The sequence below is a fragment of the Nicotiana tomentosiformis genome, chromosome 3, assembly GCF_000390325.3.
Source record: "Nicotiana tomentosiformis chromosome 3, ASM39032v3, whole genome shotgun sequence".
NCBI lineage: Eukaryota > Viridiplantae > Streptophyta > Magnoliopsida > Solanales > Solanaceae > Nicotiana > Nicotiana tomentosiformis.
Genome location: NC_090814.1, coordinates 142,278,837 through 142,350,925, shown reverse-complemented (window position 1 = coordinate 142,350,925; position 72,089 = coordinate 142,278,837). Strand labels below are relative to the sequence as shown.

General features: G+C 37.6%; 1 protein-coding gene and 1 long non-coding RNA gene across 2 annotated transcripts; one reads left to right on the top strand and one right to left on the bottom strand.

The window, feature by feature from the left end:
* Window positions 1-27,998: 27,998 nt before the first annotated feature.
* Window positions 27,999-32,165, top strand: LOC104088341 (BIIDXI-like protein At5g11420). Its single transcript, XM_009593002.3, has 3 exons — window positions 27,999-28,149; window positions 30,810-31,325; window positions 31,432-32,165. Exons 1-3 carry the CDS (start codon window positions 28,074-28,076, stop codon window positions 31,956-31,958), a joined length of 1,119 nt encoding a protein of 372 aa, XP_009591297.1. The 5' UTR covers window positions 27,999-28,073; the 3' UTR covers window positions 31,959-32,165.
* LOC104088340 (uncharacterized) lies at window positions 31,361-34,817 on the bottom strand. Its single transcript, XR_011415040.1, has 2 exons — window positions 34,071-34,817; window positions 31,361-33,040 (listed from the first exon to the last, which is right to left on the bottom strand). It is a non-coding gene; the product is annotated as an uncharacterized lncRNA (long non-coding RNA).
* Between the last annotated feature and the right edge of the window lie 37,272 nt (window positions 34,818-72,089).

The following is a 72,089-nucleotide window of genomic DNA, read 5'->3' as shown; positions in this document are numbered from 1 at the left end:
GGAAGAGCATAATATCTGGCATGGCCTCCCCCTCTAGGGTGACCTCTACCTGCCCGACCTACACCTCTAGCTGGTTGTGTAGGTGGAGTGGCAACTGATGCGGTAACCATGGCCTGAGAACCCGATGAAATATGCAGATCCTGAGTAGTCTGTGGAGGTACACCCCTCCTGAGTTTGGGGCAATCCCTCACCATATGACGAGTGTCACCACACTCAAAACAAGCTCTCGGAGGACGTGGCTACTGTGACTGGCTCGGACCTGATCGGCTGGACTGACCGCTGAAAGGACCCTGTGCAGGAGGTGCGTTAGACAATGGCGGTGCATAATGGGGAACCTGGGGCATAAGAGTGACTGGAATGCCGCTGGAAGCTAGAAATTCTGAATGAATAGGCGTCTCACATAGCCCCTACCATGACAGGCTGAACCACCGGTTGAATAAACACTTCATCGTCTAGAACCTTTTACTTAACTCATTTTAGAAGAAGAATCGCAACACAATCATCTTCCCATAGTCGTAAAAGACATAGAACTCAAGTCGTGGTCTAAACTGCCATAACTCTTCCGGGTCCCATTTACACATAATCAAAACCATCAGAATCAAATTACGGAGGCTATCAAGCCCGCACGTACAACCACAAAATACCTGTATTTCCTTACCACACAAAAAGGAACTGATCATTTCCTTAACCATGCCGATCCAAACCATTACTAGACTGACTCAGCTTCTTCCGATTTCTTCTTGACTCGCCTTCATAATCAATACCTCTATTCAATCACATAATATATCCCAATAAACGCTCATCCCAAGTGACTCAAATCACGAGACCACGTTATTTTAATACCCATAATCCATTTCATACCCTCCTCATGCAGTCTATAATAACTCCAACTCATACACCTGCACTGATTAGATATTCTACGAATCCGAAGTTGTTTCTCCCATTTTTCTAACACTGCACCGCAGACCCGTTGATAACATAGAAATGCTTTTAAGTACCCTTCACACTCTACTACAAAACCCAATCCTCAACCACATAACAAACCTGAAAATCCATAAGCACCACACCTAAAATCTCGAATCTACTAGCACCATTATTGAGAGTCGTCCACTCTAGTCCAGACACGATTATTTAACCAAACCACTAGTGCTCCATTAGCACATGGGAACTCTAATGAAGCAACCGAGAGAATACTTTCCCTTGTACATCACATCCATCAAATCCCCTGCTCAAACTACCCCTGATGTTTTCTTTCCTTAGTAATAAATAACCACCAACGTACCGATAACCCGAAACTGCAAAGGCACATCACCACGTGACCCAATCATAGACGGTAAGCTCCCCTACTTAGCTTTAAGCCATAATCACATAAGTTCAGAACCCACAATGATTCCTCCTCCTTAGTTACCATGATCTCGCAATGTTGCTTAGCTAAATTTCTCATAAGTTCTTATTGCACTAATCATAACACATCCCGAATTATCAGCCACAATCGCACACTCGACCTCCTGATAGTCGTACGATATTCTTCAAGCGATACAAGCTCACATCGCAGTACATACATCTCATTGGATTGAATGCAGAACTCTTTATATGAACTTCATTAAGAGTCATGCAACCCCTAACCTTCTCATAGGATATAACCCACATGTGTAACCTCATACCAACATCCTCCAACGGCATAGCCATAACCACGTCCATTATGAAATTAGTTGATTCTCCTAGGTCCACACTCATCCGCCATCTGCAAGAGTCCGTTCATCCAATAATACGTTCCAAAACTCGAAGTCATGTTGCATCCCAAAATGAATAATCAAGCTTACACACACCTCTAAGTTCCAAGAAAACTCTTCAAATCACATTCAAACTTCCTAAGCAAACTACTCGATCTCTGCTGCTCATAATTGACTTGGTAACAACTCATCTACCATGGGAAATAACCCTCCATGTCCTTCCTTATTCTTCATTACTAAAATACTACCTCGAATCATAATCCATCTTTGTAGCATCCAAACCAACAAATTTCCACCAACTCTAAGCCTCTATAAAGATCATCTTTCTCGAGCCATCAACACTAGAAACACTGATTTAACCCTGAAGCTACCATACACCGCCATCTGTAATACCCGCTTCTTAGGTACCATTTCACAACAACCCACCCCAAAGGCAAACCAATGAAGACCATCACACCGACGAGCCTAAATGCGTTCAAACAAAGACGATGACATTACATCACAAACAAGAATTCCACCAAGTTTGAAAATATCTAATCTCGCTACTCCGTCAACCAAAGCATGAACATCTATAATCTGATTGCCTCTCTTCCGCTGGAATTAAATGTCGAATCTCTAAACCATGAACCGAGAAATCCTCCTCTTAGGACATTCACGGTAGCGACACATAAATAAGCACCTACTATTCACACCAGCACTACGTGATAACAATGCATGAACATCACAATACACTATACATATCCTCGAAACCATAGGCAACTCTAACACTGGGCTGACACGAGAGAATATCCCTCCACAAGGCGACGATAATAGTCCGTCCGAATACGCATGGAAAAATATCCTGCACCACATCTGAAGCACCACTACAACTCATCGATGCCCAATTGATAACAAGCACTCAACATCGTATAAGAATGAGCAGGAATGAAATGAAGACATAAGCTTCAATGAAATCAAATCGCACGACAAGGAATCAAGAAGGGAAGTTCTCCTAACAACCCTGTAGCCTCTCAAAGATAAGTACATATGTCTTCGTTCCGATCCACAAGACTCTACTAGACTTGCTCATGACTCGTGAGACCTAAGTTAACCTAGTGCTCTGATACCAAGCTGTCACAACCCAAATCCCATAATAGGTCATGATGGAGCCCAACTATGCTGCTAGGCAAGTCAACGCGTGAACCTCCACTTAACTATCCATTTTAAATTTTTAAAATCAGGAATTTTATTAAATAAATAGAATAAAATCTAGAACTCATAGAAACCTATGATTTTCTTTACCAAATTTCCGAATATAAATAAATCATAAAATGAAGTGATAATAATAACGTGAAATAAAATAATAAACATCCACTAGGAACCCTTAAAACTCGGTGTCACAAGAGCATGAGCATCTACTAGAACAATACAACACTACCACATCTGTCCAGAATATAAAACAGACAAGATATAATAAATGAATAAGATGGAGACTTCCGTATGCTGTGAATTGTAGTATAGAATGCGGCTCACCATAAAATCCCCTTAGTAGCTGTGACAATGCGCCAAGATGACCACCTAATGTACATGTCTCAGTACCTCGCTCAGAAATCCAATAACCGGCTCCAATGCCTCTCTAACATCTCAAACCAATTCAAAAGTATCTGTAACCTCTTGCTGTGAAGAGAACGACGCCGCATAAAATCACCTCAAACGGAGCTCTAGAACTCAAGATATGCTCCAAATACTAAAATGCTCGGTTTACCCATTTAAAACTCTGCCTAGGTAATTTTTGTTCTTCACTTTCGCGGGACACCATCGCGTTCGCGAAGAATTTTTTTTTGTTGTTGACCGATCAAACCAGATTTCCTGCTTCCGTTCGCGAAGAACAAAGTTCGCACCAGAAATCAGCAATATTTTCCGATACGGAAATGGATATAACTCTCTCTCTCTCTCTCTCTCTCTCTCTCTCTCTCTCTCTCATACGACCTCGGAATTCGATGATTCTTGTTGCTATAATTCCATAATTATGATACGGATCTAATGGTTCAACCTAATCACAAATCAAAGGTCGTTTTCTCAATATGGTATCCTTTATTCCCAAAGAAACGACGTTGAAACATCAAATAAGAGCGCGACACAACCCAAACAAATTCGAAACACACACGAGGCTCCCGGGACCCTTTCCAATCACACAAACTAGTCCCAAAACATAATACGAATCTAATCGAGGCCTCAAATCACACCAAACAACATCAAAACCATGAACCACACATCAATTCAAGCCTAATGAACTAATAAACTTTTAAACTTCTAAAACTCATGCAGAACCATACCAAATCAACCCGGAATGACCTCAATTTTTGTATGCAAGTTCCAAATGACACAACAGACCTATACCAATTCCCGAAACTACAATCCGGGTCCGATATCAACAAAGTCAACTCTTGGTCAAACCTATCAACCTTCTAAACCTTCAATCTTTCAACTTTTGCCAAAAAACTTCAAATCAACCTACAAACCTCCAAACCTAAATTCGGACATACGCCTAAGTGCAAAATCATCATCCGAATCTAACGGAATCGTCAAAACTTCGATATGAGGTCGTTTACTTAAAAGTCAAACATTGGTCAACTTTTCCACTTAAAGCTTCCCAATTGAGAATTATTCTTGCAAACCAACTCCGATCTTCCCGAAAATCTAATCCGACTAAACATGTAAGTCATAATACATGAAATAAATCTAATCAAGGTCTCAAACCACTGAATGACATACTGGAGTTTAAAACGACCGGTCAGGTCGTTACAATTGAGCACCTACCTGAAAAGCCCCCACTGTTTGTGTTAAGCTCGCAATTTGTTTTGCCAATGAATTCAAAGCTTCAACTGGATTTACTCCTGCTATTTTTTTTATAATCATTCTGTCTGAGGTCCAATGAACAATATTTTCCGAAATTTCATTAAGCAATTACATTGCTTCTGTAGTAGTTTTTCCCATTATTGATCCTCCTGATGCTGCATCGATTATATTTCTAGTAGAGGATTTAAGACCGTGATAGAAAATATATAAAATGTTAGTGTCTTGGATATCGTGATGTGTGAATTTTCTCAATATTACTGCTAATCTTTCCCATGCATGGTATACAGATTCAGTAGCTGTCTGCATAAAATTATTGATTTCTTGCTTCATTTTAATTATTTTTGCAGGTAAAAAATATTTATTAAGAAATTTTTGGATCATTTGGTCCCATGTTGTAATGGAACCTCTTGGCAGGCTTAGCAACCATGTTTTGGCTTCACCTTTTAATGAAAAAGAAAAAAGCCGCAACCTGATAGCATCTGTTGTAACTCCATTTTACCTGCAAGTTTCAACTAATTCAAGAAAATCAATTAGATAAGTGTGAGGATCTTCACTTGCATCACAAATAAACTGACATGACTGCTGAATGGTTTGAATCAAGCCTGTACAAATTTCAAAATTATTTGCTTCAATTGGTGGCCTCCTCACACTTTATTTTTCTTCAAAATGATCTAGCCTTGATTAATCTCAAAGTATTCTATCACGTCGTGGTGCCACTTCATCAAACTATTCTTCTACTTGATGTGGTGGAAGTTGGTTATTGAGTTCTTCGTTCTCCATTTCCTCTGATGTGAAAATTTGAGATCGTGAGGTTTGTTCTTTTTCCCAACAACCGCATGGATTTTTTAATTTCAGGATCGTATTCGACTAGTTCTCTTGAAGAGGAACGAGTCATACACTTTCTGAAATTTCTACAGAAATGTTTAAATAATTAGACAATAAAAAAAATCTCAAATTAGCAGTAAAATAATTAATCTCTAGTAGACTTAAGCCAATCTCCGACAACGGTGCCAAAACATTGACGAGTGTCTAGCGTATGTAAAATTCTAACTCGTACTTTGTCAAATAATAGTATAGAAAGATGTCGAACCCACAGAAATTGGTTTATCTATTCTACAGGCGTTTCTTGTTTTATTCATGAATAGAGCAATAGAAAATATTTTATTTTTCACAAATATAATAAAAAGGTGTTGGGATCTTGACTTCACTTAATATTTCTATTATATTGTGAAATTATTATTCTTCAATTTTTATTTCTCAAAAATGTATAAATGCCTCTCACGATTACAAATATATATTATAACTCAAGTTGAATAATTAATTGCACTCCTCTCAGTTATACAAATTAATCTTCAAAATAGTAACACTAAAGAACCAAAAATATATGATTGAACTAAAACATGCTCTTGTTAGTAAGTCTCTTTCGGTTACCCTACTTGTTATAACTGATTATTACACTATTGCCTCTCTCGATTACAAATAAGTGTAAAATTAATTATAACATAACAGAGATAGATGTTACTGAATAAATATTAACATCTTCAATACTACACTTTATTATATTATTTCTTCCGCCTCTCTCGATTACAGAACTAATAAACAGTTAATATGTAGTACAAAATAGATAGTTGTTAATAAATCAAATAATGTCTAATTGTAAAATCAGATAAAAGTTAAACAAAAAGTTTTAGCTCAAGCATGTGAATTTGAGGAATAATATCTACTAATATATAGAAATATTAAGATCTGTCTTTCTTCCAACACAAAAAAAGTTACTCCATACTGGAATTAGTACTAACAATGAAAATATTCTTATCCATTAAATAAGAAAATAGAAAGCAACATTCAAGAAGAATAATTCCCCATATTTAATTAAAAGCAGAAACTAGAGTAATTTCCTACTCTGGAATTTATTTAGAAACAACAACTAAACTATTATTATGATTTAAAAGAAAAGATAACTTGATACTAGTAAAACAAATAAAATAGAGAAGCTTATTAAGAATTTAGATTCAGACTTCTAGCTCTAAACTTTCTCTCCACTGCGATGCCCTTTCTGATTGGTAAATCCCTTCTTATATAAGAGAGAAAATTATGACAATCTTCTCGATTTGGTGCTGATAAGTTGGATTTGTCATGGAAAATCTAATTACTCATTTGCAAGTTGAGATTTTGTCATGTAAATCTAGATCTGTCATGCAAGTCTTGAATTTGCCTCGGCAAGTTGAGATGTCTTCATGGTAAGTGTGGATTTGGTGCATCATCAAAGTTCAACGTCATTTATGTGTTCATTTTCCTTTGCCAATTTATTTTTCTCCATCATAACTTGCTCTTTTACTTCTTTGCAGTATTGTTTTTGAAGTTTTTCTTGCTTTGTATGAAAATTCTTCTAAAATCATTCCTGCAAAATTTAGTTAAAAGTATGAAAGAAACATGATAATATTTATGCTTTTATGAGAAAAATTATCATGATCCAAAATCCATTAAAGGTCGTGATGGCGCCGGACACCATTGTCAGGCAAGTCAAAAATAAATACTTAATATGGTTCTTATTTTAATATTTTTGACAATCATATTTCCTTCGATTAAATAGTAAAAGATGGAAATTTACAGAGTAAATAATAATATTTTTAACAATTTCAGTACAGAACAACCCATAATCACCCCAAAACCCGGTGTCACAAGTGCATGAGCATCAACTAAGAAGTAAAAATAAAGTACAACATATGTCCGAAATACAACTTAGACAGGAAAAATACAAATAACTATGAAGGAGACTCTGCTGGCTGTGGGTCGTGATATGGAATGCAACTCACGTAGGTCCCCGCATGCATAAGCGTATATGCTCTCACAAGGCCACTAGTCACATATGTACCTGCACAAAAATATGCAGCAAGTATAGTATGAGTACGTAATCAACGTGTACCCAGTAAGTATCTAGCCTAACCTTGGAGAAGTAGTGACGAGGGGTCGACATCGACACTCACTAGTGGTCCAATAATATCAAGTACAGTAATGAGGTGAGCAAATACGAGGCAAAGTAAATAAATAAAATAAACAAGTGTAAATATGTGGTACAATTATCTTCCTTAAAATAAACTCAACCTCTTAACTAGAAAATTCCTCCTCAACCGGAGCATGTATATATATACTGGATCTCACCAAGAAGGTTGTTATAATTCAAATCTGGGGGAAATTTACAGATACCCCGACTTCTTGCTAAATATTACGCATGATTCCATGAGGATATGATATAGGAAATGCCGAGGCGTACGGCCCGATCCAACATAAATATTTAAATTGTGCACTGCTGAGGGTCAAACGGCACGAACCATAGATGCATCTATTAAGCTGGCAAGGCGAACAGCCCGCTCCCATGAGAGTGTGGTTCATAAATCCTACTGAGGCGATCGACCCGATCCCATAAGAGTGAAATACATAATCCTGCCAAGGCGAACGGTCCGATCCCATAAGAGTGAAATACATAATCCTGCCGAGGCGAACGACCCAATCCCATTAGAATAAGAAATTTTGACAGGTCCTTGACCCCGCTCACGAATAAACGTGTGAGTTGTAATTTTTTTTAATAAAAACCTTTCAATGAAGTATATATATATATCACGGAAACATGTCGTAGGAGGAGTAAAGTTATTCGGTAACTAATCGTGAAATCGTGAAGTCTCTACAATAGCAAGTCTAGTCTCAAGTAGAAATGTAAAATAAGGAATTAAACAAGCAAGGATAATCCCAATAGTGCAAGTACAACATGGTGTGAACCTAAGTCTACCCGGACAATAATATGAATCTAACTATGTACGGACTCTCGTCACCTCGTGCGTACGTAGTCCCCGCAACAAGTTGTACAGATCAAATATACCACCTAGGGGTAGTTTCCCCCTCACCGAGTTAGACTGGAGACTTATCTCGCTCTGAAGTTCCGTAACCGGCTCCAACGCCGCTCTAACACCTCAAACTGGTGCCCGTCGCTCCAAACTAGTCAATTAAGATGCAACCCAATCAAAATGTACTCTAATACTCATGATTAATCAATTTATAATAATTTTCAACTCCGCTCGAAAAATTGATTAAGCAACCCTCAGAACCACGTGCCCGGATTTCGAAAATTTTCGAAGACAAACACTACCCATAGCACTACTAACTCAAATATATAATTTATTCTCAATTTCATGCCCAAATTAGTGATCAAAATCCAAGAATACCAATTTTTAGGTTTTTCTTCAAAATCCTAAATTTCTACAATTTTTCATGTTTAAATGCATATATAAACCAAGTATCCAACTTGAAATAGGTGGGAATCACTTACCTTGCCATACATGATGAAAATCTCCCCTTGAAGCTCTCCAAAAATCGCCCAACCAAGTAAAGAATTGGGGAAAATGAGCCATGTCCCGTTCTTAAATCAATCTGTCCAGCCGACCTTCCGTACGTGCGGCTCCTCATCCACGGAAGACCCATCGCAGACGTGGATCCAGCTCACACCAACAGCCATCGCTTCTGCATGCAAGGTAGGGCTGTTGCACTCTCGTTTCTACGCCCAACCCAGCGCACATGCGCCTGCGCTTCTGCGCACAGACGTGCTACATCTGCGGTCCTCTGCAGCCTTGGCCCCTCCGCTTCTGCGCTTAGCTTTTCGCTTTTGCGGCGTCGCACCTGCGGCCCTTTTCCGCATGTGCGATTACACCAGAACTCATGCCCTTCAGCAACACAACAAAACTCCAAGTTGATCCGCTGACCATCCGAAACCACCCCGAGGCCCTCGGGACCTCGACCAACTATTCCAACACGTCCCAAAACACATTACGAACTTAGTAGAGCCTTTAAATGACATCAAACAATGCTTAAAACATGAATCACCCTCCAATTCAAACTTAACGAACTTTGAAACTTCAACTTCTACAATCGATGTCGAAATCTATCAAATCACGTCCGATTGACCTCATATTTTACACACAAGCCATGATCAACATTACAGACCAACTCCAACTTCCGGAATCGAAGTCTGACCCCGATATCAAAAAGTCCACTCCCGACCAAACTTCTCAAAAATCTTCAAATTTCCAACTTTCGCCAAATGACCCCGAAATGACCTCCCAAACGGACATCGATAGCATTGAAATGCACTCCAACCCAAATTTATGAAATCTTTCCAAAATGCCAACTTCCACAATAAGCGTCGAAACGGTCCCGGGTCATCCAAAACCCGATCCATACATACGCATAAGTCCAAAATCATCATACGAATCTGTTGGAACCTTCAAATCCCGATTTTGAGGTCGTCTACTCAAAAATTACACTTTAGTCAATTCTTGCAACTTAAAGCTTCCGAAATTAGAATTTTGTTTCCAAATCAACTCCGAACTTTCCGAAATGAAATTCCGACCACGCGTACGAGTCATAATACCTGAAGTGAAGCTGCTCAGGGTCTCAAACTGCTGAATGGCGCACTAGAGGACAAAATGACCGGTCGGGTCGTTACATTTTCTCCCACTTAAACATACGTTCGTCCTTGAACGTGCTAAGAACTGCTCTGGAGTTTGTCCGAAATCACTGTTTAACACCTCGTGCACCTACCCATGCTACCACAATCCAGTTGAGCATATTAGCTCGAGCAAACCTGAAAATCCTCCATTTTATCTAGTCAAATAAGCCTTAGAGCCAAATTTCAACATTTGAAATTCTCTACCAGGTCTGTTTCCAACATACGAACACCGTATCCATCACTACATAATGTACCAACACATGATTGTATACCCTTACTGAATTCTTACCATGCACCGCGTAAATCATTTGCCTAAGGAAATCTTTCCAAGGCACAACAACTAAAATTTCCACTGACCTGAAGCCCGTGGTGTACCTCATGACCAATTAAGCCTTGCTTTAACTCTCGCAATACTGCCACGATAGAGAAGATGTGTAGAACTCATAACCACATGCCGAATCACAATTTATGGAGTCTCTCCTCCCAACAAGAACCATTACCTCATTCTGGACTAAATAAAAATATGTACTCTTTAATATGCTTCATATAAATCTGATCGCACTGATCCCAGGTCCAATAATCTCGTCTCACCCAGTACAAGCTGCTCAAGCTATAAGCCACCTCAGACACTGCCAAAAGTCTCATATGATGCCACAACATGCTAACAAGCTACAAACTCGAATGTGATACATAAGGAACGAACTCTGGAAAGATCTACTCAACCCATACAACTAATTTAAACGCATAATAATAGATGTGGGAAACTGTACTCAATAACACACTGTTGCGGTGTGCACCCCAATCCACACATAATACCGTTGTGGCATGCAACCCGATCCAATCAACATATCCATGGCGGCGTGCCACTCGATCCAACCATGTACCTATGGCGGCGTGCCACATGATCCACACATAATAATCTAAAGAAAACACACATCGAGTCGTAACGCTTATACTCACGAAGTGCCCGAATATCAATCATAAGCACGCCAAGTGCATAATACAAATCTTCGGGAGACAGGTAGCGTCACGTGCTATAAAACTCAAGCACAACTAAGGTGCGTTATATGATCTGCATCTCGAGAGCCATCCTGCTCACATAACACCACAATGTATACGGGATCTTAATACGAGCGCGAATAATCAAACCGCCTCATAACCCACATGGCACAATAGAGACTACACGAAAGGGCCGACAATAGAAATATCATCCAAGGCCCGAAGACCCCTCCGAAAACAACGCTATGGTGAAATGAACACATCCGGCCTGATATAGGGCCCGTATTCACGTTTAGATCTATCCACGAACCTCAAACCGATTCTGATCACACCATGCTTGGCTAAATAATTCCTCAAGGACCCATAACGACTTATTCACGACACATAAGAACAACCGTCAAATCCAAAACGAACTCACATGGTCCACAGCCCAAGGAATAAAATGCCTCTCAGGCATAAACTCTCGCACTTGCGATATTACCATGACCTCCATATTCGGTCTCAATCTTTAATAATCAAGTGACTGACATGTCACGCTTATACAATCTTCCCATGGGATACACTCCCACGACCATTCCGCTCAGGTAGAAAGTCTGCACATCCATACCACCGGCCATACTAATGCCGTAAAGCAAATCGGGAATCTGCAAATCAGTACACCAAGCCTCTTACACAGGCCCGAAGGCAATAGCAGCTCACTCTAAACACCTGAATTCTTCCCTACTCATCCGAGCTCTTGATATTCTTGTCGACATCAACTGCAACCTTGATCCTCAACCTCTAATTCCCATGCCGCCCACTGCACCTAACATACCAATACGCAAGAGTACAAGAATTTCATCATAACTCCCAAACCACCAATAGGGTACACACTTCATCATATAGAAACCTTTCACTTAACTCATTTTAGAAGAACCATTGCCACACGTGACTGAATTCCCATAACCGCAGAAAATATAAACCTCGAGTAGTGGTCTAAACCACCATAATTCTTTTGGGATTTATCTACACATAACATGCCATAATACTTGAATGCCTCCAAATAAAATCAATTACAGCAACCGTCAAACCTCGCACGTACCGCCACAAATTACATGTAGAACTCAACATGCTGAAGGAACTAATCATTGCCACCATCATGCCAATTCAACCATTGCTAACCAATCCGACTTCCTCTAATTTACTCCGTACTTTCCTTTGGAATAATAATAGCTCTATTTAAAACATAACGAACCCAAATCCGCACTCATTCGGAGTGACCTTATTTCACGAGACTATGTTATCTCAAAACCCACGAACCATCACATACTTTCTTTGTGCGCATATTCGCATCTTCAACGGGTACACCCATTATGATAATTCTTCCATGAATCCGAAGTTATTTTCTCCCATTCCTCCGATGCTGCACCGCAGACAACATAGAACATTTCCAAGTCCCCCTTTCCATAATCTGCTGCCAAAACTCGATACTTAACCATACCATAGTCTCGAAATCCTTAGGCATCGCACCTTAAATTTTGAACCTACTAGGACCATTGTTGAGAGTCACCCACTCTGACTTGTCCTCGAATATAATCAAACTCCACATGAAGCATAGACTCTGAGTCTACCCAAGACCCAAACATGAACCGATAAGGCCAAAGATAGCATACATTCCTCAAATCCTTTGCTCGAGTTACCACTGATGTTTTCTTTCCTTAGTTGTAATAACCCATCAATACACTGATAACCATAAACCGCACAAGTTGACAACTACGCAATCCAATCATAGACGGTGAGGCTCTCCCACTTAGCTTGAAGCTACAATTACATAACCCTGGGATCCGCTGAGGTTCCTTCTTCCCTATTGACATCAGCTAAAAGTCTAACAACGCATTCCAAACTCGAAGTCATGTTGCATCCAAATAAAATCCATGGTCCTAGTCACTGCCCATCACGATTCCCAAATTGCTCTAAGCTTCCCTCAAGGCGTGTGGCTATCCTACCACGGAACCCACATGCTACTCTACCACTCTCCCACTTTGGTCAAACCCTGTCCTTTAAGCAACTCCTCGACTTCTACTTTTCACACATGACCTCCTATCAATTCAACCACCGCAAGACACCTCCCACGTGTACTTCCTCGTCCTTCACTGCCCAATTGTTTCTCCAAACCCGAATCCATCTCTGTAATATCCGAACACATGAGTCGCCACCAACTCTAAACCTCTTAGAATATCATCTTTCTCGATCCATCAATACTAGAAGTACCAATTCAATTCCGAAATCGCTTCACTCCGTTATCTCTGACAATCGCATCTCTGGCGCCATTTCACAACACCGTGCCCCGAAGGCAATTTGAAGAAGACCATAACACCGGTGAGCTTAACACGTTCAATCAAGGACAATGACACCACATCAGAGATGAAAATTCCACCACGCCCAAAATACTAAGTCTCGTTACTCCATCAACCCAAACACTCATAGACCGATTGCCTTTCCTCCGTTGGAAATAAAACATTGAGCCTCTGAATCATGCACTGAGTAAAACTTCCTTTCAAGTCATTCACTGCCTCGACGCATAGACATGCATCCTACCATTACACAATCATAGTGCTATAATAACGCACGAATCGTCATAAAAATCAATGCCAAATCTCAAAACCATAGGAAATACTAATGCTGAGCTGAAACGACAGGACGACCTTCCGCAAGCGACAGTAATAGCCCAATCAAACATGCAGGCAGAGACATCCTACACCACCTCTGTAGCACCATGACAATTCCTTGATTCCCAATCTATAACAAGCGCTTCACGTCGCATAAGATTGAATAGGAAAGAAATAAAGGTACCAACCTCAAAAGAATCAATTCGCACGATGAGGAATCAAGAAGGGAAGTGCTCCTAACAGCCTTGTAGCCTCTCAAAGATAAGTACAGACGTCTCCGTACCGATCCGCAAGACTCTACTAGACTCGTTCATGACTCGTGAGACCTAAGTGAACCTAGCGCTCTGATACCATATTATCACGACCCAAAATCTATTAAAGGTCGTGATGGCACCGGACACCATTGTCAGACAAGCCAAAAATAAATACTTAATTTGGTTCTCATTTTAATATTTTTGAAAATCATATTTCCTTCGATTAAATAGTAAAAGATGGGAATTTACAGAGTAAATAGTAATATTTTAAACAATTTCAGTACAGAACAACCAATAATCACCCCAAAACCCGATGTCACAAGTGCATGAGTATCAACTAAGAAGTAAAAATAAAGTACAACATTTGTCCGGAATACAACTTAGATAAGAAAAATACAAATAACTCTGAAAGAGACTCTGCTGGCTGCGGGTCATAATATGGAATACAGCTCACGTAAGTCCCCGTATGCATACACGCCTCTGCTCTCACAAGGCCACTAGTCACATATGTACCTGCACAAAAATGTGCAGCAAGTGTAGTATGAGTACGTAATCATCGTGTACTCAGTAAGTATCTAGTCTAACTCCGGAGAAGTGGTGACGAGGGGTTGACATCGACACTCATTAGTGGTCCATTAATATCAAGTACAGTAAGGAGGTGAGCAAATACAAGGCAAAGAAAATAATTGAAATAAACAAGTGTAAATATGTGGTACAATTATCCTCCTTACAATAAACTCAAGCTCTTAACTAGCTAATTCCTCCTCAACCGGAGCATGTATATATGTATAATGGATCTCACCAAACAGGTTGTTATAATTCGAATCAGGGGAAAATTTACAGATACCCCGGCTTCTTGCCAAATATTACGCACGATTCCATGAGGATATGATATAGGAAATGCCGAGGCGTACGGCCTGATCCAACATAAATATTTAAACTATGCACTGCCGAGGGTCGAACAGCACGAACCATAGATGCATCTATTAAACTGCCGAGGCGAACGACCCGCTCCCATGAGAGTGTGGTACATAAATCCTGCTGAGGCGATCGACCCGATCCCATAAGAGTGAAATACGTAATCTTGCCGAGGCGAACGACCCGATCCCATAAGAGTGAAATACATAATTCTGTTGAGGCGAATGGACCAATCCCATTAGAATAAGAAGCTAAGACGGGTCCTTGACCCCACTCACGAATAAACATGTGAGTTGTAATTTCTTTAACAAAAACCTTTCAATGAAGTGTATATATATACCACAGAAACATGTCGTATGAGGAGTAAAGTTATTCGGTGACTAATCATGAAATCGTGAAGTCTCTACAATAGCAAGTCTAGTCTCAAGTAGAAATATAAAATAAGGAATTAAACAAGCAAGGATAATCCCTAGAGTACAACATGGTGTGAACCTAAGTCTACCCGGACAATAACATGAATCTAACTACGTACGGACCCTCGTCACCTCGTGCGTACGTAGTCCGCATAACAAGTTGTACACATCAAATATACCACCTAGGGGTAGTTTCCCCCTCACAGAGTTAGACAGGAGACTTACCTCGCTCCGAAGTTCCGTAACCGGCTCCAACGCCGCTCTAACATCTCAAAACGGTGCCCGTCGCTCCAAACTAATCAATTAAGATGCAACCCAATCAAAATGTACTATAATACTCATAATTAATCAACTTATAATAATTTTTAACTCCGCTCAAAAAATCGATAAAGCAACCCTCGGGCCCACGTGCCCGGATTCTGAAAATTTTCGAAGAAGAACACTACCCATTGCAGTACGAACTCATATATATAATTTATTCTCAATTTCATGCCCAAATTCGGGATCAAAATCCAAGAATACCAATTTCTAGATTTTTCTTCAAAATCTCAAATTTCTACAATTTTCCATGTTTAAATCCGTATATAAACCAAGTATCCAACTTGCAATAGGTGAGAATCACTTACCTTGCCATAGATGATAAAAATCTCCCCTTGAAGCTCTCCAAAACTCACCCAACTAAGTGAAAAATGGGGGAAAAAATGAGCCAAGTCCCGTTCTTAAATCAATCTTTCCAGCCGACCTTCCGCACATGCGGAAGACCCATCGCATATGCGGCTCCAGCTCATACCAACAACCCTCGCTTTTGCACGCAAGGTAGCGCTCCTGCGCTCTCGCTTCTGCGCCCAACCCAGCGCAACTGCGCCTGCGGTTCTACGAACAGACGTGCCACTTCTGCGGTCCTCAGCAGCCTTGGCCCCTTCGCTTCTGTGCTTGGCTTGCCGCTTTTGCGGTGTCGCACCTGTGGGACTTTTTCCTCATGTGCGATTACACCAAAACTCAGGCCCTTCAGCAACCCAACAAAACTCCAAGTTGATCCGTTGACCATCCGAAACCACCTCGAGGCCCTCGGGACCTCAACCAACTGTACCAACACATACCAAAACATATTACGAACCTAGCCGAGCCTTTAAATCACATAAAACAACGCTTAAAACATGAATCACTCTCCAATTCAAACTTAACTAACTTTGAAATTTTAACTTCTACAATCGATGCAGAAACCTATCAAATCATGTGTGATTGGCCTCAAATTTTGCACACAAGTCATGATCGATATTATGGACCTACTCCAACCTTCGGAATTAGAGTCCGATCCCGATATCAAAAAGTCCACTCCCGGCCAAACTTCTCAAAAACTTTCAAATTTTTAACTTTCGCCAAATGACCCCGAAATGACCTACGGACCTCCAAATCCACATTCGGACACGCTCCCAATACCAGAATCACCATACGGAGCTATTCCCAAACAGACATCGATAGCATTGAAATGCACTCCAACCCAAATTTATGAAATCCTTCCACAATGCCAACTTCCGCAATAGGCACCAAAACATTCCCGGGTCATCCAAAACCCGATACGGACATACGCCCAAGTCCAAAATCATCATACGAACCTGTTGGAACCTTCAAATCTCGATTCTGAGGTCGTCTACTCAAAAATCACACTTTAGTCAATTCCTCCAACTTAAAGCTTCAAAAATTAGAATTTTCTTTCCAAATCAACTCCGAAACTTCCCGAAATTAAATTCCGACCATGCGTACGAGTCATAATACCTGAAGTGAAGCTGCTCAGGGTCTCAAACTGCTGAATGACGTGCTAGAGCTCAAAATGACCAGTCGGGTCGTTACAAAAATTATGTTGTTAAGATCAGGTAAAATGCACTTATCAGCGTCGGTATCATCGGGAGCTATGAATGATATAGGGATGTTGTAATCGTCCTTATCGTCTGCTCCTTGTTCTTCCCATTTCTCCGGTTTGGTTGAGGCCGGTATTAGTGATTTCTATTTAATCTCTTCTTTTTTGGTCGGTTTTGCGCTCCTCGATGTTGAAACCGTGGGCACCGGGATCACTTCGTCGACAATAAATATTTCCTTTGCACCTGGTTGTTCTACGTATACTGTTTTGACTCCCTCGGTGTGGGAAAAATTTAGCGCCTGGTGCTAGGTCGAAGGTATCTCCCTCATGTTGTAGACCCATGGCCTTCTAAATAAAGTGTTGTATCTTATATCCCCTTTGATCATGTAGAACTTCGTTTCTTGGATTGTCCCGGTGGTGTTTACTGGCAAAGTTATCTCTCTTTTCATGGTCTCACATGACATGTTGAATCCATTCAATACCCGAACTGCCGGTACGATTTGATCCTCTAATCCCAATTGCTCTACGACCCTTGATATGATGATGTTGGCCGAGATACCTGGATCAACCAGCATACGTTTAACCCGAGATTTATTGATAAGTACAGATATTACCAGTGCATCATTGTGAGGCTGTACGATGCCCTCGGCATCTTCGTCGCTGAATGAAATAGTTCCCTCCGAAACTTAATCCAGGTGCGTGTTTCCCTGTAATAGATACTTTAGTGCATTTTTTCATTGGCCTTTGGGGGACTTCGACCCCCCAATGATCATGTTGATCATGTGCTGAGGCTCTTCTTGGTCAGACTGCAATGGTCGGGGACACTTGGTCTCTTTGATGTGCTCTATGGCTGACACGATGCTTGCAATGTCTACGTTGAAGTTATATTCCGATAATCTCGGTGCCCCCTACTCCCGAGTGGCCTGTTGAACCCATTCTTTCTCATCAAGCCTCAGCCACTAGGCCCTCGATCGCTTCTCTTCTCAATCCTTGCGGGGTGACTCCCAGATCCATTTCCCCTTCGATTCATGTTGTATGGTTGATATCAATCTCGGACTGGTCTTGGCTCTTGATCAATGGCTCTCTTAGATCTATCATCGATCCTGATGGGGTAAACAGATCCAAAAGGGGCCCCGAGTTGGTCGTCCTCAACCCATATCTTCGACTGGTACCTATTGTGGACGTCGGCCCAAGTTACCTCCAGTACTCCACCAAATTTTGTTTTATCTGTTGAGAGGCGACGAAAATTCAGGGGTTGAGCCCCTGAGTGAATTCCTGAACGGCCCAATCATATACAACTGGTGGTAGGTCCATCCTCTCCATCTAAAATCTTGACACGAACTCCATGAACATCTCGTTATCCCTTTGTTTGACCTTGAAAAGATCTGACTTTCTGGTCTCGACCTTGATGTCCCCGACATGATCCTTTACGAAAGCATCTGCAAGCATAGCAAATGAGTCAATGCAATTGGGAGGCAAGTTGTGATACCATATCATTGCTCCCTTGGACAAAGTTTCTCTAAACTTTTTCAGCAACACCAACTCGATCTCATCATCTTCCAAATTGTTTCCTTTGATCGCGCACGTATAGGAGGTCACATGCTCATTTGGATCTGTGGCCCCATTATATTAGGGAATATAAGGAATATGAAACCTCTTTGGGATCAACTTTGGTGACGCGCTCGGAGGAAAGGGCTTCTAGATAAATTGTTTGAAGTCCGGTCCCTTCAGTATTGGGGTTGCTCGAGATTTGATCGACCCTGGAGTTGTATATTTTCACCTTCTAATCGTTGGCCTCAATCTTTTTCTCGCCTGACTCCACCCATTTTGTCAACGCTTTAAGCATCTTCATTACCTCTGAAGTTACTCCGAGCTCGACTTCACCCGGTCTCTCGGTAATTTGTTCGTCTCTTCGAGTGCTTTCCTGGGATTGTTCAGGTTCGACCCTGTTGGGGGCGTGGCTTTGATTCTGCAGCTCTGCTATTGCCGCTTGTTGAGCCCGCAACATTTCAAAAATCAGTTGTAAGTTCACCCCATCACCTTCACTTTCGGGTGATTCTCGAGCTGTTGGTCGGGATCCTCCACGAACACTATTTTTGGTTCAGTTGGCAAATTGATGTTGATGGCCACCTGTGAGTTAGCATCGATTGGGTCGGCAGCTGGGACACCGTTGGAATCGGCAGAAAACACATCATTACTAGGCACCATATTATTATTTTCACCGTGATGGACTGACTCAACATCAATGTTCAAGTGAGCAGACTGAGAGTTTGATATTTTTAGGCTGGCCTGGAATTAAGATTTCAAAAAATAAGCGTAAAATAGGGTGTGTTATGGAGATTCGTACCAAATCACCACTATTATCTTTAGCCCCACGGTGGGTGCCAAACTGTTTACCCCAAAATTGTATAACAATTAAATTTGTATGCGGTTTAAAGGATACGTAGTTTAGTTTAATACGAATAATGAAGAATAACAAATAGATGAATTAAAGACAGAAGAAATGATCAAACCAATTGCAATACGATGACCAAGTCTGATCTTAGATTGAACAGTGAAACTCGTCCTCGATTGGACCCTCGGATCAAGCCCGATCACGAATGAAGAAAAGAACAAGTGAGTAATGCCTTTAATAGTAGCTAGAAGACAAAAGTAAACTTTTATTGCTTTGAATTGCGTGTTACCATGTGTGAGACTAAAGAAAAAATTCCCCTTTACATAGTAGGAGAATTTTAGTCCTAGTATAAGCCTTTAAAAGGTAAAAATCTTCTTTTCCCGATAATTGTTGATCCATAATCGATACTGAACGAGATTCGCGCCATAATATCCAGTTGAGGGCGAGTATTACGGCGCCCTATCTGTCATGCATAATCGTCCACTGCGTCTCCCGAGGTCTAGAAATTATACTCGATCCGGGGTGCGTCGCTTTACCATTCCCGATGTCGGATATATAGTCCATTCTTCCTTGGTCTCGACATGAGAGGTTTCTGGCCTCGATTATAATTTTGTGGATCCGTGCTTCCCCTTTGTTCTCTCATTGGAGAATCGGGGCAGCCATTGCCTCCGATTTTATTCGTACACAATTATTATTATTATTATTATTATTATTATTATTATTATTTGCAATTAATATCTATGTAAATTAACTTTTCTTTTTGAAAGATTGAAATGAGTTTGTTTAAATAATTTTCCAGTGGGCTAATCCTCTGGCCCAAACCTGGAACATCGGTGACTAGACTTTAGAGATATAAATCTGCTGCTTCATCCGTGTGGAAATAAGGCGAGATAGAAAATCTAAAGGGCTGATATTTAAGAATTAGTCAATGCGTCTTAAATTTTAATTTTTTAGTTCAATTTTTTGAGAAAAAAGTGTCTTGAATTGCCTGAAGTTAAGATTTTTAGTTTAAAATTTCAGAACAAAACAAGTACTGACTACTCTCTAAATAGTATCCTTGAGAATAGCTATTTGTGCGCTTACCCATTCCCCATCTGCAAAGTTGTCTACACTCTACAGTATGTGGCATGATATTGGACTTTACAGTAACATAATTAGATTATTGGGCCACTTTTCGAGTACTTTCTTGTGAAATTAATATAAATAGTCCCCCCCCCCTCCAGAAAAAAAAACCGACAAGTGTAAAATACATATGCGTAATCGTGTATAAATAATGTTATATTTATATATATATTGACTAGAGGCTGTAAATATTTTTGGCTGAGCAGCCAAATGGGTCAACTAGGAGCGGCATAATCTATGATTACAAGACAGTATGCCGCTGTGTGTCTGTGTGAAAATATAAGAGCAAAAGGGATGTAGTTTTTAATTGTACATTCGTTAACAGAATTATGTTGGATTTCAATGGACATTCTATAAGTTAAACAGATATAGTTTTATACAGATTTCCCATTACTCCAACGTTAACTAGTCAATTACCTATTTGTAAATGCTTGCATAATATCCGAAATTAATTTTCCTCAGATGGAGAGTTGAAAGGTAACATCTTACACAACATAAATGCACTAAATTTTTAATAAGATAATATTTCAAAGTACATAAAAGAATGGCAGACTTGAAGTACTAGTACCGCATGAATTGGAAATGGAAGAATTACTTCGCAATACTCTTGTTTTAAACTAGCTTGCATGTAGTACATTTTATTTTTCAAAGTTTAATCTTCATTATAGTGTTAAAATGATTGTATAGTGAATTCTTCTGTGGTCAGAAGTGGAGCTAGCTCTTAAGTTATGAGTTTGCCGGTAGCTTCGGCCAAAATTTTATATTGTCTTAATACATCTATAAACTATGTATAAATTATTAAATTTAAAACTTAATAACTTAAAAGAACTCAAATTTTGAACTCATAAACTTTAAATCTTGACACATTTTCTGTACGTGGTTTACGGGTCTCGTGGGCTTTGACTTCAACATTGTCCTAATCTAAGGTGCTTCTGTGTTTTGAATAGAGACAAAACGGAACAACGTTTGATCTCTGAAATTTTTGCAAAATGCCCTACATGAGACACACACCTACCCATACTAAAGATGGAAAATTGCTTACATTATACACATGCATGCGCCACCTTACTCCTTTGTCTAATTACTTATTATTGCACATGTCGTCCCGATTAAACATTTTCCGACAGCTAGAGAAATAAATAAAAAAGGTTTGGAATCACTTGGACGCTAATCATGTTATAAGAAATTGGAATTAGGGGCGCTGGTGGCTGGGGTAGGTTAGTTCTCCCATCAAATTGACCTTTTTAGCACTCTTTAAATTTTGTCCCTATTAAGTCAGTGGACTAAATTTGTCTGGAAAAAAAAAAAAAAGCCAACGCGGACACAAGTTAAAAGAGTGACCTAAAGAAGAATTAACATATATGTGTTTACCGTAAAAGGTACAGTTGAATTTATACGTGTTTTCTAGACAAGTGAACTAATTTGATCCTGAAATATTATAATGATCAAAGAAATATGCAGTATTTAGCCTTGAAATGTAGATGAAATAGCAAAGATAGTTATTTCTATGAACACGGTTTCCGAACACCGCAAAGATGGGATCAAAAAACAAGAGAGTGAAATTGTATAAAGGTTTGTATAGAATATAATATATGTTCTTGCCAGAAATTTCGTGTCCTTTACGATGGTAACTGAACTCACTATTTATAGTTATGCATAGGGAAACAGTTTCTAGGATCATGCCCTCCTTTAATGCCAATTATGAGGGCCATTGATTGAGATGTAACGTTGAGTATAAATGCCAAATTCTTTGTAACGGACCGTCGCTCTTAATGCTGTAGAATATTCCTTAATAAATGTTACCGGACGCAGAACTTTTAATATACTTTTATAAACGTTATCCATTCTGGTGACAAGTGTAATGAGCGTTCGGTCCTCAACCATCCCATCTTGGATTTCACGTGTCCTCCTTTTAGTCAGTCACGTGTCATATCATATTTTACCATATACAATATGATAGATTAAGGTTTAAATTTTAATAAAGATAAGAAAATATAAGATAATTTTAAATAGAATTAATGTGCTTATGAGAGATAACAAGTGTTCGATAAAATAGTTGAGCTACGTTCAATTACGGTGCAAATAATCCTCAAAATTGAATCGGGAGTTGCACATGGGGTTTGCCTCAGTATCAGATCTTGAATGTCTCCTATTCCCGATTTCTCTTATTCACGTTCCTCACTTCGCTCTCTGTTGACACGTCCCTTATGTACACCGGGAATAATGGGACGACAAAAATAAAAGAATATTTTTTTTATGAAATATCTACGTAGAATGTGAATTAAACTGTCACAGCAATTCCACCTCTATCATACAAGCGATTTTATAATAGTTTTGCTTTGTGTTTAATATAATTATTATTTCTATAACATATACTACGGTATATCTACGGGGATATTTGTGTCATCATCAAAATCTTTGACGGCAACCACCTTCCTAATTAATGAACCAAAGCCAAACATAATCCTGCCACAACCATGTGCTCTAGGTTACGTTCTTTGTATCCGTTTGTTATGCAACAAGGTCTTTCAGAAATTTGATTTTGTAATTTATACTAATAAAATATTATTTTAATTATATTGACCCTTTTAACATGAGATTAAAAACACACACGAAAGATTTGTAAATGAAACACATGAATTCGGGCCCGTTTGGGCATAAGATTTTTTTCATTTTATTTTTATTTATTTTTTTCACTTTTTTCGAAATCGATGTTTGGCCATAATATTTTTAATTTTCACTTGAAAATAAATTTTGGAATTTTTCGAAAATTTTAAAACCTCCAAAAGATTGTTTTTCAAAATTTTCACTTCATATCACTCACAAAAATTCAAAAACAACCCAAAATTAAGTACATGTCCAAACACAACTCTAACAAATTTCAAACACCATTTTCACTTGAATTTCTTTTTTTGCTTTTTACGAAATTTTACAATTTTTATGTCCAAACGCCTACGAAATTTTTGTAGGATCATTTTATTCTATTTAAATTGTAAGCTAGCATAGCAGGTCATTTTCACAATTCTTACTGAGATCGAGAAAAAAAAAGAAATTAAAAAAGGAAATGCAAACCCGCTTGTAGGAGAAACATAAGATGCCCCTTAAATTTGCAATCAAAGTACAAAGCCAAATGAATAAATCAAGTGAATGGCGGTACGTTAAGTAATATTGGTAATTGCATGGCAATTTTTAATTAATTATACTTATATTGAAAGCGGCAAAAGGCTTGAAATGCTGACCATCAGATAAGACCTTCCCTTGACTCTTATTCCATATTAATAGGCAAATTAATTAAAGGTAAGATGGAAATTAAGGCAACAATAATTTCACTTAATTCAAAATATTCCATCTACCTGATATCGATCATGGCTGTAATCGACCCAGCATAACGTGCAAGAAAGATGCTTGAACAAAAAATGATCTACTAGATTGCTTTCGGCGGAACAAAAAACAAAGAGCCCGGTTATTTGGAAATTTAGTTTAAATCTATATTTATACTATATTAAAAGCACGAATACCCTTAGCGAAATGTTATTCGCTTTTTTTACCCTTTAAAACTAGAGTTCAGACTAAACAAAATAGTCTTTTAATTATTATCCTAATATTTAAGAATATTTATTTAATTATCTCCCTAATATTTAGGAATAGACATTTAATTATTTCCCTTATATTTAGGAATAATTATTTAATTATTTTCCTAATATTTGGAGCTTCAAAATTAATTAAAATTTTAAATATTAAATCACTCCTTATTCAAACTATATACAAACTTCTCTATCCAAGAATTTAAAATAAAGAAAGATTTTAGCTATATAAATTCTTTCCTTTTAAAATTCATTACTTCTAACACCAAAGATTTAAGCAACAACTCTAAGCTAAGTATTAAAAACGATTTGACTTAAATATTCTCTTACCAAATATTAGGAAGTTTGACCCTAGATGTCGTATCAATTTAAAATCTAAGAACGAAAATAAATTAAAAATAAATTCAATTTAAGGAATTTATTTAATGACAAGTAAAAGAAGGGTGGACAATATTTTAGAATGGAAAGGAACAATTTTTCTTAACATAATATTTTTCTATTATATTTTGATTAAATTAAGTAATAGGATATCTTATTTATTAAATGCAAAATGACAATATATTATTCTTAATTTCTTCATGGTTATAAAAAGTTAAACTAAGATATTATCATAGTTGAAAAGCAGTGAATAATAATATATTTTAAATTACTTTCTTACTTTCATATTAAAATAAAATTAAGAAATACAATTTATGAGGAATAACTGGGGTCATTACTTATTTTCCTAATTAAAATATAAGAATAATTGGGGCGATTACTTATTTTCTTAATATTAAGAATTTTTAAATTAATAAAATTTATTTATTAAATTTTTTCTCACTTGACTATATTAAAAGCACAAAGGCCAATAACGAAATATCATTCCCCTTTTTTACCCTTTTAAAATAGAGTTCACACTAGATAAAATAGTGATTTGATTATTCTTCTAGCTAATATTTAGAAGTTTGAAATTAAATAAGATTAATTACTTATTATACCTTTCCTTATTTAGGCCAATACCTTTCCTTTATTATGAATATTTAGGAGCTGAATTGAGTAAGAGGTCCTTATATTTAGGACTTTAAAATTATTAAAGTTTTATCTTATATGAATTTAGATTAAAGTATAATTAAATAATACCAAATATTTATATGTTTTTCCCTATATATGAATTTATTTATACAATATATTTTTTATCTCAAAACAATTGTATAATCATGCTAAATTTTAGGTGAACAATTATGATATAAAAAATAAAATAAGGAAAGAGGAAGTAGTTTGCTTTGTTCTTTATTCAAATCAGTATTTAACTTATAAATGCTATGAGTATTCTATGTGAGATTGGTCTATTGGCTATTAATTTTATTATCCGATCAATAATTTACTTAGATATAAATATTAATATAGATTTTAAAATATTATTAGAAAAAATAATTACAAAAATATTTTATACTAGCAAGAGAAAGAGAGAGAGAGAAAAGTGATTGACAAAAGTCATTTACTAACGCTATGACAAACATAAAGCGCAAAAAGTTTAAATTTTTATCATTTGACACAAGAATTTTGTGGATAAAATTATAGTTATAATTAAACATTTATTTTATGCTATGAGATAATATTAATAATTTAAATCCTCAAAAAATAAATTATTTTTATTAGTGATTAAAAAATATTATTAAGTATTTGAATCGACCTTTTTCCCCGGATTTGAATTAATTGACTATAAAAACAATCCAATTCTATTCCTTTCCAAATTCATATATAGGTAAAATTGTTTTTGAAGTTTATACAAATCTTAGAGTACATAAAATATTTTTCAGAAAAAGACCATCGGCAATAAAAGAAATCAAAAATATAAAATAAAATTTAATTATACTATTAAGAATTAAATTGGTTAAACGAAAACTTAAGGAAATAAGAATGAAATTGGTAGAAGCCAAAATGTATTCATAAAGAGATGTCAGGTGAGATACATTTAACATATTTGTAAATTATATTATAAGATATGTATAATTACAAAATAATATACAACTAATTTAACTAAATTCATCATCTATGGATATTCAGAAGATATTTAATACAATTACTATGAGAAAATTTATTTTTATCATTTAAACAAATATTATATTTTATTTTAGCATTAATATTTAGGAGTTTGAAATTAAATAAGATTTATTACTTAATATACCTTCTTTTTTTTTTTTTTGTTGTTGTTGTATAACTTTCCTTATTTGAATTAAGTAAGAGGTCCTTATATTTAGGACTTTAAAATTATTAAAGTTTTATCTTATATGAATTAAAATTAAAGTATAATTAAATAACACCAAATATGTTTTACCTTATATGAATTTTACATAATTGAACGTTTTTTATCTCAAAAAATTGTATAATCATGCTAAATTTTAGATGAACAATTATGATATAAAAAAAATAAAATAAAGAAAAAAAATTAAAGAAAGAGGAAGTAGTTTGCTTTGTCATTTATTCAAATCAGTATTTAACATATAAATGCGATGAGTATTCTATGTGAGATTGGTCTGTTGGCTATTAATTTTATTCTTTGATCAATAATTTGCTTAGATATAAATATTAATATAGATTTTAAAATATTAATAGAAAAAATAATTACGAAACTATTTTATAATAACAAGAGAAAGAGAGAGATAAGTGATTGACAAAAGTCATTTACTAGCGCTATGACAAACATAAAGTGCAAAAGTTTAATTTTTTATCATGTGACACAAGAACTTTGTGGATAAAACTATAGTTATAATTAAATATTTATTTTATTCTATGAGATGATGTTATTAATTTAAATCATCAAACAATAAATTATTTTCATTAGTGATTATATTAAATAATTCAACTTTATTCCTTTCCTAATTCATCATATAGGTAAAATTATTTTTCAAGTTTACCAAAAACTTAGAGTACATAAATTATTTTTCAGAAAAAGATCATCGGCGATAAAAGAAATTAGAATATAAAATAAAATTTAATTATAGTATTAAGAATTAAATTATTTAACTACAAACTTAAAGAAATAAGGATGAAATTAGTAGAAGCCAAAATGTATTCATAAAGAGATTTCATGTGAGATACAATTTAACATATTTATAAATTATATTATAAAATATGTATAATTATAAAATAATGCACAACTAAAATTTAACTAAATTCATCATCTATGCATATTCAGAAGATATTTAATACAATTACTATGAGAAAAATAATTTTTATCCTTTAAACAAATATTGCATTTTATTTTAACATCAATGTACATATTTTTAATTGATACACACTATACACACGTGCAACGCACGTATTTTAAAAGTTGTTAAACAATAATGACAAACCCAGTATAGTCCTATAAATAGAATCTGGGGATAGTAGTGTGTAACTCCTACCTTAAAAGGTAGAAAAATTAGTTTAAACTAAAAATTTTAAGAAAACCTCTAAAATACTATTAGGAGGTGAACTCAGAATTAAACCTTCATACCTTTTGTAATTCCTTTGAAAACCTTTAAATAAATTAAGTAGGACATTATATATTCCGACATTTTGCGATTGTTAAGGATATTGATTAGTACTAGTATATAATTAGTTTTTGTTTTCTTTTTTGTCTTTGTTCTTCGGTAGGAGAAGTGCACGTGCAAACCTGTTGCTTCCATGTTCCAGCTACGATAGAGCAATATGGTGGTGGCAATACCGTGAATTCTTTCAATACCAGGGGCATTTTCAAGAACAGAAATACATAAAAGCCAGTCGAGGCGTTTGTGAATTTTCATCCCAACATATTTCTCTCTCTTTTTGTTCCAAAAAACCACAATTTATGAAAATGAAGAAAACGGCAATACTGATAGTGCTGCTCTGTGCCACCATAAATGTCGTTTTATCTGTAGATGATGGTAAGTTTCTATGCATTTTCTCTTTTTGCTTCCATTGTGGGAAATATACATAAAGTTGTGTATAACTCATTACTCATTTAGCATATGATTATTAGTGTAATTTAACTAAATTACTTTTGATCTTATATCTCAAATTACTGACTTTACTTATTAAGAATAGTTTTAGAAACATGATAGTGTAATTGTTTTTCACGTGTTAATGTATGTAGTGTGAAAAGCAAAGTTGATGATCACTCCTTGCCTGCAATTCCGCATCTTCTTGCTTTTAGCCTATTTTGGTGTTTTAATTTGCTTTGCCAGTCTTTGCTGTGAGGTCCTGTAGCAGAGAACAATAGACGTATACGTAGAACATAAGATCACAAGCCCTTCATTCGGAAATACAGTATTTAATTTGTTTATTTAATTAGAATAAAGCCCTTCTTGTCTGGTTCTTATGATTTATTTTATAAAAATCAGGGTCATATCTGTTCCGTAACTTTTTTTTCTTCATTTAAGAGCTGTTTCGTAGAAGATTTATGAATGAATATCTCACACAGACACACATACATTTAAAGAGGAAGTAGAAGATGGAAAAAAGGAAGAAGAAAAGAATACTATGAAAATCGCTGGAATATCAAACTTTATTCTAATTTTGGGAGTGGTAGTGATGGAAGTACTGGGGTATAAATTCAGGAAAATATTCATGGAAACCGACCTCCGACGTACACGTAGTTACTTAGCTATAAGGCAATACGATATTTTATGTATTAATTTCATCCAGAATGAAGTTTCAGATTTCTGCACATGGATCTTTAAGACGAGGAATTGGGCAATAAAATAACTGGTTGGGATTTGGGAATATCGGAATAGCCTGAGTCCCGTGTTAATTATTACTACTCTCTTTGTTTCACTTATGCTGATGACACTGCTACTATTATTCGGAGAGTTAAAAGAATTTTGTTTTTTACCGTGATTTATTAAGATATTTTATCAATATAATTTGTACTACTTATTATTACGTAATATAGCTTACATACATCTCTTCTTATTTGGGACATACATGCAGGAGGCAGGAGTGTCTGTTCCGGGTTAAGTCGAACCCAGTCATTTTGGGTTCAAATTATGTATTTATCTTTAAAATTTTATTAAATATGTACAAACTATTAATTTAGAACACAATTATTTAAAATGATTAGGATTCCGAACTCATAAACTTAAAATCCTTGCTCCGCCTCTTGAATACATGGAACTTTATTATTCAAGTTCATATAATTGATACCAGCCTCATCGAAAACGAGTGACTTGATTTTCTTGCAAAAGGTTATTGTTCGTCTATATAGGTTAATTAACAAATTCAAGGACAGTTTACCTATTTGTAGAAACAGTCACGGTAACAGCAATAAACATTTAATAGAATTACACATCTTAAGTAGATTGATGGTCACTTCAATCTTCCATAGGATATAAATGCGACTCAACAATTTCCTTTAGATCCTCAATAGGATTTATCGGAAACAATCTCTCAAACCGTCGTAAGGTAGAAGTAAGGTATGCGTACACATTACTCTCCCCAGACCTCGATTACTTGTAAAATTACACTGAATTTGTTGTTGTTGTATCTTGAATCCCCTCGATCGGTTAAATCTTATCCGCTAAAGTAACCCATTCCATACAGTTTCTTCATTACCCATCTGAATTTTAACCCGTGTTACTTATTGCATTTAATTGGTGGGATTTTTTGAAGAATAGCTTGTAAATAAGAAGGAAAAAAAAAAAGTAATGGAAGATCCAGCCTTGCCACCGATCTTCCGACACCAAGTTGTCATCTCCTATTCGCTACCCACATCTGATTTCTTCTAATAAATTAATCCCAAATATAGCTGGTAGGCTTACTAATCACGGTTTGTTCCTAATCCAAGCCATGTTACACGAAGCTAAAGTAAGGCAAAAAGGAAAAATAAAAGAACCTAATGCGCTGGCCTTACTTTCTTCACGTGATTACTGAACAAAACTTGTAATTATCTGATGGCAGTTAACATGACATGCTGTTTAGATTATACCTTAACCGTAAAATAAGTTCTAATCCACGTAAACGTAGATCTTCTCACGTTCGAGGAAGATCTGGTTGTGTTAATAGAATGTTTGAATATAACTTGAGTTAACATATTCCGATCCAGAATTTAAGTTCTTATCGCTTGAACACACTGTACTCTTGAAATATGACTTCACAAATTGACATACATTAATATTTTAGTGATTATTTTCATATATATTTATGTCTCGTGTCGAAAATAATCATTGAACTCGTGCCTCATCTGTCTAGAGACGAAGCTAGGATCCGAAATTACTGGGTTCAGGATTCTAGCCTTCTATGTTACTGGGTTCTAAAGTAAGAATTTGTACATATTCAATGGATTTCTTAAGACAAATATATGGTTTGCACTAAATATATGGTAACGGGTTCGGCCGAACCCGTTACCGATTATGTTGCGCGGACTCTCCATAACTGTTGTCGCACCCTTGTCGGATCCTCCAAAAATACACTACTTTTGGAGGATCCGACACTCACCCGGCAATATTTCCGAAGAGTCCGAGCAACATAGGTTATCGAAGCTCTAGCTAGCCCCTGTGATGTGTCTCTGTATGGACGTAACTAACTTTTCTATCTTGTGGTTGATCAGGATTATTGCCTAACGGCAACTTCGAGCAAGGTCCAAAACCATCACAATTGAAGGGCACAAAAGTGACAGAGCCTCACGCAATACCCCACTGGGAAATCTCAGGTTATGTAGAATACATCAAATCAGGCCAAACACAAGGTGACATGCTACTTCCAGTGCCAGAAGGAGCTTTTGCTGTTAGGCTAGGGGAAGACGCATCCATCAAAACCAGAATCACGAACGTCACTAAGGGAACTTTCTACTCTTTGTCCTTCAACTTTGCTAGGACCTGTGCTCAAGAAGAGAAACTCAACGTGTCGGTGTCGCCTAACAATGAGCCTAATGACTGGGGAATGCTTCCAATGCAGACCATGTATAGTAGTGATGGTTGGGACTCTTATTCGTGGGGTTTCTTGGCCCAAGCCACAGAAATTGACATCATGTTACACAATCCTGCAGTTGAGAAGGACCCAGCTTGTGGCCCTCTCATTGATTACATTGCTCTCAAGGCTTTGAAAAATCCTCATAGACCAAAAGGTAATCCCTCTCTCTCTGTGTTTTAAGTAAGCTGGTAAAAAAAATCTTTTATACTATCGGTGTATAAAAGTTAAACTTCAGATTCTAATACATAAAATGGACGCAGGCAACATGTTGAAGAACGGAAACTTTGAAGAGGGTCCATATATCTTTCCCAACACAAGCTGGGGAGTTCTAATTCCTCCAAATATTGAAGATGATCACTCACCATTGCCTGGATGGATGATTGAATCTCTCAAGGCAGTAAAATACATTGATGCTGCACACTTCGCCGTGCCGGAGGGCAAGCGCGCCATCGAACTTGTGGCCGGTAGAGAAAGTGCAATAGCACAACAAGTGATAACTACAAAAGGGAAGGTCTATGATCTCATGTTCTCGGTAGGAGATGCCAGCAATTCCTGCCAAGGGTCTATGCTTATAGAGGCATTTGCCGGCCAGATCACTTTGCGAGTCCCCTACGAATCCAAAGGTAATGGAGGATTCAAACGAGCCAAGCTTCGGTTTAAAGCAGTTTCTGAGCGCACCAGGGTCAGGTTCTTGAGCACATACTATCACATGAAGAGCGATCACTCTGGCTCCTTGTGTGGTCCTGTGGTTGATGATGTGAGATTAGTTGGAGTTCGCCATCCATAAATTCCATAGATCAATCAATTACTAGTAATACATAAACTAGAATGCCGCGAATGAGTTCTTATTCCATGTAATGTTACTATGGCAGAGATGTTCGTTTTTTCGTATTGCAAAAGCAATTAGAGGGTTACATCATTTAGTCTTCGGTGTCATATCTTACATGTACTTACAAAAATTTCAAGAAATCAAATAAAATCCTTCATGAATCTACTCATTCGTTGCTCATATTTAATTAGATGAATCCAAATTCCAAATTAAACTCTATTTTAATAAACCCCAAAGAGGAGATCAATCTAAAGACATCATTGTAACACATACTCAAGATATGGTTAAAAAACTAGCTAGCAACACACAAGTTATACTCTACTATTATACAGTCTACATTGCTTTTCTAGTCTGATACTCTCTAATTATCTATCAAAAGATGCAATTTCACTCCAATATCTTTACTTATTGATTTGTTCGGTCATCTGAAACTCACTTCCTGTTGTCCAAAATTCACTGAGAGAGGAATTGAAGTTCTTCTTTCTACAATTTATGAAAGAGATATGCCTCTTTTTCCTATGTGCTAATAGAAGGATTAGCCCTCTTACCAATATCTTCTCTACTCACTGCCACATAAGATGCACAGTGTTTTTCTATGCACAGCTTCTTCTATTATCAAGAAATGAATAGCACCAAAAACAAAGAACAGTCTGAGGGGCAGAAAGTACAGAGACGACTGCAGGGCGGTCATTATAGCCAATTAGGAAGAGCGGAAACATAGTTTTTACCATTGTGTCGGGCCTGAAAAGGTAAAGAAAATCAGGCAACACAGATTAAATTTTCGCCAAACTTTGTAAAGATCACCTTCCGGAAACAGGCTCTCTGCCTTCCAGGGTAGGGGTAAGGCTGCGTACATCTCACCCTCCCCCGACCCCACTTGTGGGAATTCACTGGGTCTGTTGTTGTTGTTGTTTGTAAAGATTACGTTAGTGATAAAACTCGGATCAGGTGGATAGGCTTCTCCATTATCAAACCTGGCAGCAGCTTCATTAGCAAAACGCTGTGGAAGCCGATCACTCTGTTTCCAGGATAGTCATGCTCTGTAACAAATCATAGGACAATTTATTTGGGCCATATAATTTCCATATCGATATAACTTGAAAAGCATCAATACCAACGCAAAGAACAACTGTCACTACCTTCTAAATAAGCAAAAACTAGCACAACCTGCTTCAAATGATGCATCGAGTGTGCAAACTCTACAAATTAGCACTTGCTAATTTCAACAAGATACTCTTGTTTCCTATCCACAGGGCTAAAGGTCCTTATAGGCTCAAGGTTAAAAAAAGTTCAACGATATAATTATGTTAATCCTAGTAGACATTGGCATCCCAGACCCCACTTGTGGGATTATACTGGGTTTGTTGTTGTTGCTAGTAGACATTGGCAATTCTAGGGTACAATAAAATTCTTAATGACTCTGTACCAATTCAATTTATTACTACTAATTTTCATAGAATTTAGACACTCAAGCAATTTTCCCCCCAATCAAAAGTAAAAATATAACAGTTGATTAGAACTGATTACAACAAGAATTACATCTCAATGTCAAATTATTGGAGTTGGCTTTATGAAATATTTGGACCTCTTTCATTACAATACCTTTTTAGGACAAATTAGTTCTCTCGCACTAGAGAATCTCATTCTCAACTGACAAAAACTGATTCCCATATAAATTCTCCTACATTAGGTTGAGTAAGCAGACATATGAATAATACTCTTGAATTTCACAAGACCTGTTATACAAATTCTGCAATGCTCACTCGTTCTCTTTATATAAATCACTCTGACATACTTTAAAAATAAATAAATAAAATAAAATAAATAAAAGATCAAATATCAGCACTAATTATCTGCCTATTAACAATTACAAAATGGGGACTGATTGGGAAGAGCGTTCATACAAGTAATCTTATAATCAACATCTTTATTGTTATTGGAACAAAAAAAGACTAAATTGAATGATAGCTCTCTAACTGTCAGAATTCACATGGAACAAACTACTTTTCAACAAAAAAATTAAAATTATAAATAAAATAAAAGAAAAGAAAAGTTGAGGCCTCAGCGTACCATTGATAATTGAAAGCTAGAAGACGTTTCTCTGGCAACAGCAGAAGTGATTATTCCAAATCCTTAATTGAAAAATAGAATCAGAAGATCCAAGTTTTAACCAAAGAATGACAGCGAAGTGAAAGTCAAATTAAGCAAAGAGCTAGCTGGTAGCCTGGACCTAAAACTGGACTCTCAATTCGGATTCGGGTAATTCTAATAGTCCGCCCAATTCTGGCGATCTTGGGCCCCGTTGCTATACTGGGCCCGACGGCTATGTGTCCTTTCTTTGGACTTGTTAAATTTCGAGAATCCTATCAGCCAATGGGCTTTTGTAACAATTCTTATAGTCATATCAATTTATTCTGAATCTTAAGGAAAGATTAAATGTTTTCCTTTTTATTTTTTGTCTATGCTTTCCTATCTCAAAATATTTTCTGGGAGTGTGGGCATAATCTGCTTTTCTGTTACCAAACTTCATATGTTAAACAAGCTATGCCTGATAATAAGAAAATTATTAATCTAAATAAAATTCAATATGTCCGAGCTGCAAAAAAAAAGTTGTATACTGGACTTGAAAAATAACCATGGAGTTAGGTTGACATGGATATAATCTATCTATATATAGATAATGCAGGGACATTTTCCCATGACATGGCGTATCTCTTTAACAAGGAATGCTATTTATCTTTTTTGTCATTGTTTTTGCTATTTATTATTTTTCAATAATTTAAGTAAATAAAGACAACAAACAGTTCTGAGGGCAATCAAGAGTTGCAACGGATGATTAAACGAATCATTTCTTAGAGAAATTAAGTCAATTAATGTCCAATTATGTTGACGATAAATTAGAGATGATCGGAGTTATGATCGAGGCACATCAGTTTATAGAGGTACATCATATGATAAAGTAAAGAAGAAGAAGAAGGAGGAGGAGGAGGAGGAGGAGAAGAAGGAGGAGGAGGAGGAGGACCTAAAATTTCGAAGTACAGCACTAACCACTAACCTAGAGTCTTTTGTTTTGTTTGACATATTTTCTGCAAGACCAATTTATCCCAAAAGTGCTAGCACCACATGACTCATTATCCAGTTGTTTCTCCAACGAATAAATGAAGGAATAGTCTAGAACATCTTAGCTGTATTTTCTATTTTTATTGTATATACATAAATAGTACAAAGGTACAAATTCATTAGAGAAATACAAAATAGTATAGGGACACCTAGCAAAATAGTACATAGGATTTTTGTATAAATTGATTATACCCGTACATATGATATTTCATTCAATACAAAAAAAACAAAGTCAGAGAACCAAGATTTGGTTTCAAAATTGTTTATTCTTGCATGGTATCAGAGCATGTTAATTAATCTGCTTGTCGTCAAATCTTCTCTTTCAGTTTTTGTGTTATTCCCTGCTTTCTTTCAAGATGGTTGAAACAAGTGAACCTACACTTGCTGCTGCAGTTCCTGGAACTGGTTCATCCAAGAAAGAGGTGATTGATTCATCTCATCCCTTTTTTTTTCATCCTTCTAACTATCCAGGGATGAACTTGGTTTCTTCAGCTTTTGATGGCAAAAGCTATGGAGCTTGGCGTAGAGCTGTAGTCATAGCCCTTTCTGCCAAGAACATATTACGGTTCATAGATGGAACCCTCTCTATCCCAGATGAAAACTCTGGTCTTCACGGTGCTTGGGCAAGATGTAATGACATAGTCCTCTCCCGGTTGCTCAATTCTCTCTAAAAGGAGATAGCAGAGAGTGTCATATACTCACACAGTGCAAAAGACCTGTGGAATAATTTAACAGACAGGTTTGGTTAGACAAATTGGGCTAAACCTTTTCAACTACATAAATAACTAAGTGTTGTGGTTCAAAAAAATTCTAGTATATCTAGTTATTTTACAAAAATAAAAAGCTTGTGGGATGAGTTAGATACACTCATAAACTTCTCTACTTGTTCATGTGAGTGTGTTTGTGGTGCAAAAAGAAGAAATTTGAAGACTTACCAAGACCAAAGACTTCTGCAGTTCCTTATGGGACTCAATGACACCTACATAGGTGTGAGGAGCAATATTTTGTTGTCTTTTCCTTTGCCTTCTCTTGGGCAAGCTTACTCAATAGTCATCCAGGATGAGAAGCAAGGGAGATACATACTTCTCCTGTTTATTCTGGAGATTCTGCTTCATTCATAGCTGCACAATAGGGTTCTGGTGCAAAAAGGTTCAATATGAGAGACTCAAAAGGGAAGAAAAATGGATATGAGGGAAAGAAGAACAACATGTGCTCATATTGCAAGAAGCCAGGTCATGTGGTTGAAGAATGCTACAGGTTAATTGAGTTTGCCCTAGATTTCAAGTTTACCAACCAAAAGAAATTCCGAGGGATAATTCAAGGAAATAATGTTTTCACTTATGAGGAAAATTGAGCACATGACTCAAGAATCAAGTCACTTACTTAGGAAAACATCTCTCAATTCCTGCAGCTTCTTCAGCATGTTCAGATGAGCAAAGAGGGAGCCAACAGTTCTGAGAACAATGTTGATGTTAACCACGCTGGTACAACTTTTTCTCATAATTGCACCTCATGTTTTGCACATAATAAAAGAGAAACTTTGGTATTAAATAACGGTGCATCTAAACATATGACATTTGATAAAACTTCCCTCTATAATATAACTACTCTGCCTAAACCTAAAAATATAAATTTACCAAATTCTCATAAAGTCAGGGTCACACACTCGAGAACAGTTTCAATTTTTCCTAACATGACTCTTCATAATGTGTTATATGTTCCTGCCTTTAGGTTCAATTTGCTTTCAGTTCACAAGTTATGCAAGCAACATAATTGTCTACTTCTATTCACATCTTTATTTTATTTTTTTCTGCAATACCCTTCAATGAAGAGGCCTCTGGGTGATTGGTAGACACAGCTGTGGTCTTTATCTTCTACAATCAAGGCATTTAGAACTCATTTCTAAGAAGCCATTTTTGCAATCAAGGCATTTGGAACTCACTTCCAAGCAGCCAATTTTACCTAGTAGTCAATCTGTTTTAAGGAAGAAATCATGTATTCAGAAGAGCTTTCCAGTTTTATTTTTCATCTTTAGACAATCTGTTGTAAAGAACAAGTTGTGGCACTATCGTTTAGGCGATATGCCTTTGAGTAATATGAAGAATATTTCTTTTATTTCTAATTCTTCTTGTGATAATTTTTATGTGGCTTGTGTGGTGTGCCCAATAGCTAGACAATCCAAGTTGCCTTTTCCCAACAGTTCCATTACTACTAAGTCATTTTTCGAATTAATTCACATAAACACATGGGGTCCCTACAATACCGCCATATATGATGGGTACAAATATTTTCTAACTATAGTTGATGACTATAGTAGAAGTACTTGGACATATCTTCTTAGCACCAAATCAAATGCCTTTCCTGTTTTACATTCTTTCTTAGTTATGGTAGAGTGGCAGTTTCATAGAAAGGTAAAAGTCATACGTTCAGATAATACATTTGAGCTTGGTACTGGGAACACTCAAGCAGAAGTTTTCTTGAGACAGGGAATTTTACATCAAACCACATGTGTTGGAACTCCACAACAAAATAGAATTGTGGAAAGAAAACACAAGCACCTATTGGAGACTTCGAGAGCTCTTTTATTTCAGTCTCATTTACCAGTTCATTTCTGGGGAGATTGTGTGTTGACTGCAACACATTTGATCAATAGGTTCCCTTCTAAAGTCTTAAAGTTAAAGACACCTTATGAACTTATATTCAAGACTAAGCCTAATTATTCTAGGCTTAAATACTTTGGATGTTTATGTTTTGTATCTACACTATTATCTCACATGAAGAAGTTTGATCCAAGGGCCTTGCGTTGTATTTTATTGGGATATCCTCATGGTAAGAAAGGATATAAGGTGCTTGATCTAATTACATAGAGGATTTTTGTTTCTAGAGATGTGGTTTTTCATGAGGATGTCTACCCTTTTGCTTCTATAAATCCTAGCACCTCTCATAAATCATTTTTTCCTCTTTCCAAACCACCATAAGTTAATATTGAGATTCCTAACTTGTCCCCCAACAATTCAAATGATAATGTTGAACAATCAAGCAATTCCACAATTACACATATTCCAGAAATCCCCATGCTAGTTTCCAGTCCTCAACCTGCACCTAGGAATTCTAGTAACACACCATTCACAGTCAAGAAATCCATGAGAACTCACACAACTCCTTCTTACCTAAGTGATTACATCACTAATGCAATTGAGCTAGCACATGTTAGCACTTCATGTTTTCTTTCTCCTATCACACCCAATTCTTATTCATTTGCTGCACTATCAAATTCTAATTAGTTTCTCTTCAATTAAATTTCAAATATTCAAGAACCACTCACCCATACATAGGCAGCTCACCACCCAGGGTGGCAGGAGGCGATGCAAAAGGAGATTGAAGCACTCGTGAAAAATAACATATGGGAAATTGTAGAACTTCCTCCTGACAAAAAACCTATGCCATGTAAATGGGTATACAAAGTGAAGCATCATTCAGGTGGTAGCATTGAAAGATTAAAAGCCAGACTAGTAATAAGAGGAGGTATCCAAAGAGAGGAAATTGACTTCAATGAAATATTTTTTTTTGTGGTCAAAATGACCACAATTAGATGTTTATTGGCAATTGGTGTTAAGAAAGGCTGGGGATTATACCAACTAGACGTTAACAATGCATTTTTATATGGAGATTTAAATGAAGAAGTGTATATGAAGTTTTCAGCTGGTATGAATCGCCCATCACCCAAACATGTATGCAAATTAAAGAAGTCTCTTTATGGACTTCAACAAGCATCTAGACAATGGTATTCAAAGCTCACAAGTGCACTCAGTTTTAAAGGTTATTCACACACTCTCAATGATTATTCTTTATTCTTTAAGATAAAATGGGACTCCAATTTCTATCATAGTAGTTTATGTAGATGATATAGTGTTGGCTGAAAATGATATGGGAGAGATAAATGCCATAAAAACATTTATGGATCAAGAATTTAACATAAAGTATCTCGGGGACTTACATTATTTCTTAGGGATGGAAGTCCTCCGCGAGTCAACTGGTTTGATTCTTTCACAATGCAAATTCACTTTTGTCACGACCCGAAATTCCCACATTCGAACCGTGATGGCGCCTAATATTTTACTTGCTAGGCAAGTCAATGTTAGAATAATATTAACTAATTTTTTAAATAAATTTTAAATTATTAATAATCAAAGAAACAAATACGGAAGCAAAGTTTGAAATATAGTGAATAATCCATAAAAATAACGGTGTTTAAATACCATCCCAGAATTGGTGTCACAAGTGCACAAGCTTCTAGAATAAATACAAATAAAGGTCTGAATAAAATAATATTGTCTGGAAATAAATACACAACTGAAGTAAAATAGACGGGGACTTCAGAACTGCGGACGCCATGCAGTTATACCTCAAGCATCCTCTGGTAGCTGAAATCCGAGAAAGTCTATGGTACGCCGCTGGGACTAACTCCAAAATCTGCACAAGAAATGCAGAGTGTAGTATCAGTACAACCGACCCCATGTACTGGTAAGTGTTGAGCCTAACCTCGACGATGTAGTGACGAGGCTAAGGCGGGTCAATTACATTACGTGTACGCAATATTAGTAACAACAATAATAATAGAAATAAATCACGTAACTCATTTATAATAATTGAAGCCAACTCAACAGTTATAACCAATTATCATTTCCATCAATTCTGTTGCATCATGCAACCAGCTCTCACAATATATTCACATTCAATTCTGTTGCAGCGTGCAATCCGCTCTCACAATATATTCACATTCGGTTCTGTTGCGGCGTGCAACCCGATCCTCCAATATATTCATTTTTAATCAAGTCTATTGCGGCGTGCAACCCGATCCACCAATATATATATGTATGTCGACTTTTAAATAAGTCTGTTGCGGCGTGCAACCCGATCCTCCAATATGGACTTTTAATAAGTCTGTTGCGGCATGCAACCCGATCCTCCAATATAGACTTTTTAATAAGTCTGTTGCGACGCGCAACCCGATCCTCCAATATATTCATTTCAATCAATTATGTTGCAGCGTGCAACCCGCCCCTCCAACATATTCATTTACCAATTCTTATAGAAAGGATTTTCCCAATAAATGCAATAATTAATATGAAATTATAAGACAACAAGCATACAATAATTATGATTTAATCATGAAACAGACAATGTCAAATAGCAAATTATTATAGAGAAATAGGCAAAATAGGCAGTTTAATATTTAATATGCTAAATATCAAATAACATTTAAGACACATAATTCAAGTAGCATGTAACAATTAATGCAAAAATTCAAGAATTAATATTTGGCAAAGAATAGGAGAGAAATAATTATTATAATAATTAATTCATGATTTAAAATAATTTATGATTTTTCAAGTAATTATGCAAACAATTAATTTGACGACTTATAGACACTCATCACCTCGCCTATATGTCGTTCACATGCATTTCACATAACAAATAATTTAAGGGTTCTATTCTCTCCAGTCAAGGTTAACTACGACACTTACCTTGCTTTGAAAATTCCAATCAATTACTCGACCACAGCTTTTCTTTTTAAATTTGTCTTCAAAAGCTTCAAATCTATTCACAAACAATTCGATATACTCAATACGAATCATAGGAATTAATTCCATATGAATTTACAAATTTTCAGGATAAAAATCTAAAATTCATTATAATATTCGTCAGTGGGACCCACGCCTCAAATTTCGAAAAACCTTACGAAATTCGAACACCCATTCTGAGATGAGTCCAACCATACAAAAATTATCCAATTCCGATGTCAAATGGGCCTCCAAATCTTAAATTTTCGTTTTTGGAAGATTTTATAAAAATCTGATTTTTCTTCCATAAATTCTTGGATTCATGATATAAATAAGTATGAAATCATGAAATATAATCAATATAGGATAAAGAACACTTACCCCAATGTTTTCTCGTGAAATTCGCCCAAAAATCGCCTTACCTAAGCTCAAAAATGGAAAAGAGTTGAAAATGGGTCAAAACCCTATTTCCAGAACTTAAGTTCGGTTTCTGAGATTTTTACCCTTCGCGAACGCGGTCAGTGCCTCGCGTTCGCGAAGCACAAATTTGTGCTGTCTAATTTTACTCTTCGAGAACGCGAGGGCTACCTCGCGAACGCGATGCTTGCCTGGCTTGCCCTTCGCGAACGCGAGTTGCCCTTCGCGAATGCGAAGGCTAATTTTTCCTGGCCAGCCTCTTTTCCTTCGCGAACGTGAGGTTTCGATCGTGAACGCGAAGCTTTGAACCTCAAGCCTTCGTGAACGCGGTCATTATTTCGCGAACGCGAAGCACAAAATGTGTCAGCCCCAATTTGCTCTTCGCGTTCGCGAGAGTACCTTCGCAAACACGAAGAAGAACACACCGGAAACCTGAAGTTTGCAGAAAACCAGATTTCCTAAGTCCGAAATAGTCCCGTAGCCCATCCGAAACTCACCCGAGCCCTCGGGGCTCCAAACCAAACTTGCACGCAAGTCCTAAAACATCATACAAACTTGCTCGCGCGATCAAATCGCCAAACTAACACCTAGAACTACGAATCGGACACCAAATCAAAGGAAATTTTCAAGAAAACTTTAAAACCTTTATTTTTACAACCGGATGCCCGAATCACGTCAAATCAACTCCGATTCTCACCAAATTTGTTAGAAAAGTCATAAATATTATAGTGGACCTACACCGGGATCCGAAACTAAAATACGGACCCGAGGTCAATAAATCCAACATTAGTAATTTCTTAAATATCATTAAGCTTTCAAGCTTTTAATTTTTCATAAAAATTCCATATCTCGAGTTAGGGACCTCAGAATTCGATTCAGGGCATACGCCCAAGTCCCAAATCATGATACGTACCTACCGAAATTGTCACAACACTGATCCGGGTCCGTTTGCTCAAAATGTTGACTAAAATCAACTAAGTTGAGTTTTTAAAGTTCTATTTCACATTTTAATCCATTTTTCACATAAAAACTTTTTCAGAAAATTGTACGGACTGCGCTCGCAAGTCGAGGAATGATAAATGGTGCTTTTTGAGGTCTTAGAACACAGAATTACTTATTAAATTTAAAGATGACATTTTGGGTCATCATATTCTACACCTCTAAAACAAACGTTCGTCCTCGAACGGAGTTAGAAAAAAGTACCTGAGCTGGTGAATAAGTGTGGATATGTACTCCGCATATCCGACTCGGACTCCTGGATAGATGTCTCTACCGGCTGACCTCTCCATTGCACTCAAAGTGAAGGATAACTCTTAGATCTCAACTGCCATACCCGCCGGGCTAGAATAGCCACCGGCTCCTCCTCGTAAGTCAAATCTCTGTCCAATTGGACTGAGCTGAAATCTAACACATGGGACGGATCACCATGATATTTACGGAGCATAGACACATGGAACACCGGATGAACCACTGATAAACTAGGTGGTAATGTAAGCATGTAGGCTACTTCACCCACCCTTTCAAGAATTTCAAAGGGTCCGATATACCTAGGGCTCAACTTGCCCTTCTTTCCGAACCTCATTACACCTTTCATAGGTAAAACCCGAAGCAATATTCTTTCTCCAACCATGAATGCAATATCACGAACTTTACGGTCGGCATAACCTTTTTTCCTAGAGTGAGTTGTGCGAAGTCGATCCTGAATAATCTTGACCTTATCCAAGGCATCCTGTACCAAATCGGTACCCAACAACCGAGCCTCTCCCGATTCAAACCAACCAACTGGCAAACGACATCGCCTTCCATTTAATGCCTCATATGGAGCCATCTGAATGCTCGACTGGTAGCTATTATTATAGGCAAACTCCGCAAGTGGCAAGAAATGATACCCAAGAACCTCCAAAGTCTATAACACAAGCGCATAACATATCTTCCAATATCTGAATAGTGCGCTCTGACTGTCCGTCTGTCTGTGGATAAAATATTGTACTCAACTCCACCCGCATGCCTAACTCACGCTGTACAACCCTCCAAAAATATGAGGTAAATTGCGTACCTCGATCTGAAATAATAGACGCGGGCACACCGTGAAGGCGGACAATCTCACGAATGTAAATTTCAACTAACCTCTCTGAAATATAGGTAACTGCCACTGGAATGAAATATCCTGACTTGGTCAACCTGTCCACAATGACCCAAACTGCGTCAAATTTTCTCTGAGTCCGTGGGAGGCCAACAACAAAATCCATAGTGATATGCTCCCACTTCCACTCAGGAATTTCTAACTTCTGAAGCAAACCACCAGATCTCTGATGCTCGTACTTAACTTGGTGACAATTCAGACACCGAGCTACATATGCAACTATATCCTTCTTCATTCTCCTCCACCAATAATGTTGCCAAAAATCTTGATACATTTAAATGGCACTTGGATGAATAGAATACCTAGAACTGTGTGCCTCTTTAAGAATTAATTCACGAAGCCCATCCACATTGGGCACACAAATACGACCCTGCATTCGCAGAACTCCATCTTCCCCCAAAGCAACCCGTTTGGCATCACTGTGCCGCACCGTGTCCTTAAGGACAAGTAAATGAGGATGATCATACTGCCTCTCTCTGATGCGCTCATATAAAGAAGGCCGAGCGACTGTGCAATCTAGAACCCGACTGGGTTTTGAAACATCCAACCTCACGAACTGATTAGCCAAAGTCTGAACATCTGCAGTTAATGGCCTCTCACCAACCGGAATATACGCAAGACTGCCCATACTCATAACCTTTCTACTCAAAGCATCGGCCACCACATTGGCCTTTCCGGGGTGATACAAAATGGTGATATCATAGACTTTTAACAACTCCAACCATCTTCTCTGCCTCAAATTAAGATCCTTTTGTTTGAACAGATACTGAAGGCTACGATGATCAGTAAATACCTTACATGAGACACCGTAGAGGTAATGCCTCCAAATCTTCAGCGTATGAACAATGGCTGCCAATTCTAAGTCATGAACAGGATAATTCTTCTCGTGAACTTTAAACTACCGCGACGCATATGCAATTACCTTGCCTTCTTGCATTAATACTCCACCAAGCCCAATGTGAGATGCATCACAATATACCGTATACGATCCTGAACATGTGGGTAATACCAACACAGGCGTCGTAGTCAAATGGGTCTTGAGCTTCTGAAAGCTCAACTCACACTCGTCTGACCATCTGAATGGGACACCTTTCTGGGTCAACCTGGTCAATGTGCTTGCTATAGATGAAAACTCTTCCACGAACCGATGATAATAACCTACTAAACCCAGGAAACTCTGTATCTCTGTAACTGAAGTAGGTCTAGGCCAATTCTGAACAGCCTCAATCTTCTTAGGATCCACCTCTATGCCTTCTGCCGATACAACATGCTCCAAAAAGGCAACCGAGTCTAACCAAAACTCACATTTTGAAAACTTGGCATATAACTAATTATTATTCAAGGTGTGAAGCACACTTCGAAGATGCTGCTTATGTTTCCCTCGACTGCTGGAGTAAATCAAGATATCATCAATGAATACAACCATAAAAGAATACAAATAAGGCTTGAACACCCGATTCATCAAACCCATAAATGTTGCTGGGGCATTTGTCAACCCAAATGACATCACTAGGAATTCGTAATGCCCATACCGAGTTCGAAAAGCTGTTTTAGGGACATCAGATGCCCTAATCTTCAACTGATGGTAACCAGACCTCAAATCGATCTTCGAAAATACCTTGGCACCCTAAAGCTAATCAAATAAGTCATCAATTCTTGGCAGCGGATATTTGTTTTTGATAGTGGCCTTGTTCAACTGTCGATAGTCTATACACATCCGCATATATCCATCTTTCTTCTTTACAAATAATACTGGTGCACCCCAGGGCGAGACACTAGGTCTAATGAATCCCCGATCAAGCACGTCTTGTAACTGCTCTTTCAATTCTTTCAACTCTGGTGGGGCCATACGGTATGGCGGAATAGAAATGGGTTGAGTGCCCGGAGCCATATCAATACAGAAGTCAATATCTCTGTCGGGTGGCATCCCCGGCAAATCTGCAGGAAATACTTATGGAAATTCACGAACAACTGGTATTGAGTTCATAGAAGGGACATTCGCACTGGGATCGCGAATATAAGCCAAATAGGCTAGACACCCTTTCTCTACCATATGCCGAGATTTCATATAAGAAATAAACCTGCTGGCAGAATGACCAGGAGTTCCTTTCCACTCTAACCGAGGTAACCCCTACATATCTAAGGTCACTGTCTTGGCATGACAATCCATTATATCATGATAAGGGGACAACCAATCCATACCCAAGATGACATCAAAATCTACCATATCAAGAAGTAGAAGATCCACACTAGTCTCAAGATTACCAATAGTAACCACACACAAAACGATAGACATGATCTACTACAACAGAGTCTCCCACCGGTGTAGATATACACACAGAAGCACTCAGAGAATAACAAGGCACAACCAAATATGAAGCAAAATAGGAGGACACATAGGAATAAGTAGATCATGGATCAAATAGAACTGAAACATCTCTATGAAAAACTAGAATAATACCTGTGATCACAACATCAGATGACTCGACCTCAAGCCTAGCCGGAAAAGTATAAAATCGGGGTTGGGCCCCACCACTATGAACTGCGTCCCTGGGTCAGCCTCTGACTGGCTGGCCTCCACCTCTAACGGTCTGACCTCCACCTCTAATAGCCTGACCTCCACCTCTAATAGTCTGACCTCTACCTCTAGCTGCCTGACCCCTACCTCTAGCTGACTGAGCAGGCGATGAAGCAACCGGTGCCGGTATGATGGCACGAGAATCTTGTCGATATCTGTTACTCGCCAATCTAGGGCAATACCTCCTGATGTGACCAATGTTCCCACACTCATAACATCCATCATGATGTCGTAGCTGCTGAAGCTGAAGCTGACCCAAATGGGCCGGATAACTGCTGTAGTAACTCTGGAGTGGTGATGCACTGATAAGAGCTGAATATTGGCTGCCCAGAGTAAGGCATAATAGGACCGTGACTCCATGAAGCACCGGGAGATACATGAAGTGCTGAATGAAACGGTCTGGGAGGATGTCCCCTACCAAAATTACCTCTGCCTCCAGACGAGGCACCACTGAAACCATCGAATTAACGAGGACTCTTATCGGACCTCTGCCCTCTCTCCTGTGCAAGAACCATCTCGATCCTCCTTGCGACATTAGCAGCCGCTTGAAAAGAAATCTCACTTCCGGTCTCCTTGGCCATCTGAAGTCTGATAGGGTGAGTGAGTCCCTCAATAAACCTCTTTACTCTCTCTCCCTCCGTAGGTAGTAAGAGGAGAGCATGACATGCCAAATCCATAAAACGGGTCTCATACTGAGTAACCGTCATACTGCCCTGCTATAGACGCTCAAATTGCTTGCGGAATTTCTCTCTTAGTGTGATAGGGAGGAACTTTTCCAGAAATAGCTGAGAGAACTGCTCCCATGTAAGTGCTGGTGATCCGACTGGTTGGGTCAATGTATAATCTCTCCACCACCTCTTGGCGGAACCCGTTATCTGAAATACAGCAAAATCAACCCCATTGGTCTCAACTATACCCATGTTCCGCAACACCTCATTGCAGCATTCAAGATAATCCTGTGGGTCCTCAGAAGGTGTACCACTGAAGTGAACTGGAAAGAGCTTGGTAAACTTATCCAGTTTCAATAAGGCCTAAAAAGATATGGCGGGCCTATCACCAATCTGTGCCGCAACAAATGGCTGAACTACCCCAATTGGCGGGGCTGCTGGAGCCTGATTCTGGGGAGCCATCTGCTCCGGAGCGGGAGTAGTGGGAGTTTGTGCTCCTCCCCCAGCCTGTGAGACGGCTGGTGCCACTGAAAATGTACCATTCTGGGCCACGCCCTCCATAAGACTTACCAAACGGACTAGAGCGTCTAAAGTACTGTAGGTGCTATGAATCCTTCCGGGACCTGGACTGGTCCAACTGGTATATTTTAAACTGGAACTTCCTCCTGAAGATCCGCATGAGGTTCTATAACAGGTGCAGCTGCTCGAGCTCTGGACTGAGCTCTACCTCGGCCTCTAGCATGACCTCGGCCTCGACCTCTACCCCTGGCCATAGTTGCCACCGGGGGTTCTGGTCCCTGACCATTGGTAGAGATATTACGTATTCTCACCATCTGCGAGAGAATAAGAATAGAATGGTTCAATCATCGATGATAGAATAAAACCGCATGACAGAATAAGAAAGAAGTGATATTGTTCCTAAACTTCATAGCCTCTGAGAGATAAGTACAGACGTCTCCGTACCGATCCTTCAGACTCTACTAAGCTTGCTCGTGACTCGTGAGACCTATGTAACCTAGTGCTCTAATACCAACTGTCACGACCCGAAATTCTCACCTTCGGAATGTGATGGCGCCTAACATTTCACTTGCTAGGCAAGCCAACGTTAGAATAATATTAACCAATTTTTTAAACAATTTTAAATTATTAATAATCAAAGAAACAAATGCGGAAGCAAAGTTTAAAATATAGTGAATAATCCATAAAAATAACGGTGTCTAAATACTATCTCAGAATTGGTATCACAAGTGCACGAGCTTCTAAAATAAATACAAATAAAGGTATGAATAAAATAAAGCTGTCTGGAAATAAACACACAGCTGAAGTAAAATAGACGGGGACTTCAGAACTGCGGACGCCATGCAGCTATACCTCAAATCTCCTCTGGTAGCTGAAATCCCAGCAAGTCTATGGTACGTCCAAAATCTGCACAAGAAGTGCAGAGTATAGTATCAGTACAATCGATTCCATGTACTGATAAGTGCTGAGCCTAACCTCGACAAAGTAGTGACGAGGCTAAGGCGGGTCACTTACATTACCTGTACGCAATATTAGTAACAACAACAATAATAGAAATAAATCAGGTAACTCATTTATAATAATTAAAGCCAACTCAGCAATTATAACCAATTATCATTTCCATCAATTCTGCTGCAGCGTGCAACCCGCTATCACAATATATTCACATTCAATTCTGTTGCAGCATGCAACTCGCTCTCACAATATATTCACATTCGGTTATGTTGCGGCGTGCAACCCGATCCACCAATATATATATGTATGTCAACTTTTAAATAAGTCTGTTGTGACGTGCAACCCGATCCTCCAATATGGACTTTTAATAAGTTTGTTGCGACGTGCAACCCGATCCTTCAATATGAACTTTTAATAAGTCTGTTGTGGTGTGCAACCCGATCCTCCTATATGGACTTTTTAATAAGTCTGTTGTGGCATGCAACCCGATCCTCCAATATATTCATTTAAATCAATTCTGTTGCAGCGTGCAACCCGCTCCTCCAGTATATTCATTTACCAATTCTTATGAAGGAATTTCCCAATAAATGCAACAATTAATGTGAAATTATAAGACAACAAGCATACAATAATTATGATTTAATGATGAAACAGACAATGTCAAATAACAATCAAGACACATAATTCAAGTAGCATATAGCAATTAATGCAGGAATTCAAGAATTAATATTTGGCAAAAAATAGGAGAGAAATAATTATTATAATAATTAATTCATGATTTAAGTAATTCATGAAATCGCCAAACTAAGAAATCAGGGCAAAGAATTTATGATTTTTCAAGTAATTCATCATACAAACTTGCTCGCGCGATCAAATCGCCAAACTAACACCTAGAACTACGAATCGAACACCAAATCAAAGGAAAATTTTAAGAAAACTTTAAAACCTTTATATTTACAATCGGACGTCTGAATCACGTCAAATCAACTCTGATTCTCACCAAATTCGGCAGACAAATCATAAATATTATAGTGGACCTACACCGGGCTCCGGAATCAAAATACGGACCCGATGTAAATAAATCCAACATCAGTAATTTCTTAAAAATTATTAAGCTTTCAAGCTTTTAATTTTTCGTAAAAATTCTATATCTCGAGCTAGGGACCTCGAAATTCGATTCCGGGCATATGCCCAAGTCCCAAATCACGATACGGACCTACCGAAATTGTCAAAATATTGATCCGGGTCTGTTTGCTCAAAATATTGACTAAAGTCAACGCAGTTGAGTTTTTAAAGCTCTATTTCATATTTTAATCCATTTTTCACATAAAAACTTTTCGAAAAATTATACAGAGTGCGCACGCAAGTCGAGAAAGGATAAATGGTACTTTTCGAGGTCTTAGAATACACAATTACTTATTAAATTTAAAGATGACATTTTGGGTCTTCACAACTTTGGACTTGCTAAAGGAGTTCAATAATATGGACGAGCGACTAGTTTCTTCACCTCTTGACCCGACACAGAAACTCCTTGCCAGCACCGGTGAGGTCATTCAAGATCTGACCTTGTATCGTCGGTTGATTGAAAAATTGAATTACCTTACACATACGAGACAGGACCTCTCATTTACAATTCAGCACTTAAGTCAATATATGCAGGACCCACGAAAGCCGCATCTTGAAGCTGCTCTCCGTGGACTTCGATATCTTCTTAAGGACCCAGGTCTTGGGCATTTTTTGTCTGCCTCACCGTCTTTCGATTTACAGGGTTTCTGCGACTCAGATTGGGGATCTTGTCCCGAGTCAAGAAAATCAATGAGTGGATTTTATATATCACTAGGTTGTTCCCCAATCTCCTAGAAATCGAAAAAGTAGGCATTAGTTTCTCTCAGTTCTGCCGAAGCAGAATACCGCTCTATGAGGAGAGTATTAGCAAAACTCACCTGGCTAATCAGACTCTTCGACGATCTATCAGCTCTTATCAAGCTTCCAGTTCCTCTTCACTCGGATAGCCAAGCTGCTATCCATATAGCAAAAAATCTCATTTTTCATGAACGAACAAAACATGTGGAATTAGACTGCCATTTTGTATGCCAACAATTCCTCGCTGGCCTTATTTCAGTTGGCAGATTTATTCACCAAGTGGCTGACCGGACAAAAATATCATATTTTGCTTGGCAAGTTGGGTGTGTCTTCAACACCCTCCAACTTGAGGAGGGGTATTGACGTTAAAATTAGAGATGATCGGAGTTATGATCGAGGCACATCGGTTTATAGAGGTGCATCGTATGATAAAGTAAAGAAGAAGAAGAAGAAGAAGAAGAAGAAGAGGAGGAGGAGGAGGAGGAGGAGGAGGACCTAAAAAATTTAAGTACAACACTAACCTTGAGTTTTTTGTTTTGTTTGACATATTTCAGATGTATAGAAAGACCAATTTGCCCCAAAAGTGCTAGCACCACATGACTCATTATCCAACAGTTTCTCCAATGGATAAATGAAGGAATAGTCTAGAACATCTTAGCTGTAATATTTTCTGTTTTTATTGTATCTATCTATACTATATTAAAAGCACAAAGGCCCTAAGTGAAATGTCGTTCGCATTTTTTTACCCTTTAAAAATTGATTTCACGTTAGGAAAAATAGTCATTTAATTATTTCTCTAATATTTAGGATAATAGTTATATAATTAGTTTCCTAATATTTAGGACTTTTAGTTATTTTCTAATATTTAGGACTTCTAAATCAACTAAATTTTCTATATTAAAATTTTCCTTATTTTAACTATCTGATATACCATATTTGTTTAAAAACAAAATAATGACACATCATAAAACGGTTTTTAGGTTTAAAAGCTTAAGGAAAAACATTGCACATTCACATTAATAAGACTTCTAAGCCACATAGGCTAAAAGAAAACGAAAATTTAAAAGAGGAAAACAGAAAAGAAAAAAAAAAGTAAAAGACTGAAACATTGCAAATTCACATTTGGAAGGTTTCTAAAGACATTGCACTTCTTTTAGATTTAGAGTCCCTTTTTTACATAAAAGACGTGATTAATGAAATTATTTAATTACAAAAAAATGTCCATTTTCAAGTTAATAAAATATTTACAATTTAATTACAAAAACAAAAGTCCCTTTTCAGTTTAATAAAATATATACAAATATAATTTTCAAGGAATAGTTCACAACTACATAATACAATTTATCATTATATGCTTCCAATAAGCTATTAATAAATTAAACATAATTAAATACTCTAATCATTACTAAAAGAAAATTAATGGATATAAATACATATAAGTTGTTATTCACCAAACACTAAATATTAAGTAATAAGTTTCGTCACCTACAAATATGATAAAATTATTTCAAACGAAATAAAGTAAAAATCAAGATTTGAAGAAAAAATTATAAAGAATGCAATAATATCGGCCTAACAAAAATTATAACATGAAATATTTTTGGACGAGAGGTTCTATCAAATTCACTTTCATGATGTATTATTAGTGTTTTTAATTTCTGATATGCAATTAATTAAGAGAGCTTTTGACAAGTCAAAAGATTGTTAATGAATTTTTATGATCTACAAAGTTAATTACACAAAGCAGCACACGAATTGTGGGACGAGACCGTGTGTAAAGCGTCAGACACATATCAAGCATATGTCGAGCGCTTGAGGCGTAAGCTTCGCAAAATAGGAGCCCACACATAAGTCCAAGAGCATTTCACGTGTGTCTTGCCCCTACCAGTCCCTATTTTGCCTAATCCCTACTTTGCGGACGAAAACAAAAGTGGTTTGTAATACTTAAATACAAAGACTCAAAATTTAAACATTCATCAACTTTTACCCTTTGAATCCTTTTTTTTTTATATAAATATGTTGGAAGTTTAGATATTTAGAATTATTTAAAAAATGTAACATGGACATAATTTTCTGTCATAACATGAATATAATTTATTCGATATTATATTTGAACTCTTTTAATTTTGTACTCAAATAATATTTACTCTTTATTGACTTTTTAAGTATAACATTTTAAAATAACACTATACAACAAAAACAAATATGTAGAAGAGAAAGAGAGATTGAAGAGAGAGAGAATTAAAGAAGACAATCAGATAATTTAGATAATTAGCGAAAATACAATCACAATAAGTCATATTACTTCATTTATCGAGCTAGCTAAATATGATAAGTATTCATAATTTTTAAGAACTTATATATTTTTTTAATGCAAATATATTATTTAATAAAATTTATATGATTTCTTAAAAAGTCAAAAAATTGTATATTCACTGACATGGGTATGCGCAACTCGCGTACCATAAAACTAGTATACATAAATAGTACAAAAGTACAAATTCATTAGAGAAATACAAAATAGTATAGGGACATCTAGCAAAATAGTACATAGGATTTTTGTATAAATTGGCTATACCTGTACATATGATATTTCATTCAATACCAAAAAAAAAAAGTTACGGAACCAAGATTTGGTTTCAAAATTGTTTATTCTTGCAAATTATCCTTAAATGTTGGTGAAAGTGGACGATTAACTTTGTTTACCTGAAAAATAGATAAAGTTGAATTTATACGTAGTTCTGAGGATATGTGGCGTAACTTAATACAAATTGTAAGGTTAAATAGAAATGTAATATGGAATGTAGAGAATGCGAAGTAGATAAGGTTGTAAGGAACAATGAATCTTAAGACTCAACAAATAGAATCAATTTAAGAAATCTGAAAGAACTATTCTTTACTGTAGAAGAATATAGCGTTTTTATTACAATGTAAGCCTAAGAAAAAATCTGTCCTATAGAAATGGTAACTAAGCCCTTTTATAGTGGAGGAATTTAGCTCTAATCATAATAAAATAAATATTCAGTGGGAGACCCATGATAAGTTAGATTTTCCACAATTTCTGCTGAGATTCTCTCTAGTGGGATTGCAACGACTTTTGTCTGCGAGCTCGATCTTGCTTAGAGCCCTCGATTTTGGTTTGAGCTTAATTTCGACTCGAGCTCTTGATCTTGGTTCGAGCCCGATCCTGGCTCGAGCCCTCGAATTGATTCGAGGTCAATGTTGGTTGGTCTCTGGATTATAAGCATGATAGATCTACGTTGCATCATAGTTCGATTTGGATTTGAGCTTGATAATGATATCAAACTCGACACGGATCGCCCTTCCCCCCCCGGGTTCGAGGTTAGTCCGTTCCACCTTCGGAATCTACTTCGATAGATCATTGTTCGAACTCGATCTGACGTGCGAAGGCCGAAATCTATTTCGACCGTATATAGATAGTCCTCTCGTTTCTCAGAAAGAATGTGGTGAGAAACGATATGATTTTTTAACGGCTCGATCGGATTATAATATGACGTTTCCATCGGGTTCGACCAATACGCATCTGGTAGCTGTCCCGTCGGTTTAGTCTTTCAAGGCATTTAATGCATGTCAGGCGGTGGTCGGCCATCGTTGATACTGAACCGACATCGCTTGAACCTATAAATAACCCTTTCTTTTATCCTTTACCACTTTTACATCTTCTATCTTCCAAATTTCCCAAGTCCTTCTTCGTACTCTCCAACATACCAGTAAATCTGTAATTTCTTTCTGCAAAAGCCTCTCTTCAATTCTACCAAATCTTTGTCACTTTTCTCTATTCCTTACTTCTGAACTCGAAAAAGGCGAAAACGTCACAAACCATCCCTCAGAAAGAGAAAGTTTCATCTTCACAGTGTGTCGCCGATGATATGCCAGCAGAACCACGACCTGAGGAGTGCGTTCCCGGGGCGTGCATCCTTACTTATGATTTCAAGGTCGATAAAGGCACATTGGTCCCTGGTCGATGTGAACCAGTATCGAGGTATATATGTTCGATAACCGAGAAGCACCTCCAACAGCTAAAGAAAGATTGCAATTGAGATAAAAAAGAAATAATGATTCCTTCTTCTGACAAAGATATCACTTCGCACATGAGAGGGTTTTTGAATGTGTATTCTTATCCTTTCACGTTGGGTCCCCTCGATTCCATGATCATTGATTTCTGCCGTCAATACCAAATAACCTTAGACTAAGTCCATCCTTCTTTTTGGCAGATCGTTATCCTGATCCGATATTTCGTGAGCAAAATCGAGGGGATGTCGTTCACCCTCGACCATCTTATCTGATTATACCGTTCTCGACCTTTTCGAGGAGGGTTAATAAAACTTCAGCGTCGGGCTACCAAGGCTCTGTTCTCGAGTATTGACGAGGACAGGGACCGGGGTTGGATGAGAAGGTTCATTCGAGTAAGGACTTCGGACCTGATTCCGACTGAAAAGATGCCCTTTCCCGAGGAGTGGAATATGAAACGTAAGTGTGATCCTACTGTTACTTCTACTTTGTTCTTTCATTTTTTCTCTCATCGACACTCCTCCTTTTGTGATGTAGCGGTTCCCTGGATGCCCGAAGTAGTTCCCGATCTCAAGAACTGGGTACGAGCTCTTGTTTCGACCTCCACATACGCTGAGCGCTCATGGTGTGATTTGTCAAAGGGTCGGTGGGAGGCCAAAAATCATAGTAAGCCCATTTCTCGTACTCTTTGATGATTCGAACGAGGTGGTTTTCAAAATATTTTATTAAGGTTTTCCATATGCAGGTTTGGTTAAAGACGCGGTTTTGAGGCCCTTGTCCAACGAGGAGGAAATTTCGGCCTCTGTCCCAAAGCCAGTGAAGGAAAACAAAAGGAAAATAGCCTCCGTTCCCGAAGATCCAAAACTGAAGAATAGGATGGCTCATAAGCCGAAAAGAATGCCATTCCTTTGACCGTGGAATCCGTTCTGCGTCTAAGGGATGAAGTAGAAGAAGAAGAAAAAAAAACGACGAGTCTGCGCTGGCGGCCTGAATGAAGAGAACCAATGATGCCTCATCGATGGCTAGATCGATGATGCTCCATGAGGCTCCACCTCGAACCGAGGATATACCGGAGAAAGATTCGGGTAGAGTCCCCAAACTATCGGATATCGAAGACGCATTTCATCGGAGTCAACGGGCAGGGGATATGACCGAAGGGGTCCTCGAACCTCTTCGAACCGAGGAGAATGCTCCATGCGATTCATTTGGGGCAGCAACAATCGAGGATTCGCCTACCTTTCCCGCTTTTTCTGCAGGGGTGATTCAGGAAGCCCAAGCTGTGGGAGCCCTCGATCTAGACAGGCCTCACGATGAAGAAGATCCCTTTCGTGACTTGTTTACCGGCATTGAGGACGTTGCCGGTGCTGGTGATGAATCAGATCTTTTTCACGGATTGCGGCAGGCTTTGAATCAGGTGAACTTTTAAAATTATTTTGTCGGTACTACATTTATGTTCACTTTTCGTTAACTTTGCTTCTTGTTTCTTTGTGGGCAGTGGCAGTTCATCGAGAACAATGTTCTCGATCCCAAAATGAGCTGCATCGATACGAGGCCGACCTATAACGGGCCGAGTGAGTGTTTGCTCGAACTCGAAATAAAAGTAGCCTGTAGGCTTAGTCGAGTGAATGATTCGAACTTGAAGTAATGTAGCCCGTAGGCATAACGGTCAAGTGAGTGTTTGCTCGAACTCGAAATAAAAGTAGCCCGTAGGCTTAGTCGAGTGAATGATTCGAACTCGAAGTAATGTAGCCCGTATGCGTAATGGTCGAGTGAGTGTTTGCTCAAACTCGAAATAAAAGTAGCTTGTAGGCTTAGTCGAGTGAATGATTCGAACTCGAAGTAGTATAGCCCGTAGGCTTAATGGTCGAGTGAGTGTTCGTTCGAACTCGAAATAAAAGTAGCTTGTAGGCTTAGTCGAGTGAATGATTCAAACTCGGAGTAATGTAGCCCGTAGGCGTAATGGTCGAGTGAGTATTTTCTCGAACTCGAAATAAAAGTAGCCCGTAGGCTTAGTCGAGTAAATGATTTAAACTCGAAGTAATGTAGCCCGTAGGCGTAATGGTCGAGTGAGTGTTTGCTCGAACTCGAAATAAAAGTAGCCCATAGGCTTTGTCGAGTGAATGATTCGAACACGAAGTAATGTACCCCATAGGCGTAATGGTCGAGTGCGTGTTTGCTCGAACTCGAAATAAAAGTAGCCCGTACGCTTAGTCGAGTGAATGATTCAAACTCGAAGTAATGAAGCCCGTAGGCGTAATGGTCGAGTGAGTGTTTGCTCGAACTCGAAATAAAAGTAGCCCGTAGGCTTAGTCGAGTGAATGATTCAAACTCAAAGTAAAGTATCTCGTAGGCTTAGTCGTCGAGTTTATCTTAATTCTGATTGCATAATAAATCTCCAAATAGAGGAATTTTTCTTGGATATAAGATATCGGTAAAGAGGAGGACTTTCTTTGCAAGTCATTATATATGTGTTCATGTTTTGTGTCTGGGTTCGGGCCAACTACATGAGCATGGTTCGTTTTGACCATTTTGGCACTTACAACGTTTCTTACTGGAACCCCGTTGTTGCGAAATAATTTTCTTGCATCAGAACTTGATATATTTGAGGGCTAATGCGCCCCCAGTATTCGAGGTCGATTGTACAGAGGCCTCGGATATTGTTGTAAGTGCAACCCGATCATTGGTTGACTCATTAAAAACCTTGCAAAAAAACTCATTTGGGATAAAACCGGTCTAAGGGAAAAAGATTGCAACGTGTGCTTTCAGGCGAAGTATCCATCTTAGCTCTTGTTTTGACTTATGCAGGGGTCAGTTTTGTAATGTAAATGAATATGGAAGGGTCGTACCTTAGCAGTAGTATCGTTTTATATGTGACACATTCCAATTTCTTGATAGTTGTTTGTCGTTTATAATGCTGAGCCTGTATGATCCCTTTCCGAATTCTCGAGAACCTGATATGGTCCTTCCCAATTTGGTCCTAGTTTTCCTTCGTTCGGATTTCGGGTATTGATGGTGACTTTCCTTAACACTAAATCCCCGGGCTTGAAATGGCGGAGCTTGGTTCTTCGATTATAATATCTTTCGATTCGTTGCTTTGAGCGGCCAATTGGACGAGTGCAGCTTCTCGTTTTTCGTCTGATAATTCGAGGCTGGTATTCATAGCCTCGTTATTTGATTCTTCCATCGTGAATCAAAATCTGGTACTGGGTTCGCCGACTTAGACTGGTATCAATGCTTCGGACCCATATACTAAGGAGAATGGGGTCTCCCCCGTACTGGATTTTGACGTTGTCCGATACTTCGGGTAGGATTTCTCTTCACTTTCCTTTAGCGTCATTCAACATCTTCTTTAGGTTTTGAATGATAGTTTTGTTCATTGATTCGGCTTGTCCGTTCCCACTGGGGTGGTATGGTGTTGATAGTATCCTTCTTATTTTGTGATCTTCGAAGAATGTTGTTACTTTGTTGCCAACGAATTATTTCCCATTGTCACATATTATTTCGGCGAGTATCCCGAATCGGCATACGATATAATCCCAGATAAAGTCTATAACTTTTTTCTCTATTATTTTATCGAACGCCTGCGCTTCAACCCATTTAGAAAAATAGTCAACCATAAATAAAATGAATTTGGCTTTACCTGGGGTCGATGGCAGAGGGCCGACGATATCCATTCCCCATTTCATGAACGACCACAGGGATAGGACTGAGTGAAATTGCTCTTCGGGTTGATGGATCATTGGCACAAACCTTTGACATTTGTCACATTTTCGAACAAATTCCTTCGCATCTTTGCCCATATCGATCCAATAATACCCTGCTCTGATTATTTTTTGAACTAATGTATCGGCACCGGAGTGATTCCCACAAGTGCCCTCGTGCAATTCCCATAGGATGTAATCGGTATCTCCCGGACCCAAGCATACTGCCAACGGTCCATCGAATGTCCTTCGATATAGCATTCCATCCGAAGCCAACGTGAATCGAGCAACTTTAGCCCATAGGGGCCTAGAATCTTTAGGGTCCGATAGGAGCTTTCTGCTCTTTAAGTATTCAATATACTTATTTATCCAATCTCAGTTTAAGCTTGTAGAATTTATCTCGGCGTGACCTTCTTCGATTACTGATCTTGAGAGTTGAACGACAGTCCCCGAGCTCAAGTCACCTTCCTCGACCGATGATCCCAAATTTGCAAGTGCATCAGCCTCACTGTTTTGCTCTCGTGGAATATCCTGTAAAGTCTATTGTTTGAAATGGTGCAAAGTGACATGTAGTTTACCCAAATACCATTGCATTCTATCCTCTCGAACTTCGAAAGTTTTGTTTACTTGACTTACCACCAGCAAGGAGTCACATTTGGCTTCAATGACTTCTGCTCCCAAGTTTTTAGCTAACTCGAGACCTGCAATCATGGCCTCATACTCGACCTCGTTGTTGGTCAACCTGGTAGTTTTAATAGATTGCCTAATAGTGTTACCCGTGTGTGGTTTCAAAACTATGCCTAGCCCGGACCCCTTCACGTTCGAAGCCCCGTCCGTAAAAAGGATCCATACCCTCGATGATGTACCCGATTTCAACAGGAGTTCTTTTTCGACTTCGGGTACGAGGGTTGGCGTGAAATCGGCCACGAAGTCTACTAAAATTTGAGACTTGATGGCCATACGGGGTTGATATTCGATATCGTACCCACTGAGTTCGACGGCCCATTTCGACAATCGGCCTGATATTTCGGGCTTGTGCAAAATATTACGAAGCGGGTAAGTGGTTAATACGCATATGGGGTGACATTAAAAGTACGGTCTTAACTTTCTAGAGGCGCTTATCAGTGCGAGTGCCAATTTTTCTAGGTACGGATATCTAGTTTCTGCTTCTCCTAAGGTCCGACTTATATAATAAACGGGAAATTACATACCTTGCTCTTCTCGAACTAGGACACCGCTTACAGCGATTTTCGATACTGCCAAGTACAAGCAAAGTTTTTCATCTATTTTTAGAGTGTGAAGTAGTGGTGGGCTCGATAGATATCATTTCAGTTCCTCTAATGTTTGTTGGCATTCCGGGGTCCAAGCGAAATCGTTCTTCTTTTTGAGTAGAGAGAAAAATTTGTGACTTCGATCTGATGATCTCGAAATGAATCGTCCTAAGGCTGCAATCTGTCCCGTTAGCCTTTGTACAACTTTCACGCTGTCCACGATGGTGATGTCTTCGATGGACTTGATTTTTTCGAGGTTAATCTCGATTTCCCGATTTGACACTATGAAGCCGAGGAACTTGCCCGAACCGACCCCGAAAGCACATTTTTCGGGGTTGAGCTTCATGTTGTATTTCCTCAAAATCTCGAACGTTTCCTGCAAATAGGTCAAATGGTCCTCTGCGCGCAGGGACTTAACTAGCATGTCATCAATATAAACTTCCATTGATTTACCTATTTGTTCTTCGAACATTTTATTTACTAGGCGTTGGTAAGTAGCCCCTGCATTTTTTACCCCGAAGGGCATCACATTATAACAATATGTTCCATATTTGGTGACAAATGAAGTCTTTTCCTGGTCCTTCGGGTTCATCTGGATTTGATTATACCCGGAATAGGCATCGAGAAAAGTGAGGATCTCATGGCTGACCGTGGAATCGATCATGCGATCGATGTTGGGCAGCGGAAAAGAATCTTTGGGGCATGCTTTGTTCAAATCCTTATAGTCCACGCACATTCTAAGTTTGTTCCCTTTTTTAGGCACTACAACTATATTGGCTAACCATTCAGGATATTTCACCTCCCGAATGGACCCTATCTTGAGAAGTTTGGTTACCTCGTCCTTTATGAATGCGTGCTTTTCCTAGGACTGGGGTATTCTCTTTTGCTTCACCGGTCTGAACCTAGGGTCCAAGCTTAGCCGATGCGTCGTTATGTCCGGTGGGATCCCTGTTATATCTAAATGGGACCAGGCAAAATAATCAATGTTATCGATAAGAAATTGAACAAGTTTCTTCCTAAGTTCGGGGCTCAACCCCGTTCCCAAGTATACTTTTCGCTCGGGCCAATGCTCGATTAGTGTGACTTGCTCTAGTTCCTCAATTATTGATTTGGTGGCGTCGGAGTCATCGGGAATCATGAAAGATCGAGGGACCCTTTGATCATCATCTTCTTCGATCTTCTGGTTATCTGGCTGGGTCGAAGCCAACATTTGTGATTGCTATTTGGTGTCACGTTCTCCTTCTGAGCCCGATCCTTTTATCGGCAAAGGCGAGGATATTGATTTCGCTTCCTCGACGACAAACATTTCTTTTGCGGCTGGTTGTTCTCCGTACACTGTTTTGACACCTCTCGATGTTGGAAATTTGAGGACCTAGTGTAGGGTCAAAGGTACAACTCTCATGTTTTGGATCCATGGCCTTCCGAAAAGGGCTTTGTATCTCATGTCGCCTTCGATCACGTGAAACTTCATTTTCCTGGATGGTTCCGGCCACGTTTATTGGTAGGATTATCTCGCCTTTGGTGGTTTCACATGCCATATTGAATCCGTTTAGAACCAGAGTTGCGGGTACGATCTGGTCCTGCAGGCCAAGCTGTTCTACGACCTTCAATCTGATGATGTTGGCCGAGCTACCTGGATAGACTAACACATGCTTAACTTTAGTTTTATTCATGAGTACGGATATTACCAGTGCATCATTATGACGTTGGATTACTCCTTCTGCATCTTCATCATCGAAGGACAAAGTCCCTATGGGTACGTAATATTGAGTTCGAGATCGCTTTTCCCTCACAATCGATGTTTTAGTGCATTTAAGCACTGGTCCCTGAGGGGTATCGGCGCCGCCGATGATCATGTGAATGACGTGCTGCGGTTCTTCTTGCTCATTTTGCTTGCCGAAATCCCTATTTTTAAAATGGTTCTTCGCCTTATCACTCAGAAATTCCCGAAGGTGCCATTTGTTAAATAAGCGGGCTACTTCCTCTCTTAGTTGCCTGCAATATTTCGTTCTGTAGCCATGGGTTCCATGATATTCGCACATTTGATTGGGATTCCATTGGGCAGGATCGGTCTGCATGGGTCGAGGCCATTTAGTGTCTTTGATGCATCCGATAGCCGACATGATGGCGGATGCATTAACGCTGAAGTTATAGTCTAATAACCGAGGTGCTTTTATAGGATCGACATATTTATCAAAGCCGCTCTTACTCATATGTCCCCGAGAATTTTGCCCTCGATCAATCCTTCGACTTTTCCGAACTGTATTGCATGTTGAACCGTTGTTCATCCGATTTGCGATATACGGTTGATATCGGTCTCTGTTTGACCTTTGTTCTATGTCGATCTCCCTTTGGTTTTTCAGTAGATGTCATGTTCTGATGCACGGGTCCATACAGAGCTCCCAACTGGTCATCTTCAACCCTAATTTTCGATTGAGATCGGTTGTGTATATCTGCCCAAGTTATTGCTGCATACTCGATCAAATTTTGCTTCAGTGGACGTGATGCTATCGAACTTTGCTCGTTCAACCCTTAGGTGAAAGCTTGTACGGCCCAATCGTCTGTGACCGGTGGCAATTTCATGCTATCCATTTGAAATCGGGATACAAATTCCCTCAGCATTTCATTACCCCTTTACTTTACTTTGAAGAGGTTTAATTTCTTTGTTGCAACCTCTATGGCACCAACATGCACCTTTACGAACGAATCTGCTAACATGGCAAAAGAATTGATGGAATTTGACGGTAGATTGTGATACCAGATCATTGCTCCCTTCGAGAGGGTCTCCCCGAACTTTTTCAACAATACGGATTCGATCTCATCGTCCTCTAAATCGTTATCCTTGATGGCGCATGTGTAAGAGATGACATGTTCGTTAGGATCGGTCGTACCGTTATATTTGGAAATTTCAGGCATACGGAATTTTTTGGGGATTGGTTTTGGGGCCGCACTCGAAGGAAAAGGCTTTTGTATGAATATTTTTGAATCCAGTCTTTTTATCATTGGTGGAGATCCCGGGATCTGATCGACCCTAGAATTATAAGTTTCTATTTTTTTATCGTTGGCTTCGACTCGCCTTGTGAGTTCCTCGAGCAATTTAGCAATTTAGCAATTTCGGGAGTAGTCCCCGATTCTTGCTCATTTGACTTTACTATGGATGGTTCCATTCGGTGGGTGATTTCTCGGGGTGGATTGGGCTTCGGCCTGCTTTGTAGCTGGGTTTGGCTTTGCAACTGGGCTATTGCTGCCTGTTGGGCTTGCAATATTTCGAAAATCATACGCAAGCTAACACCGTTTTCGTCGATGTTATGAGTATCTCGAACCGCAGACCGAGTTCCACCATGGATGCTATTTTCGGGATCATCATGTAGGTTCGCCTCAATGGCTACATACGAATTGATATCAATTGGCGCTCCGATTCGAGCTTCAACGGTGTTCACAAGTAGTCTTTCAGTACTAGGTGTCAAGTTATTGTTTTCGTCTTGAAGACCGACCCCGTTATCGATCGGTGAAGCCATTTGATTGATTGTTATTCGTAGCTGATCCGAAATTCAAGATGTTTTCGAAAATAAGCGCAAAGCACAATGGCGTGTTTTTTCAGACTTGTATCACTGTTATCCAGGGCCCCACGGTGGGCGCCAAACTATTTACCCGAAAAATTGATAGAGTTGAATTTATACATAGTTCCGAGGATATGTGGCGTAACTTAATACAAATTATAAAGATAAATAGAAATGTAAATATGGATTTCAGAGAATATGAAGTAGATAAGGTTGTAAGGAACAATGAATCTTAGGACTCAACAAATATAATCAATTTAAGAAATCTGAAAGAACGATTCTTTACTGTAGAAGAATATAACGTTTTTATTACAATGTAAGCCTAAGAAAAAATCTGTTATACAGAAATGGTAACCAAGCCCTTTTATAGTGGAGGGATTTGGCTCTAAGCATAATAAAATAAACATTCAGTGGGAGGCCTATGATAAGTGAGCTTTTCCACAATTTCTGCCGAGATTCTCTCTAGTGGGATTGCAACGGCTTTTGTCTGCGAGCTCGATCTTGCTTAGACTCCTCGATTTTGGTTCGAGCTTGATTTCGACTCGAGCTCTTGATCTTGGTTCGAGCCCGATCCTGGCTCGAGCCCTCGAATTGATTCGAGGTCAATGTTGGTTAGTCTCTGGATTATAAGCATGATAGATCTACTCTGCATCATGGTTCGATTTGGATTCGAGCTTGATAATGATATTGAACTCGACATGGATCGTCCCCCTCCCCCCGGGTTCACCTTCGGGATCTTACTTCGATAGATCATTGTTCGAACTCAATCTGACATGCGAAGGCCGAAATCTATTTCGACCGTATACAAACTCTTCGGTTCATTATGATATTTTCCGTCTTTATAAAGAAGCTTCATATCCTCTATTTGGCTGCATATCCTGTCTATTATTTTCCTGTTTCTCTTTGTAATTTACTGTTAACTTCTTTACCAAGTTAAACTTATTTTCCAGGCACTAAATCTTAGGCAAAAGGTTCTGTTTATGAATTATGTTTATTCTCTTCCTTTGGTTTTTCATTTTCAGTGTATCATTTTGCCTTACTTAAATGACAAATTATGCTTTGTGAACTTGCAGAATTCTTTTGAGAATAATAACGAGATTTAAAAACTTAGTTTTTAGTAAAATATTGGTAAAATCACTTCTGATAATCATGTTAATTCATGTGTTCGTTTAATCTTTGTGCTGGAAGCCAAAGCAACCTGTAGGCCTTTATTTTTAATTTATCAGTATATTAAATAATGTAGATTATGGTATAAGACACCCAACACTGTATACAGTATATTGATCTAATTCACTTTCTTGAACCAAGTTACCTTTGAACTGAAATACTTTTTCCCGAATTTTTTTATACTTTTAACATGAAAAAGACACTCAAAAAAATACTAATAATGTTAGATACAGATAGAGAAATCAGAAAGAAAACATATTTGAAAATTTGAGTGTATCACTGAATTGATATTGGTTACCGAACATGTACTGTGACAATATTTAGTCTTGAGTTCTGTTGTATTTTCCATTGTGAATAATTGCTCTCTTTTATTTGTCTATTCAAGCAGATAATACATACTATTCCTTTTCAAATTTATGTTGTATAAACTATTCGTTATACAAATTTGCAAGATGATTCCAGATTACAATGCTTCCTCCATTTATATACCTTCTGGGTCTTCCTACCATACCAATTTTTGGTATTATTATTAGAAAAATATCAGTTGATCAGAACATTATTTTATTATTTAAACTAATTTGTTAGTTTGAACTTTTGGGTTGTTAAAGCTAGCTTGGTTGAGAAAAAAATTAATACCTTAATTTTGCGTCTAATTATGAGCTCGGGAATTATAGCCAATGAAGATCGATGAGTTAATTTTCAAACAAATGGAGGGCAAGATAAACTAATTTGATTACTGGTTGAATTCAAAATTTTGCGCGGTAGTTTGATTATGTGTTCATTTTATAATATAATAAAAATATAAATTATTATAAAATATAAAACTATATAGTATCGGATAAGAGAATACAAAGAACGGAAGTGAAGGAAAAGATCAGGCGAGTATAGTTTCTTTCATTTCAGTTACGCGATAATCTCTTTCCCTATCAACAGTGACGGATCCAGGATTTATAGGTTGTGGATGCTTCACTTATTTTTGTATAAATTTTAAATGATCAAGCATGATCATAGTGTGTGTTCATGGTCAATTATTGAATTTCTTTAGGCATTATCTATGAATATGTACATAATTTGGCCAAAGTCAATGGGTGCTTCGGCACCCATATCTTTGTGATCCGCCACCGGCTATCAAAGATGGAACAAAGTTTCAACAGAACAAATTACCTCTATTTATATAAATGATGAATCAAACAGTCACAGTAATGAAATGTATAGAATGATTCGCTTTTAACACTTCTCTTCTTCTTCAATTTTTTCCTTTCTATATCTAAAGATAATCTAATACTATGAAATGCAGTTCATCTAAGATATATATATATATATATTCTTGTAAATTCTAAATTCACTAATGTCTTTAACTGCGTAAAGCGCGGATAATTCACTAGTTGATTAAATAAATGGAGGATCGGATATCTAATTCTTCTTCTTTTCTCCTTAATTATCCAAATTTGGGTCAATGATTTGATAAAACGAAGTCCATCTACACTACTGGTATGTCCAAAAGAAATTCAATGTTCATTGACCAATTTTCCCAAAGCTAAATGTTTTACTAGAGTTGCCATTATTGAATAATTTGGCCGTACAAAGTCATTTTTCTGAACCGCAACATTACAAACTCGAATCTAATGGCTTACTACCATGATTGTCCTTTTGAGTTCTGCTTTTCTCCGTGTTAATTAACTATGTATAAACTGAATTATTAGAAAAGAATTCCTTAGACAACGTAAGAACACCCTTTTATTACTAATGTACTTGTAGCATGGAGTGCTATTTCTATCAGAAAAGGTCATTCTATGAACAAAGTATCCTGTCCACAGACGGATATATAACTCGAGCCTTGATGATAGGTTTGCCCAAGTAGCAAAGTACAAAAACGAAATGCACTAACCTCCCGCTGTGCGCGGGTTTCGCGAAATGTCCGGACAAGAATATTTAGATGAGTTTAACTTTTGTTCTTGATTCCAGGCAGTAAAATTTTAAAACTATCACGTCACCCAAAAATATCTGCGACTAATTTTCATTAAGAAGTGGAATTCTTGAAACTAAGTTATTTGCCTTTTACAACATGTAAATATGATCTAATCATATAAAGTTTCTTCAGACTGTCAGTCTATATAAGTAACTCTATTTTGAATTGCTGAACTTGAAAGGGGCAATAGGCAACTTGGATCTTTACAGGTATGGGATCTCCATTAAAACGTCAACTCCTATAGCTATGCAACTTGCTTTCTGCCTCCAAATTAAAAGGCTAAAGGGGAAAGTATATTTGTAATATGTTTGGATATTTTGGAAATACTTGCTCCACTTCTGACAAATTGGGGTATGGTTTCTCATATAATCCCCACTATGTGACCCCAGTTATAATCATCACGAGTTGGAAAAGGGAACTAAAAAAGAAAAAGAGAACTTTTTATTGCTGTTCAAGAATATGTATATAGCAAACAATAGTAGAAAAGTCATACTATTAGCATATTCATGGATAAAAAGTGGCCGTCCCGAAAACGCGGGGACTAAAGCAGCGGCGGATGTAGAGCTCGAACGGACTACGAGTTTATCTGACCTAATATTTTTCACGTATAATATAAATTTATGTATAAAAATATACTAAAATTATAAAAATAGTAGATCTAAAACCATAAGTTTAAGGTTGAACTCATAAAACTTAAATTATAAATTGATTTAACACACAATATTTGACATTCCACAATCCATACCTCCATTATCTCTGTATATATTGCAATCAATTATTATTACAACAAAAAAAGTTATTTACTCCCTAACAGTCTCACTCTCATTTTACGTGACATTACTTCCTGATTTATCTATTATTTTTTATTTTATTTAATTTTAAACTTCTTAATTTATCTTTAATAAAAAGTTTTTTAATATTATATTATATTTAAGATCATAAGTTTCAAAAGTCTTTATTTGTTTTTTAAACTCTATATCGTGTCAAATTATGTCACATAAAACTAAAATGAAGGGAGTTAGAATTTAAATTTTACATATTAATAATGAATTGATTTTTTACACTGTCAGATTAATTTTACTTCCAGAACCATGTAACTCTTTATAGTAAATCTCGTATGACAACATGAAAAATAGATTAATAACATGCTACGTCATGTTAAATTATAGTTACGACGTTAGAATATTTTATATTATTATTATATAAAATTTAAATGCATTAGTTATTTGATATAGCGAGCTTAAAGGTTATTGCTTCCTCAAAGATTTCACAAGAACTTGAACCTCTAGATTGCTTAGATATTGAGCTGTCTAGATTAAATAGATTTGCACTGTCTTAATTTTCTTTAATTATTCGTCCGTGAGAACGAATAATCTTTAGTACTTAATGTACGTATCTAGAGAAAGTATTTTAGTCCGTGAAAGTGAAACCTCGAATAACGTACGTATCTAGAGATCGAAAGTATATTATAGACAGAGAATGAACACCTTAATTAGTTTATTGCTTTATGCAAGCTGAGAAATGAAAACCACATATACAGTATTAAACAATAATATCGGATAGGCGAAGAAAATGATATTTTCTAGGTCAGAAGACACGGCCTAAAATGGAGAGACATTACAGCAAGGATGGTTTACAAGAGACAAAACATTCAGATAGCAGCTCTTTATTTTCTTTAATTATATCATTTTTTCTGCCTAGAAATAAGTAGAATGGGTCCTATAGTAATAGGTAGAAAATAGGGAAGCTTGTTACTTGATTAATGTAATATATGGAGTAGTAAATTTAAAAGCTAGAACAATTTTTAAAACATTCTACACATGCTTATGTGAAAAGCCCAAAGGGTACATAGAAAGTGCGACAAGATGATGCAAAAACAAAGTTGTTACCCTGGTCGGTAGAAACAGACAAATATCCCAACTTTGTTCCACTTTGTTTGAGAAATCCTACACTCAACGTTATTCAGAAGTCAGAACATTGGAGCTAGCACTATTTACTACTTGTGAATTAATTCTAATTTCTATATTTAATTTCTACTCTCTACTAGGTTATCAATAAACGATATACTTTTTATTTGGCTTGACCGATAAACAATGGTTTTAATCAGTGTCGCTAGTTATTTTAGATTCGCGACGAAAATTATTTATATTTATAGCCGTAAAAATATATAAAATTTATATTTATATATATATATATATATATATATATATATATATATATATATAACTTTATATTTTTTGGCTATTAATTTGAGAACGGATCCCCCTATTTTCGCTTCATTCTCTGTCTTTCCCCTTTTGAGTTTTACATTGTTCTACTGTTAACACACATAGATCTCTTTTAAACTGATGGAGAAAAGGGGCTATTAGTGTGGGACAAGGTAACATCAATTTACGTTTTTAAAGTGCTAAATACATGCTAATCCTATACAAATTTCGTATCAGAGATATAGTTGAGCGAAAAGAAAAACCATTAGGAATTATAAAAATTTCTGAAAAGGTACTACGCAGATAAGGAGCTTAGTTTCAACACGGATGACATTGATAAAGGAATTTAATTTCAACACGTACGGACTTCTCATTTGAATTTATGTAAAATTAAAAAAAAAAAAACTAAATTAGTTTAAACAACAAGGAAGCTACGAATTAAGAAGGGAGGAAGAGGAAGGCGAGGAGGATGACAAAGCATACTGTTAATACTATAAACAAAATTTAGTAAGGAAATTAAGTAATCCAGAAAATTAGGGATCTGCTTACTGTTGCAGGACCTTCTTTTTAAATAAAAATAAAATAAAATAAACGAAGATTGAAACTCTCGATTAGAGTTTCTTATTAATTATAATCTGCACGTCTCGTCCACTACAGCTGTAGAGTGGGTTAGGCTGGACTGGGTTCCCAGCTTTGTGCTGTTCATGTGAAAGGAACAAGCACTACACTTATACTGTCACATAATTGGCCTAATTAACATTACCGAAGGCTTCGCGTCTCACACATGCATGTCATTTCACTTAATAATAATTCAATCCATATTGTACACACAAGTGTCAAAAATATCAAGAACGTCAACGCGACTGATAATAAGGACTTACTATTTCTTGAACTTGAACTGATCATAGTCCGTGTGTTTCACAACACACGTCGAAATTAAGTTAACAAAACTAAAAAGGGTAACTTGTTACCTCCACTGACAAGTGGGGTTGCTCTGATGGTAAGCAACATTCACTTCCAACCAAGAGGTTGAGGTTCTATTGGAAACAGTCTCTCTATCTTTTGGTAGGGGTAAAGTCTGTATACACACTACCCTCTCCAATGAAATTATACTGAATTGTTGTTATTGTTGTTGTTGTTGTTACTCTAGTCAAATGAACATTTAATTTATATTGCAATGGCCTATGCATGTACAGCTTGCTTTGTGGGTTTTTATTCTTCTTCTTTTTTTTCTATCTGATGTCCGATATCCACATTGGGCCTGTCTAAATTTAGATTCGCGCCGAAAAGTCTCACATCAGGGGTAAAGAGCTCCCTAACAAAGGCGACTCTCCATACCCAGGGTTCGAACCCAAAACCTCTGGTTAATGATGAAGGAGTACGTACTACACTACTAAAAATCCGCGTAAAACCGTCCGAAAAAACGACCAAATTGGTCGGTAATGACCAATAATCGTCCAAACGCGACCATTTACGTGTGATTGGTATTTTGAAGGTCGGTAGAGCATACCGACCAAAGTCGGTCGGAAATTACCGACCAACTTCGGTCGGTATGCTCTACACGACCATATGACAATTTAATTGAATTACCGACCAATATTGGTTAGAATATTATTTTAATAATTTAATTTTACCGACCAACGTTGGTCGGTGTTCTAAATTTAATAATTTTGGTTACCAAAAACTTTGGTCGGTAATGAAAAATAAATTATTCATATAATATTTTATATACCGACCAATGTTGGTCAGTATTAGAAAATATATATTTTTTATAAATAATTAAAATTTAATAATATCGACCAACGTTGACTGGTAATCTAGACATGGCAGCCAACTTACCGACCAAAGTTGGTCGGTAATGTTGAATTTTGGGAATTCAATGTGCATTAATCGACCAACATTGGCCGGTGTTTTGCAATTTTTTTTTTAAAATTATCGATCAAGGTTGGTCGGTCTTTTGGGAATAATTTTGGCAGAAAATGTCTGTTTTGGTAGCTACACCACCTGCCAAATAAAAACAGCATACCAATACCCCCAATTCACATTAAATAACCACCAATTCACCAAAAATAATCTCTAATACACCATAAACCCAACCAAATATCCAATTAATACTTTAAAATGGCCACGCCCCGAACCTGGGCCTGGGCGTAACACGACACTCGGTGCCTGACTACATGTGACCGAGCGAACCAACTGGCTGGATGAATCAACATGTGATATCATAAAATACTGAATGCGGAAGATAAACTAACACATGCTGATGTACTGAAAGTCTAAATGATATAAATCAAATGCGGAATCACTAATATAAGTCTGAAACATATATGTAGCAACATTGCTTAACCTTAAATACCTGTGACTCTGTCTAACTATTACTCTAGTCTATGAAGCCTCTAATGAAGCACTGAAAACACTGACTGTCTGAAAATACAGAAGACTGTAAGGTAATGATAATTTCCCGAGAGAACTGGGGATCACCAAATAGCTGGTACGAGAATCCTAGCGCTGTGAATCGTCAACCTGTAAATCATTACCTGCATCGTGAGATGCAGGTCCCGGGCAAAAAGTGACGTCAGTACATTTGAATTGCAATGGTATGTAAATCAACTGAAAGAAAGAATTATAAACACTAAAACTAAATCTAAGCTGATGACTAAGAACTGATAATTGATAACTAAAATGATAACTATTGAAACTAAAAATAAAATGATAACAGATAGTTGATAACTGATAATTGATAACTAATAAATGATAACTAGTAACGGATAACTGAAATTAACAAAGGAAGTAAGTATATGAATACTCCATCTTCTGAATGATGAACTACCTGTTTATCTGAATAAATAAACTGCGGCCTCAAGCCCAAAATATATGTGCACAAACTGCGGTCTCGGGCCCAAGTATGCGTATATATAACTGCAGCCTCAGGCCCAAAGATGCATAAAGTATTAACTGCGGCCTCAGGCCCTAATACAAGGGTTCAACATTCAGGGATTTAAAATCAGAAACTGAGAATCATACTGCAATATATGATACTGAAATACTGAATCATATTGAGTTACATGATACTCGAATGCTGAATAGAACTAGACTGAGACATGTATTCATGAATCGATTATGAAAACTAAAACTTCAACTATTTATGACATGCAGAGTAATCTAGACTGAGACTCATGGTCATCACACCCAAGTCTATATTGATTACGCACTGATTTCACAACGTTCGGAATGAAAGTCATGAACAAATTATGAAGCTAGAGAATAGAAGTTCTGCAACTATTCAAGGAACTAGGCTTAACTATATTTCTGAGATAATTAGTAACGTGGTAAAAGAAACATAGTGTAGGGAGAATCATTAATATTCCCTAACATAGAGAGTTAGCCTCACATACCTTAACTTCCTGCTCTTGAGCATAATACAACATTCGCCAACCCTTTTAACTTTAATCTATATCAATACTAGTCAAAGGGATTCCAAATTAGCAACAATAGTCATGTTTTGGTCACTTAGGCATTTTATCAAACACTTGGTGGCATAAAGCTTCATAGCCCTTATTAATGGTGTTTCTACACCCAACAAGCCATTCTCTTCCTCCTAGATAAATTCTAAAATCTCAAACTTCTTATAATCAAAATCATTCTTCTTCACCAAAGATAAACAACACCCTTAACCAATAATCAACAATCAACAAACAAAACCTATAATTTCTTATACTTTTCTATCAAACCCATCAACTCATATCTCATGAACATAGAGTCTATAATCATTAATCCAATGGTATAATCAATTAGAGGGTGAAGATATTACCTTTTTGAAGTTCAATGCTCTTAAATTCGAGTTCTAGGGTTTCTTCTCTCAACAATGATGCCCCAATCGAATAACTAATGATTTGGAGGGTTTATCCATGTTAATAAGGTGTTAGGGAATTGAAATTAACTTAGAATTACCATTAAAACTTACCTTGGATGGTGGAGGGACCTTTGAGGAGTTGGGTTATTGAGAGCTTCCCTTTCTAGAGCAAGTTTTTGTGTTTTGGGGGTGTGGGGGACGAAGTAGGGCTTTAAAATGACCCCTAGGTGTTCCCCCCGCGCACCTGAAGGCCTGACCATGCACCTGACCGCGTAAAATGGCAGTAGCACTACCTCAAGTGCGCGGCCGCTCACGTGACTCTCCGGGCGCTCACCTGGGCGCGCATATTGCATACTTCTCTGTAAAATGCACATAACATTTTACACATAGATCTGTTCAGGTTTCACAATATATAGTTGGAAAGCTATTTCAAAGGGATACAACTTTCATCTTTTGAATTTTCCCAAATCCCTTACACATTTTTACTAAATCCTACTGGAAGA

Bases quoted from the DNA above. Each gene is read 5' to 3' on its own strand.
- LOC104088341 (XM_009593002.3), top strand. From the start codon at position 28,074: ATGAAAATGAAGAAAACGGCAATACTGATAGTGCTGCTCTGTGCCACC. The intron at 28,150-30,809 runs GTAAGTTTCTAT...GTGGTTGATCAG, and splicing joins CGTTTTATCTGTAGATGATG to GATTATTGCCTAACGGCAAC. The intron at 31,326-31,431 runs GTAATCCCTCTC...AAATGGACGCAG, and splicing joins AAATCCTCATAGACCAAAAG to GCAACATGTTGAAGAACGGA.